Genomic DNA, 71,504 nt, shown 5'->3' on the forward strand with positions numbered 1-71,504 from the left:
TTTCTCACCTCTCTCCCTTCTTGCAGATTGTCATTTGCATTGGACAAGTGTGATTCATTTATTTTATTATTTCACCAGCCGATTATTAGGATAACATGAGGTAACTGAGTTGCTTCTTTGTCTTGCTTTTCATGCCTCAGGAGAGCTCCTAATTGGAGGCTGTGTAGCTTTAGTAGAAGTGATCTATAATGGTCAACAACAGGGCCGCTGTTTTGCTCTCAGCCTATTTTCAATGTGAATGGTAACTTTCTGAAAGCAAAGTAAGTCTCAGTTTAAGAATTAAAAGGCAACAGAGATAAGCTGTGTGTCAGACGTCTAAGTAGGGCTTTTTTGTGTGACCAAATTGCTCAAATTAATTTTTAAGACATAATACACTAATGCCATGTTATAATTGTGTAGTATCATGAAAACATGAATGAACCCCAATGCCCCCCCCCCCCTGTGTGTGTATTGCTTGGACATAAACAAATAATGTATTTTCCATGGGTTTTCTTTGCTGATCTGTGCTCCGTCCATTAGTCTTTGCAGTACTGGCATGTATTCCACCCATTTGTCTCCAGCCGATGGAGCACTCAGTAGTCACTTTAGTGTTGAGTGGACCTCTAAAGTATATTGGGTTATAATTTTTTCATGTACACATGCATTTTTATGATAATAGATTATTATTGCTACATAATGTTTTTTTTGTGCTTGAGAATGAATGGAGCTAGTACAATACAATTATTTATTGTCAATTAGGGTTTAGGTTTGATTATGTTTTTGGTTGGAATTTCATTGTAATTTTTGTTGTTTTAGTATGCTTATTATATTAATGAATAATATCATTGCTATATAAAAAGATACTATAACACAACAAATACAAGCATTTACGATTAATCATCAGAGGTCTATTCTACTTATAATACAAATAAATAACATAAATGATTTAGGCTTTATAGATGTTTGAAGTTTCGATTAATTTTGAGTGATATGATAAAGAAAAGCCCATAATTCAATGGATCTATTTGTATTTCTAAATGGTATCATATTATATCATGCGTTTTTAAAAAAGGGTCTAAATTAATAATAATCATAAAATGGAAAACACGTCAGAGTAATTCTCTTACTTTATTGGTCAGAATATTTAGCTCGAGGATTCTGATTGGCTAGCGTAGTGAGTTGAAAGGTGAGCTTGTTATGTAGCCATCTAGCTAGTCCTTGAGAGGTGTGCTATCGGCTGTGTTTTGTCACAGTGTTTTTTTAATTTCAGCCTATTGTGACGCTGGATAATACACGTCACGTGCCCAAAGGCGCTGTCGCTTCATCACTCGACCTATTAACGTTATTATTTTTGCGCTTGCTTTGAGCGTTGACGACCTGGACGTGCTGACATTAGCTGAGTAGCTACGCTATCTAGCCACACAGCGAGCTAACTTAGCTGCAAGTGTTCTTCCAAAAGACTGAATGCATCAAACGCTGACCTCATAAGCACATCCGGTGAAGGACGACGTGATGGGTTCGGTCAGAGCGATGGCGTCAACCAGGTTACTGTGTTTGTTCAACGCGAAGGCAGCAGACTCGACCAACACATTAGCCAGGGCATACTGGAGTGTGTGCCCCAGGAGGCACATATGCAGTTCACCTTCAAGACTGCACGGCTGTATGTCCGCCTGGGTCATTGATCAGTATGGCACTAATGGTTCATTGAAGTACACAGAAGAACTTCCGGTCCCCACTGTCAGTTCTCCCAGCGAGGTGATGATTAGAGTCCATGCCGCCAGTCTCAACCCTCTTGATATATCTATGAGGGGTAAGTGTGTGAACACACATATGACATCATCTGTGATTTGTAGTTGACATTGTCTTAATATACCTGCGTTCTGTGTCGTTTTCAGGTGGTTATGGTGCTAAAATACTTAAATTCAGAAGGGATCCATTGTCTGTGATGCACGATGACAGTGAGTTCCCTCTGATTCTGGGTCGTGACGTGTCTGGGGTGGTGGAGGACTGTGGATCTGAGGTGACACATGTTGTTCCAGGAGATGAGGTATAAGCTGCTCTCCACGTCTCATAACTTTATTTCTATGTTGATTTTTGCCTTGTGTATTTAGAAAATGTAATTAGTTTATTTATTATTTCCTGACTGACACAAATAACATGAAATACAAGGACATGTCTATTACACAGACAAGACAAACTAATGTTGAGGGTTACAGTGTTAATTTATTATATGCATGTGTTTCTATTTTATACATAATGTGACCATAGGAACACATACATGCATGTTATCTTGCATAAACACAGGCTTTGCTCCAACACATTTAGTTTAACAAAAACAGATTATATGGTTAAGACCAGGAGGGAACATCCAATAGTGACTGTGAGGAGGGCATGATGTTGCATATTTTAACTATGTTGTAATATACTAGATCATTAGGAACATCTATTGAGAAACCATTTATTGACAAGATGACCAGAAACTAATGTATTTTTACATTCAGCAAATTGAGTAATCAAGAAACCAAGTTCTTCATCTCCTTGATGCAAAAGTCATATAAAATCCAACATTGACAAATTATTTTGTTTGTGTTATGATCCTTTTTTTCTCAGAAAGAAACGAGTAACGGCCGACCTGGTCATAACACATTGATATAATGGAACCTGTGACATGGTCACAAGTAGACATTGCTTCATTGGAAGGCGTCACAAGCCCAAACTATTGGGTACCACTGATCTAACATGCCCACAGCAAAATAAATGGCTACTTTTGTAATATTATCTTTTGTTGACTTTAAAAAATATAAATATATCATCATCGTATTGCCGACCCTTAATGCCGGCAATTATATAGTCAATCAATCCACAGGCATTTTCTTGGAAGAAGGATTAACCTTGTTCTGCTGGGTCATCACATGAATAATTTCCTGAGACCTCTTCTGTGCTGCCTCCCACATTTCCACATTACTGTCTTCCTGCAGATACAAATATGATCATGCAAATTCAACTTAAAGTGAATGTAATTAAATAATAGAACAATATACTGTTAGAAAAAAAATCCAGCGGCAGTATGCTAGTAATTTAATTCCTTCAGTTTGAGAAATGTCTTTGGAAAACGCATGATGAGAGGAGATCTGCTCACTAAGCTTAATAGCAGATTAATCAGATTACAAAAATAAGTGTAGGTGGTTAAATTGAGTCGTGTCCAGCATGTTCAATGTCATATTTGTGTTTCAGGTGTGGGCCACGGTTCCCCCATGGAAACAAGGCAGTTTGGCAGAATTTGTGACTCTAACAGAGTATGAGGTGAGCCACAGAGGGAGTAGAGTTAGGAGTTATTGCTTTTCATCATCAGTTGAGTGAATAAATCAACTTTCCTGCCTGTTTGTTTTCAAACAAATTGAAAGAATTGATTAAAAGCTTTTGTATGAGTAGTAAAAGATGTTCAAAAAAAAAGTCTGGACGAAGTGCACCCTGTTATGTAATCCTGCAGTGTACGAGGTCATCAGGATTACATTGAATTGGTTGCAGGAGCCACTTTGGCACCAATTATTGAGAGACACAAATGGTCTCTATTCTTCTTCTTTTATTGTATTCAGCTACTAATGGCTAGCTGCCCTCAAAGTCGATCTGATGACAAGACTGAGCATTGAAATTGTGAATTGAAAAAAACTTTTTGATATGTTGATTTATTTCTAACTCCTGGCTGTTTTTGCAGGTTTCCCATAAACCAAAATTATTGAGTCACACAGAGGCAGCATCGATCCCATATGTAGCCAACACGGCTCTGTCTGCACTTGTCAATGCAGGTGGTCTTTGCAGAGACAGCTCGTCAAATAAAAGGCAAGCACCAGCTTGATCGTGTCCAGATACTGGATACTGTAACCGTGTATTGAACCCCGTCAACATTTATACACACAAGTAAGAACACATTAGACGTGTGATTCACAGTATCAGGGAAAAGAAGAAGTCTCTGAGAACTCTAACACAAGGCCATCAGACTGTGACTTAATTCTTTAAGGTCTTGGAGTTTCTTGATGGGCTATTTTTCTGTTAAATCAGTCCAGTCATGCAGAGCAATACTTTTCACGAGACACGTTTTTTTAGTGGTGGGGCTGTTCTTCTGTTTCATTTTAATTGGCATCAAAAGGGTTTTAGATCCTGCCTTTAACCTGTAGACTGTCAATCTTCCCTTTTACCTCCAGTGTGCCACTGCTTGAAGTAACTTTGTTTAAATGAGTCACACAGTAATTGAAGGACCCTCTGGTTGCTGGTTGTTTTTTCCTCCTAGAGTTTTGATCACTGGAGGATCGGGAGGTGTTGGAACATTTTCTATTCAGGTAAGGCAGTGTATATTCCTCGCCGTATCGACGTGTATGTTTGCCTCAAACTCTGTATGAGTGTAAGGCCACTTACTGTGTTTGTGTGTGTATATTTCTGTTTTCTTCCTCTGTGTCCGCCAGTTATTGAAGGCCTGGGGTGCCCACGTAACCGTTACCTGCTCACAGAACGCCGAAGGCCTCGTTAGAGGGCTGGGGGCCGATGAGGTCGTGGACTACACGGCACGAGATTCGCTTAAACAGCTAGAAATGATGGAGAAGTATGTGTTGATGCCGTGAGACGTTCTCTTCTTTTATGTCATCAGACTATGAAATCCTGTAGCACATTATATGTCGACAATGTATCATTTTTATTATTTTTTTATAAATCGGAGCAGAATGTTCTCGACTAGCTCCAAGTTAAAGCTCAACGTTTACTACTTAAATATCATTGTAACCAGTGCCAGATCAGAACATGTGCTAATGAAAATAAATCCTGCAGGACTGGAGGAATTGTGTGCCCTTGTCCCCTTTAAACACAACCCGAATGTGGTAAACATCTTCCTGTCATCATGGCACAACAGCTCACTGACTGGCTATGTAGTTTCCATGGAAACCAGGGCTCAAGGCCTCAGTGGATGTGGGTTCTTCCTCCCTTTCCCTCCCTAAAACAAAACTGGTCAATCCTGGCTTTTGCTCGACGACAAAAAACCTCTTGAAATTCGGGAAATCCTCCACCAATAAGGAGGAATCTGACGTGAGATGATGAAACGAGCAATGCTCTGAGAACCACTCACCCACTAGGAAGTGCATATGTTTTTGTATTTTAAACCTTTCTCCTCCAGGGTCCCTTTAAGTTTGACAGTCTGTGTTTTTACTGTCAGGTTTGACGTGATCTTGGACAACGTGGGGGGGGAAACGGAGCAGTGGGCGATGGGCCTGCTGAAGCCTTGGTCTGGGGCAAAGTACGTCACGCTGGTAACACCTTTACTCCTCAACACTGATTCCTTGGGCCTCATGGGCGGGATCCTTCAAGCTGGATGCTCACTGCACAGCAAGGTCATACAGGTAAGATGAGCAAAACACGCAATGAAACGGACCTGATGTTGATTACGCTGCTGTTTACGGTCTGACATGCACATCCATTCGGCCCGCTAACAACCTTTACTGTCCTGTTGTTTCTTTTCTCCCCGAAATGCTTCCAGTCTGGTATTTTTCATGAAGCCATGAGCATGGATGTGGCCACAGGTGCTCCCACACTGACATGAAATACTAAATAATCAGTGGCTTGGAAAGACAACATTGCATAATGGGTGTACACCTGTTCCAGCCAGAGGTTTTACATTTGTTTCTATTCAGATGAATTGAAGTTCAGTTCAAATGGGGAAGGAACAATCATGTTTTAACTTGACGTAGCCTCAATGCATATTCTCTCTTTGTGAAGGTTTATGCTTGAGCTGTAGAAATACACCCTGCCGGGGGAAATTTATCTGACTGTGCAGGTGAAAGGGGAGTTTCAGCATTAAGCGTTTCAGCCCCTGCATAGGTGTTTCAGCCCCCCCCCCCCCCCCACCTCCCGCTGCTCTATTCGTGGCATGTATGTGTCATGATGAGGGAAGTGGGTGAATAGCCGAGGACAGAGTGGAGCTGCTCGAGGGGCCGAGTCAAGTTGCGCTGGGCATCGGTGACAGCGCGTGTGACACACGGCTGGCAGTGTGGGCGTTGTGCGTGTGGGCGTTCTAGATGCGATGTGTGTGCACGCATCTTTGCTGCTTAACTAGCACTATTTGGTGTTTGTGCAGATTGTAGCTGGCTGTCTCCACCCAGCAAATACCAGTGTTTGTGTGTTTCTTGCCAAGCCTCGGGGCCCTTTGTCCACGGTCCAGCTGGTCAGTTTGGCCGAGCTCAGACACATCAGTCACACCCTCATTGACCAGCTCTAGACAGCGGGTCCTTTTTATCTGGGCGATCACAGGACAACTGAGCCCTCTAGTGTTCAACTTCTTGTCAGCACCGACTTACCTGGCTGACATTTTTCTTTTTTTAAAGCAAGCAGGAATATATTTACCAGAAGCTAAAAAGATCTGGCAAAATCATGCTCAGTGTTGAATATTAAGATGAGTACATGTTTTTCTTCTTCTTTCCTCTCTACTTCCTGCTGCACCTTAATTGGGAGTGTGTGTTTGTTTCTTTGTAACATGATTAAATTGACACAACAAAATACTGTTTTCAGTGGATGTATGCCGTGTCTAGGAATAACAGCATAGTTACCGCAAAAGATCATTTAAATCATTATATGTGAAATCTCAGTGAGTAACTTTTTAGAAGCTACTGTAAAGGTTGATAACTGGTCTTTCGTCAAGTATGTGTTGATCAGTTTTTCTTCCATGTAATCCATGATTATGGAATGATGGTCCTTCTTACTCTTGGGATGTTACACATGTGGATGTGCAGACAGTATGTCTGTCTTGGCATTATTTTTTGAGTGACTAGAAATATTTTTATTTTCACTCTCTACAAATGTTCCCTTTTCATTATTAGTGCGCTCATTGTATTTTTATCATTGTCATGAAGCTCTTCATGAATATATAGATCAAAGTAGGACGCATGGGGACCTTTTGTTTGTCGACTCATTAGTTTTAAACCCAGATACAACCCCGCTGTGTTCTCTCATACGCTGTGAGATGAAACCTGCCTGACTTCCATTTGTTGTCTCTTAGAACGTCATGTCAAGTGGAGTCTTCTATCGGTGGGGATTTTATGCGCCAGATGGGCCTGCCCTGGACGAGGTCAGCAAGCTGGTGGATGCAGGGATGGTACTGTACTGCCTCATTACTGATATCATACATGCTACTCGTCATTCAGAACAACCCATGCTGACAGAATGGGGCCATGTAAATCCTCTCAGTTCCACACCAATCGCAGCCTGATGGTGAAATCCATGCATTTTGAAACAGTGCTCAGCAGCCATTCGCAAAAAGCGTGTTGGACCTCTGTCCTTTTGTCCCGGGGCTTACAGCGAGCGGCACACTCAGACCAGTGGCGGGAAGCTATGGGCATCCTACCCCTTGGATGGTTTCCAGTGTGACGCAACTGCGCTCCCCATTCATTGTTAACGACTACAGGTGCTGACCATAATAACAAGCCTGGCTGCTCGCGTCGTGGGACGAGCAGAGGATTGTCCAGCCTCATCACATTTCTTATCCCGCCCACACATTTTCACATGTCCAGCTATGAGAGCAGAGATGATGTCGCAGAAGGAGCTTGTGGACATTTGCTTGTCGAAATTGATTTCAAATGATTACTAGAATTTCCCAGTGGTGTAAATTGGGAGAACATATTTAGAGTATGCACTTTAGAAATGGGTCCAGTAGTATTTTATAGAAAAACCTATACATGTTGGTTTTAGAGCACTCACTGCATGGAGTTTATCCCCAAAATGCATATGTTGTCACAGAAAAATGTAATGAAATTGTCTCCACTAATAGTGCTTTCTTAAAAAGCAGTCCACTCATCCATTTCCCTGCCCATTAAAACAAAAGCCGAATACCAGTTGGCCCATGGCTGATATGCTGACGGTTTAAATATGATCTCTTAATTGTTTCCTGACCTTGCTTCCTGATTGATTTTAAGCTCATATTCATGATATTTTTCTGCTGGTTCACTGCAGATCCTGCCAGTAGTGGAGGCCCAGTTTCCATTTACCCAGGTGCCCCAGGCTTTCCAGAAGTTGGAGAATGGCCACGCCAGAGGGAAGACAGTGGTCAGGGTGGTTGAAGAGGATGACCAACAGGCCGAGGAGCAAAACGGTCGCTCAGAGACTGCAGGGTCTGAGCACGAAGTCCAAGAAACGGCCAAGACCAACTAGAGACAGTGGGCAGAGTACGAGTTGAGCTGTGATTCCTCTCACCTTGTTTCAAAGGCCACTCCTGACAGCAGCAGACCGTTTACCAAGGAGAGCAGAGGTGCTGCTCTGATGCAGCAGACGACAAGGGTGACCCGAGCTTGTCATGGGAGCGTGCCGACTGTTGCGTTTGGTAAAGCGTATTCCTTCCTGGACTGTCCTGTCACAAGAGCTATGCAGCATTCCCGCCATGGCAACGTTAGAAAGGTTACCAGCCGTGGACTTTAAATGCCATTCAGGTCACTCAGCACCCAGCTGGTCCAACCAGGCTTTTAGTAGCTTTCTGATTACTGCACTCTATCCAGTCAGGAGTCACTTGAACCAGGAGGGCACACTGAGCGCAGACCTCCGCCAAGGCCACTCTACTCCACACTAATTGGAATCCTTGGTCCTTACCCCCTTCCACAGAAGGTCCATTAAATCATAAATTGGGGGTCTCTTCGTATTTCATACAGAACTACACTGAAAACATGGTGTTTTTTTTTTTGCGTTTGTCCATGTTGAGTTGTTTGACAACCATCTTGTCATAACTCTGGGAATCTTTCCCAACATTGTGTTACATTTCACATTTGGGTGAATGCAGGTTACAATAAGTGAGCGGAACAAAATTAGTCATTTATTATTTTGGCAAAAACAAATAATAAAGCTTGAAATCTGAAACATTAAGTCTGTACCTTGTTGTAAACCGAGTGCTGCTTGATGTGCTGTACAATATATCAAACACTTTTATTGACAAAAATACTTTTATTATCCTGAAAACAAGAGTTGTGTGCTGTGTAATTTTGATGAAACAAATAAAAAGATTGATGGGAACTTGTATTGTTTGTTTCCTCAAAGTGCATGCAGCTTGAAGATGTGTGGATAGATGGTGCACATACACATGACCTTGCATTAAAATATGCAAAAGCTTTAACACTGTTTGACATAATTATCAGGCGAACGGATTTAACTGAGGATATATTACTGGTTAAGTATAAAATATGAAGTATTTAAAATTCCGACAGCTCTGGGTAGTAATACATTCTTACGGATTCATCCATAGCTCTCCATGTTGGCCATCGTCATCGGATATGTGTGTAGTCCTGCAGCAGAGGAAGAGCCTTTCCACCTCTTCCTCGCCCATCAGCAGTTGTCTTGCAGCTACATGATGGAAACTCTGGTCGAGGTTTTCCTCTGATATATTATTACGGATCCAGTCCAGCAGCTCATATGTTCATATAATCTCCACATCCCACTGTTGTTGTAGGTTATTTGGATCAAGTGGTTTTAGAATCACTTGATTCTTGTCGTAGTGAGCGCCCCCTGAAACAGAGAATTTGGGGTAAAATTGTTATTTTCTATAGGGTTATATTTACTGACGCTAGGATAAGCTCATGTTCCAAAATATTTGATGATAATGTGAACACTATTTAGTTTTTTCATTGATGTCATGTATAATGAAGAAACCCACGCTCGACCCGTCTGAAGTCAGCAACTACAGACCGGTCTCTCTTTCTTTTCTCCAAACTCTGGGCTGGCTATCTTATCTTGAGTGTCCTCTCTCCTCTCCCCAACAACCTTCTTCCTTCTCACCAGTCTGGATCTGGATTTCAAGGCCACCACTCAGAGCAGGCCCTCTCTGAGCAGCTTCTCACTGCCTTCTCACTGCCTCTCAGCCTCTCTCTCTGTCTCCTTCTTTCTCCTTTCTCAGCACAGCATTGGAAACCCCCCCCAGATCCTGATCTCTCTCTCTTCTTCTGGATCTGATCTCTACCACTCCACTTTCTCTTCTTCTTCTTTCTACCTAAAGCTCTACCTTCCGGAGTAGTCTGAGAGGACCTGTGTTCCTCTCACTTCCTCTGTTCCTCAAGGCTCCGTTCTGGGTCCCTCCTCCCTCTCCTCTCTCTCTTCTCTGCTCTCTCTCTCTCTCTCATCTCCTACCATGGCTTCTCTGCTATTACCTACCAGCTCTTCTTCCTGCTTCCAACGAATCTCACAGGTTCCGAAAGCGGCACAGCATCTCTGCCTGTCTGACTGACATCTCTCCTCAGTCACTGTCTGACTGAAGATTTCATCAACCCCAAACAAGACTGAGCTACTATTCCTTCTACTCCCCCCCCCCCACCTGACTATCCCCTTCAGCTCTGGTGTTGGCCCCTACCCGGACTGCCAGGAACCTGGGGGACTGCCTCGACACTCGGGACTGACCCGACCGACACGCAACAACTCCCTGCCTCGCGCCACATGCTTAGGGCTGCTGCATGCTGAGAATCATGCTCTGCTCTTTCTTCAGAAGGCGCGCGAGGCTCTCATCCTGATCTTGGCTGGTCTAATCACGCTGGACTACCTGCTGCTGCAGCTCCTGTGGTCTACCGACCCCTCCGCAGCTCCTCCCCTCTCAGCAGCCCACAGCAGCTCAGCGCTCACTCAGTCTCCCACCCTCCCCACCCACCTCCGCTGGTCCTCTCCTCACTCTGACTGGCACTCCTCTCAAAACAACTGGCCGGTCTGGTCACTGGTGGTGCCGTGCGGATCGGCCCCCGGATGGGCCGGGATCGGGAGCGCGGCACCCGCGGCACGTCACATTTCCGCTGGCTGTCCAGCAGCCAATGAGCTTGTGACTGCCTCTACTCTGTCACACTTCTACATCAGACACACTCCTGTCTGTCCTCCTGAGTGGTGGTCCCAGCTCCTCAGTGGTGGAGTGAGCTCAGGAAAGACTTCAGGACAAACACACGAGACTGAAAACACACCTTTTCCGACTATATCTTGTTAAACACACTTTTACTATTCTGCTCATAGAGATAGCTTACTACTTATACTTTATTTTTTAGTAATTTATGTTGTTGACTTGACTGCTCTAGGTTGAAATGCACTTATTGTAAGTCGCTTTGGATAAAAGCGTCTGCTAAATGACATGTAATGTAATGTAATAATGTTATCACGATAAGTAATATCCACAATACGATGCGTCTTCGTGCAGAAGAGGATTTAGGCCACAAGGTGTCAGTAATTGACTTGCAAACAAAACACAGCTTTCAATTTAGGTGGAACTCCAATAAACAGAAATTGAATTGAAGGGGACTATTGTTCCAGTGCTGTTCGTAATACAGGTGTGAACATGAGTGATTAACTAATGTCAGAATGTGCATCCTAAGTAACAGTAGGTGTGTCATGAGGAATGCATCTTACATGTTTTTACAGGATTTCTTTTAATTCAAGAATGTTACAATTTCTTTCACCTGATCATAAAGTGTTTGGAAGTGTGTTGGAAATACTTCAGTGGCATCACTCCTTGTAATACTCAAAACAAGTTCAAGGTCCGTGTCATGCCACATGCGGATGACTCACCTTTGACGTCCAGGACAAGATCCGAGGTGGAGGTGTAGCGGATGAATCCCCCGGGGGTGATGCTCCAGAGTTGATCCTGGTTTTCTGGTTCTGGGGAGAGACCGACCCGGCTTCCTGCCATCGTCACGCTACCACTGGGACTCAGGCAGCACTCCTCCACGAGCTGCAGACCCAGAGAGGAGTTGTGTGAGCGTTTATTCACTGTCTGTTATATGTATTATTTAAACGTGACCCCTCGTGGGCATATTCTTTGGACCGTTGCAATGGACCAGTGTTTCGTATGGTGGTGGGGGGGGGGGGGGGGTTTGGGCTTCAGAAATGTTGTGTTGACGATCCTTTTAAGAGAAGATTGACTGAAGTTGCATCGTAGTATCCAGGTCTGTGGAACTAAAATTCATCTGACCCGGACCTGATCATAATTCAAATTATTCAGATTAGATTTAGGAATTTATGTTGACATGATTAAAATTGCCCGGACTGCCGCACTGCTTGTACTCGTTGATCACCTCTGCTTCATTCAAAGCTCGCTCATGACACTATTCTAGGGTTAGACTTAGGGGTAATTACATTATATTATATTACGGGTACCTTGCAATGCAGATGTCCATTATCGTGGAACCAGATCTGTTCAAATCCATCCGCCTCCTCGGTTTCTTGGACCCGCATCAGTTTGACATCATCCAGATCGCCGGTCACTGACATCATGAGCCCCGTCCGTCTGTTCCTTAAACGGAAGTGCACTCGCTTCTACTCAGAAAACACACAAGACCAATCACATAGATTCAGAGCTCCTGCTCAGTGAACAACAGGGATCATAATTCCTGAAAGAGACATACAACATATTCTAAAGTAAGCTATATTCAGCTTAATACAAACCAATCTGAAAACATCCATTTTTAAAAGTAATAAATCATGTTCTTCACCAAACAGTAACATTTTGATCGTGCCTCATTAATTACAATGTCAGCTGCTGCAAAGCACTGAACTGTAACAATGACACAATAAGCTACAATAAGCTACAATAAGTAGGCTGTAGAGGCTTGCAGTGTGTACTGTGCAGTGCTAATGAATGCCATTTTATTTCAGGAAGTCATTCTGATGCATAAGACCGAAAGCCCTGGGTCTATTGCGGAGAGTGAAGATATACCTGTATGAGAGGGCGAAGGGACCCAATTTTCTGCCAGCTGCTGAACTTGCGCCAGTCGGGCACTTCCCCGGGTCTCAATAAAATCTGAGGACCCCGATAGTTGATTCCCTCGTATAAAACCCACCTAGTGATGAAGAAAAAACAAAAAACACGATCGAGTTATACATGTTCAGCAGCTGCTACGAACCGACACCACCTCTTTTCTCAGTTTAGTCTGCGGATGTCAGTTTATGTAACATTGTGGTTTAAAACAGGTAAAATAAAAACATACATCTAAACATTGGTTACAATTGTTTTATTGTTATAAACCCAGACTGTCTCACTTGTGGTGCTGTGAGGAATAAAGTCTTCTTTTCACAGCCGTCCAGTTTTCCTGTGACACTAAAACATCTTAATGGCCCTGCTCTTTGGCTGAGTGGCCGTCTCTGCCATGCAGTAGGAATGTGCCACTACAGAGACAGCTCTGGCTCACTGTGAGCCCTTTATTTCCTCAGCATTGGTTCACACAGAGAGTGTGAATCTCGCACATCAGCAGCAGATTTCCATCATCACTCCCCCTGTCACAGAGGAGATGTGCTGGTGCTGCACTCTATGAAACAGCATGTCCGAGCATACAGGCCAACACAGCTACCTATAACTCCAGGAGGCCATTTTTACTACCTGGAGATCAGACCTGGCCTACAATAAATACTCATCTTGTAAATACAAAGGTAACTATTGCCAATAAAAAACAAAACATCATTACTGCTTCTTTTATTATCTCAATGTCCTTCATCTTTAAATTCAAGTACCTTGCTTTGTCGGTTGTCGTTTCATCTAACTCTTTGAGTCATTGTTGTATTGGTGACACACTACAGGGGTGTGGTTTGCCACACACAAAGGACTAAGCCTAAAAATATATTCGACACGTCGACTTGGCACTTGATAACTTTTAAAGAGGAGAATCAACAATTGGCTCTGAAGGATGTGCGACTGAATACATGAAGGATACAGCGGAGACAATGCCGGCGACAGCACACTGCATTCCCCAGAAGCAACTGGCTGTTATGCATGAACTCGCCAAACTCACACCAAGAGGAGAACTTGGCGATGGCTGCGTCGCTGCTTTGCTTTCCAACAGAACGAGCTGCCACACAGCAGTGGTCGTGTACTCACATGCCTCCTTCCACGAGCACCGATTGGACTCTGCTGCAGCCTCCAGCCAGCTGAAGGTTGACTGATCCATCTGTGAGCACCACCCTTTTACCCCACAGACCACAGCGCTCAAACAGGGTGATGGATGGCAGTGAAAACTCCTGCAGAGCGAGAGGTAGAGAGAGGGACCCAATGAAGTGTACATGCAGGACCAAAGTGGGCGGACAGCTGCAGGAAATGAAATGAAAGGGATTCTTCAGGTTTCCCTGGAGACAGGCCACTTTTTTGCTCCCTGGCAATTCTGCCTTGTGTTAAATTAAACAGATATGTTGTCTTCTAAAAGGACACTCCTGTTGTTGATCATCAGTCGTGGCTCATTGAGTGTTTACATTTGATCATTTGCCTTGCATAGTGTGAAATATGGAGGCTACCAGGCCAGTGGATTTGTGCGTTGTTTTATTCATATGAACATTTAATACATGATACGTTTGACTGATCAATACTTCAAAGGGAGTAGCTGTTATAATAATTAGAAAGGTAGAAAACTAACTTACAAAGCCAACAGTCTGTAGCGACAGGATGGAGGATCCCGCATTGACACAGCCCATTGCTCTCAGGTCGGGGTAGTTCCCCATTTCTAACACATACATCCTGCCAGTGAAGTCCTGGCCCTCAAATGCCAGCCAGCTGACACACACAGACACAGACACAGAAACACACACACACACGCATACGCACACACACAAAACGCTCATTGATTAAGAAATACAATCCACATTTTAAAAACTATTTGAATGATATACGATATGTTTATTATGCTTGGTTAATCATGCTTATAGGGATGAACAGACATATTAGCACAGGATGGTGCACATACTTTAAAGTATCTACATAACTACTTACACCATAAATCAAAATAACGGTGGAGTGATATACAGGACTGTCTCAGAAAATTAGAATATTGTGATAAAGTTCTTTATTTTCTGTAATGCAATTAAAAAAACAAAAATGTCATGCATTCTGGATTCATTACAAATCAACTGAAATATTGCAAGCCTTTTATTCTTTTAATATTGCTGATTATGGCTTACAGCTTAAGAAAACTCAAATATCCTATCTCTAAATATTAGAATATCATGAAAAAGTATACTAGTAGGGTATTAAACAAATCACTTGAATCGTCTAATTAACTCGAAACACCTGGAAACACATTTTCAAATGTTTGATTTTGTTTTGCTGTTATAAATCTTTTTTTTTACTTGGTCTGAGGAAATATTCAAATTTTATGAGATAGGATTTTAGAGTTTTCTTAAGCTGTAAGCCATAATCAGCAATATTAAAAGAATAAAAGGCTTGCAATATTTCAGTTGATTTGTAATGAATCCAGAATGCATGACATTTTTGTTTTTTTAATTGCATTACAGAAAATAAAGAACTTTATCACAATATTCTAATTTTCTGAGACAGTCCTGTATATATATATATATATGTATATCTGTATATATATGTATGTACTATATTGTAGTGTGCAATATTACTCACCTTCCAGCCAGAACCTTGCACGAGGCCACAGAGTCCATCAGGGAGGCCACACTGTCCTCCAGAGGGACAACAGAGCCTTTAAAACCTGGATCTGAAAAAAGCTGCACCTGGAGCACACACAGCAATACAACAAGTCTGAGTCATCCCCTCTGAGCCTCTCACACACTTCATCAGATGAGACCAACGCGATCTCAACAACATTAAAAGTGTTTTGGCATTCTTTTCAATCACATACCTTAAACTTGGCTGCATTCTCAAAATCATCCTGAAAGGAAACAAAAGCTCAATGAGAGTCTTTACATGCATTGCATCACACACAAAGGTCGATGCTAATGTGCATAGATGGGAAAGACAATAACCCAAAACTGCTTTATAAGTGATGATAAATAATATACTGTATTATATTATTGTTAGTGCATCCAGTAACTTAACTTAAAAGTGTAACACTTTGATCGACTTTGCATGATGTCTGTTTGTCATCATCGGTTTGAAGTAGCTTCACGATGACTCATCTTTGTGTTTATACTGTTTCCCTTTTGAATCTCATGACAAGTATTTTCCCCCTCTGCACAACTCAATTTACTCTGGCATTGCACATGACTCATGCTTGCATACACAATCTTCATAAAGGGTTGTCCCTTATCCAAAACACTCCTGTTATCTCGATCTCAAATCTTTTGATTTGGTCACAAGTTTTGCGACCCGTCACATCCAGATTTCATAACTTGGTCTGAGTCACTTACCAGCACAACAGGCATTGCTGAGGCTACTCTGGGCTGTGACGCCCCCCAGTCCTGTGGGTTCCCATACAGGCCTTTCTCCAGCAGGTAGCATTCGCCACAAAAGCCCGGCTCCTCAAACACAACCCAGCTGAGAGAGGAAAGAGAAGGATAGGGAGTATAATTAACCGTTTCTTTTGCACTGACGATTCAGAATTGTGTTTTCTCCTTTCTCGCATATCTTAGGAGAGAAACAAAGGCTTTCTAACATTAAAAATCACAAGAATTCAAGTGTTTTTTTCATGAATGTCAACAATTCTTGCTCAAAGTCCAAGTAGATAATGGCCTCCCACGTGGTCTCAGCAGCTATGTCCTGTATGTACCCTCTTGGCAAATTGAGCATGCCTCGGGTAGCCGTACGAGAGTGTGTGTTGTTCTGGAAACATCTGTGTTTGTCCGCATTTTTGTGTGTGCCACCACACGAAAAACAAGTCCCTCTCAGCAATGCTAAATGAACACACTGAGCCAATCAGAGACTCAGAAGGTCGGCAGCACGACATGGGCAAGGCTGTGCAAACTAATAACAGTCTAGCAGCACAGCAAGAATAACCCTTCAGCATTGCAAGAGTCCTGCCTCCTAAAGAAGGATGAAATATTACAGTCCACACTGTTCACCCGTTTGTTAGCCTCTCCCTTGGGTAGCAGCGATCCGCATGTTCTGGATTACATTATTCTGATTTGAGAACTGATTCATTCTGATTTGCTTCTGGTTTTGTTTACTTCTGCATTTTTTTTTCACCTTATCATCGCATTAAAAAAACTGAAATGGAAATAACAAGGGAACACAGCCACTAATTGGATCTTCTGCTTTTTGATGTACTCCACTGATACAGATGATGAAACAGAAGGGTGGAAGGCAGCATGCGCCAAAGCTGATTTACATTGAAAGGAAGTGAGGTGTGGCAGACTAAACATGAGCGAGCAAGGTAATCCGTCTCGACCCGTCAACATGGGCGCGGCGGCCGCACCAACCGCGCAACATCTCTGTCGCCCGAAGTGATTATCAAGTTGAAACGTAGGAATTCTTCTGCACTGGATTTTAAATGGTCATGTGTAGAAAAATACCAACAGCTCCGGGCCTCGAATAATAAGAGGCATATTGCATGCAGTTTGCTTTCGCAGGATGCACAGAAGTCTCTGCAAACTGTCAACGCTTTTATTTCTCACCACTGCTCATCTAGTAGTGAAAGTTACACGGAGAAGTATAATGCTGGACACTTACACGCCACTTATGACATCAATCGACTGCGTCTTCACGCCGTAGCCTGTTCCATCCATGTCAATGACGGGCACTGTGAGGTCAATGTTGACTCCCAGTTCACCAAAATCTTTGTCGCTAAACATTTTGAGGTGTGGAGAAATAAAGTCCTGTGGAATAAAAACATCTGATGAGCGTCACACCAAGACGATACATAATAAATGATAGTCAAAGTCAATATACGCTGGTTCTTAGCCTATTTCCTCTTTAGAAGTAGACATTAGAAACAAAACAAGTCATGTTAAACATCAAAAATAATATTATTGAGAGGGTGAACTGTTTCATTCAGCTAATGACACATTCAAGATAAACAGTAGCTAAACTAATTAATAAAAGGAGTAAAATCCACCACACTGAATGTGGGCCGTGGAGATTGACGGACCATGTCGTATTTGCTTGACTTTGGTATATTTAATTTTTAGATATATTTGCTTGATGAGCAGTACTTATAATAATCTTAATCTATTAACTTTACACACGTTTTTTTACAGTCTGAATAAATCTAAATAACTTGTTTATTTTTTTAGCCCACATGAATCACATTCATTTAACTTAATTCATGATTGGGACCTCCAAAAGTCACCAGTGCTGACAATGCAAAGTGTATTCCCTTATCACAGCTTCATAAAAACAAAACTTGATTTACTTTTGTCCACACTGTTTTTAATTTTTTCAATACAAACTGTGCATTTAATTTAATTAGTATGTAAGGCCTGCTTCCTCTCAGTTTATGAGAAAAGTTTGGGATTTTCTATTTTCACAAGACAAAACCTGTATGGAGGACACACAGAATCCTTTCAATGAATGTAGCTCAGTGGGGTAAGAGGGTCGTCCTTCAACCGCAAGGTCGTGGGTTCGATCCCCGCTCTCCCCATTAGCTGCAAGTCGAAGTGTCCTTGAGCAAGGCACTGAACCCCCAGTTGCTTCCCGGGCGCATCACTGCAGCCCACTGCTCCTTAATAACTAAGGATGGGTTAAATGCAGAGAACTAATTTCCCGTTGGGGATTAATAAAAGTGTATATTTATTTATAAATGTAAATAAATGATGACCTTCACAAACCTGTGTTGGTTGAAACATTATTTAATCATGAGACCAGAGCTATTCGTTGTCACATACTGTGATCCATTGCCCTTTAAACCTGGTCACACATAGTGTAGCCAGCCCAGTAAGGTACTCACAGACAGGATTGGTCTCAGTGACCCGAGCTGGTCAGAGCCTCCCCAGTCGCTGCATTCCAGGTACTCTCCTTCCTCCATGATGTACTGCTGGCCCTCAAACCCAGGCTCGCTGTAGCCCACCCAGCTGGAAGGAAAGAAGTGCAACCACGTTGCTGGTTAGAGCTGTATTTGTAAATCGTGACTGCATCACATAACCGTATAATCACTTTCTGGCAGCAAAGTTAGTCCTGAATAAGCTTTGCCACAAGTCAACATTACCACGTAATCTGATCCTGTGTAAGTGCAGAGAATAAACTATGCAGGAGAAGACTCACAGTCCTCCAATGATCCTTAAAGAAGCCACAGACTTCAGTTTTCTCGAATCTAGGTTTTCTCCATCAGTAGCCATGTCTCCTTCACTTTCACCAAAGCTGAAAATGTCACCGTCGATGTCCCAACAGGAGCCTTCAAGTCCCGGCTTCTCATACAGCAAGGCCTGAAATACAGAAAGAAAGCCTTACATTAAACTTGACTTATCAGCTAATTGAATATATACAATGCTACTGTCATGCTAGTATACCCTTTTCTTTTGTCTTTGCTTTCTCTGTATTTTTATTAAAATGCACCTAATTGAGATAACCTTTTGGAAGACTAACTGACATTATACTCTTTTAGTGAACTTTATTAGGTTATCTGTCTGTTTTTTTAATGTGATCAGTTATCTAGAGGTTTTGTTTTCTATGTTTTCCGTGTGTTGTTTTTATTTGTTTTCTGTTTTTCATTTAATGTGTACGTTCACTTTGCATGTGTATTTGATTTTACTTCCTGTCTTTGTCCTTTTTCTGAACCCTACCTGTGCTCATTAGTTCATTAACTCCTAGTGCATTTAGTCTGTTGGTCCTCCCTGTTTCAGTGTCGATTCACTATCTCTCCTTGTGTAATGAAGTCCAGCTGGATTAATATGGAGTGTTTTAGTGTTGTTCTTTTTTACAGTACCTTTGGTGCCTGCCTGTTTTTGGACGGCGTCCCATAAGTTTATCCGTAAGTATATTTTTCATCATTAAATCATGAACACAAACCGCTGCCTCCCATTGTGACAGAGAACAAGTACATAGAACAAGTGAAGTAAAGTGCAGAAAATATGTCGGTCCTACCTTGACTTCATTCGGGTTCTCCACTTTGAAACCACCCTAAAATAGAAACATTATCATCAACAACCTCTTTCTTCTGTCATTAAATGTACACTGTGAAAAACAAGTATGCGAAAGGTTCTATTTTCTTCCAAATTTGGTCATTTATGTTAAATGTTGACAGGGAGCAAAATAAACAAATATAATTGGACAATTGTCTTGGCAAGCAAAACCAGTTTTAGTTGAATGGAAACAAGAATAATATCGTTCATTTTGCAGGTATTTGATAATACACCAAAATATTGGACACATTTCGACCCAATGATGGCACAAGATGAAAAGTCAGGGGACCTTCAAATTATTATAATTAATCTTCAGTGGGACATAAATATGTGCAGAAAATATGTCAATCAACAGTCAAACCATGAATATGAACTTCCCGGTTGTGCCAAAGAAAAAGTCTGGATGTTCAGATTCATCCTCTGGACATTGTGAATGTCTGTACCAGATTGTCTCCCAATAAATCTGGTAAATGTTGAGAGATTTCCTAGGAACATTTAGATTTTGACCTGCTGGCACTATATGGAAAGTCAAAGGATCATCAGAAGTCCTTAGGATTAATTCTCTGAGGATCATGAATGTTGGTACAAACTTAATTGGCAATCCAATCAGTCGGAACCAAAGTGTTGGGCCGACCAGCAATACCATTGGTGTAGCTAGAAATGTCAAGTTAGCATGTCCCATCCCCTTTTCTATGTTGTGTACATGAGCTGTTGCACAGGAAAACAAACCATTTTAAGTGGTCTAAGAGACCCGACAAAGGGTGATGTGAAGCCCCAGGTGTCAGGAACAGGGTACTCTCCTGTCTCCAGAACCGCTGCCATGCCTTGGAACCCCGGGTCACTGAACACCAGCCACCTGAAGGAGTAAGAGACACACACATTGCATGTTTATTGAGTATCAAGTCAAAAGGTCCCCCACAGTATGCCTTTTGGTTGTTAAGGATAACCTTTCATGGCTTGTTGCTTTTACGAAAGGCATAATTGTCTTGAGGAGAACAAACTCATTGTTTTTCCACATCAGCAGCGACAGATATGACTGGCAAGTGTGCCTAGTACATTAGGTATGATTAGACCAGCGCAGTGTTTTAATTAGGTATTTTAAATTGTTCCGACAGGAGTCATCCGACTACAGGAGAGAACAAAAGCAATTTCTTTAAGTATATAATATCTTGGGAGTGGTTTGCTTCAGATCAAAGTCATTTCAGTTACAATTCTCTTTTTTGTGGGAAGCCTTTGTTGGCGAATGCTGTGGCATTTTGATCCATTATGTAGCGAAACGCAGCATTGAGGAAGTGATACCAAGAACTGAGGACAAACTTACGGCGCTGAAAGATTCATAAACAGCAGCCAGTATAGTCAGAACTCAACAGAGCGAGATGCATGTTACAGAAAATGTGTGAAACACAAAACTACTTCTGCTAAACACTTTCTCCACGTGTGTGGGGGAGGGGTGTGGGGGTGGGAGACTGAAGCAACATTTGCGTAAATTTGACAACAATTAGTTTTATTGAGATGAGGGGAAATGTTCCTCTCCAAAATGTCAGGTTTCTACCAATCAACAAAAATAGCTTAGTGAAAAAAACATCCAACTGTCTGTCATTAACTGGGCAGAGCACAACATGTCCTTGATGCCTACACCTCTCACATGGAAACACATTCTCCCCATTGCCAGATTATATCAACACCTGTGTCTGCTTCCTTCTAATTAGTCTCCACCTCTTCGCTTCACAAGTGCCCCCACACCCACTGTCTCCATTTCTGAACATGCAACAGCAGGACGAACATTCCTGAAGATGCAAACGAGTGAGAGTCAAGATCAACTCTGAGGAATGTAAAGATGGTTATTATTGCTCAGCTATTTTTCAAAGCCAGACACTGGGAACATTCCATTAGAAAGACACCTTTACATTTCTGCTGGGTCTGACTGGCAGTCATTAGTGATAGAAACAACATCGCAGAGCACTGGGGTTTTCTCAATAGCTTCACTTTATGCTTTGTAGGCAACGCAATCACACTCGTTCTTTAGTGCCTAAATGTATCGCATTTCAAATAAAATCTTATCTCCAGATAACTACCCATCTACCACTCTGATCAATCACAATAAGTAGAAGTGTCTTGCTAGATATCGGATTATGTCGGCTTGTCTCGCACACTTTACCAGAGGTCAATTGCAAAAATCTGAATGATTGTTTTGCTTTGAGAAGCCACACTTACACCCCAGAGTGGACTTGGATGGAAGCAGTGCTCAGTGGGACGCCAAACGAGCCCGTCTCTATGCTGTCATTATGGTACGGTGTTACTCTGCCGTGGCCCTCCGGTTCAGTAAACAGATCAATGTGGGGGAGGCTGTAATCCTACAGAGGGGGTAAACAAACACAGCAATTAACAGCAGTGGCCCAACGTCCTTAAATAATTCCTCTGCAATGTCTGGACTGAACATCAAAGCAGTGTTAGCTTTGTTTCAGAGGGAAATAATAATCGATGGCCAAAGTGCAAAAACTTCTATCTGCAAAAAGATCCAGAAAAAGTGTAAGGAACCTTCTATCTGCACTTTGTGTATTTTATGTATTGGGTATCAACAAGTTATTTTTTAATATTCTCAAAAAGTGACTTTTTCAAATAGGAGGTTTTTGCTCTTTGGCCATTGATATAAGGGGCAGCGTTGTAGATACTGAAAAGCTGAAGGCCCAATGGGGTGGAAGTATTTAAATATATATTATATATATATATAATCTCACCCAGACAGCAAGTCGAATTGAGCCAATCAGCATTGGTGGGTTGGACTGTGGCTCTGTCTCCGGCACTGCCCACACATTTGCCAATTCAATGCCTCCCTCCTCCAAGGCGATTGAGCGTCCCTGGAAGTCGGGCTTCTCGTAGATCAGCCAGCTGTAGTGAAAACAAAAATCTGATCATCATATTTCGGAAAGAAAGAGGAATGACTAGACTAATGTGTGTGGTAAAAAATAACAAGCAAAATAAGCATATTTGCTTTCTTGCTATAAGTTAGATGAAAAGATCAACACCACTCACTTATCTGTTTCATAATTATGAAGCTACAGCTACAATCACCACCACTATGTTAGCTTAGCATGGAGACTGGAAACAGGGGGAAACAGCTAGCCCCGCCCAATAAACAGCATCTCTAAAGCTCACCAATTACCATGTTGCATCCCGTTTGTGTGATGCAAGAAAAACAGAAAAGTCTTCACCAGGCACAGTCATTTCCTGAGGTTGCTTGGCGACCACAGCACATGATTACCTTAAACTGATCTATATCGATTTTACACTTTGACTTTTAATATAGATTCAACTAACAAGATATGTTTGGTTAATTATTCCCATAGATGTGCTGGTAGGAGGACTTTGTAACCTTGAGACAGAGTCAATCTTGTTGGCCAGTCGGTCATTATCTAATGACCCCATAATTATAACGACATGGCTGCAAATTATTACATTGTATAAATATGCAAGACATTATGTAACTATCCCTTTTTCTATTTTTGGGAGAGCAACATGGAGATCTACCTTGGATGTTACAGGAACGCTGTGAAGGTTTTTTTTATCCTGTTATGGAGTACATTTGGTTTAAATTGTTGTGCGAGAACACAACATGCTCAACAAGAGCATGCACGCATCCAAATTCCTGCCAATGGTTGCACACTTCCACTGATCTGAATGTGGTGATAGCACGTCACGAAACACAGCAATGCTTTATTTAATCCCCAAGACGGAGAACAAGAAGATGCATGTAAACAACGCCGGTTTCAAAAATGGAAAGCAAGAAAAGGCATTCAACACATTGCCAGGACTAAAGGATATGCATAGTATTTTGGGAGAATAACACAGAATATAAGTGAACCCCAAGGATAAAAAAAGTGAATATATCATTTTATGTTTGAACTCCCAATGCTGATGTTTAATGACACATTCAGGGGGCCATTCAGGGGCCTTAACAAGCCACCCTGGCATCCTCAAAACCACTTATTAGTCCTACATTTGAGTGTATCATGTACAGATTACAGTCGAATGTAGCTACTTACCATCCTCGGACAACCTGCACAGATATGAGAGGCGAGAGCTGCAGAGAAGTAGCATCTGCTACATCCCTGAAAATCTCATGCGCCTGGCCACTGAACTGATGTTTTTCAAACAACACCATCTGAGGAGACATGAAGGGTAGTGTAAATAAAAAGCTAATGGCATTGCATAAATGATTCGTGATTCATACAGCGCTGACAAACACCTACTAGTGTGGCGCTTCCTTTCTATCCTCTTTTATGCTTCAGTAAAAGCGTATCTATGTTATCTGAACCGAAAAGCACGAAAGACACACAATGACTTAAACCACGAAGCCATACTGTTAATGTAATGCTACACTTATTTACATTTTAGTTCATATGTGCCAGCTGCTCTGGAGAGAGGAGTCGTCAATGACACGGCGTTTTAAAAGCCCTCATCAAATCTACTCTTAGATCTTTGTAATGCAGGTTTATTGTTTAGTTTCGTCATCACAGAGGATCCCTATCTCAGCGAAGCTAGTCTGATTTAAAGCAGTGCTACTAATGACGTTCTACAATATTTGCACTGAGTTGACAGCATTGATCTCTATGGTTGTAATCATGTCCAGCTGAGCATTTGCACAAGACTGTTTTTTGTAATACTTTGTTTATCCCCAGGAACAGCATATGAAAATCAGATGTTTTCACAGAACAGAGCAGGTCTGTTCCGATTCCTCTCTCCATCTAGTTTTTATCGAAGCAAACCGGTGCCTACTGTACCTTTCCAGGGCGCTTGTGAAATCCCTTGGCAGTTATCTGAAATGCATAAACACATCATTTTTTATATGGAAAAAAAGACAACATACAATTGCAAGCATCTATATAATGCTATAAAAGCTACTCTGTTTTTGTTTTGGTTTGAGCTGCAGCTCTGAGCCTGTCGAATGTGCTGACCTTTCAGTTTAGAGACTGCACTGTTTTTTAATTTATATTCACTGGCAAGTATACCCAGCAGGAAAAGGTGTTGCTTCATACAGCAGAAGAAAACTGAAAGGAAACAGCAGTGCCTAGAAACTTGAAAAATCATGTCAGTAACGATTATTCAATGATCATTGATGAATTATTGAAGTAATTTACAATTGTGAATATTTGCTTGGGGACGTTGTATAAAAAAATAATGTGTTCTGTTCCAATACTTTGTAATGACTACCAATTTGTGACTTATTGTTTATATCTTTAGAGTTATGTCTACACACTATACATACACATATATTGTATGCCCCAGACTTCAGTACAGATAATGATATATTGTTTTGGACTGTGTAATATCGGCTAAGTCAAAACCAGAAATTAACTGGTTCAATTTAGAAAAAGATTCTTGTATATTTTATGAACCTGTATTGTTTCTTATAATTTTGATCCTGATGAAACTTGAAGAATGGAACTTGAAGGATGTCTTTAAGAATTAAATGATTGCTAGTGTACGTACGTTTTGTTTTATTATTCTTGATTCTGGTATGCATGAGAATATATTGATTTACGTTTGTTTATTGTACAGAACATATCACCCATCCCCCTCTCTCAATACAGGGTTAGATGGCTCTTGGATCCTCGTGTTTAATGTGCCAGCTAGAAGCTCTACGGTCCAGTCAACCTTACGCTCCCTATTCAGACAATAATAATCTAATTTACATGCTGAGTTCAGATTAGAAAGTCTTTTTTCATATGTCACTCACTGACATTTTACTGACCAAACCGTTATTGATTGATTGGCTGACTAATCAACATAATTTAGAAATGGCAAACTATATTACATATTTGTAATTTGTGTATGCATTTGAAAATACAAAAAAGTCAAATGCTCCCACTGGTAAACATGTAATTCAACATATATGGAGAACATGATGATGATGCTATGATCAATCAAGGAAATACACACTTCCCCTATAGTTAGTACCAAATTACAAAGTTCTCTTCAGAACACTTAAGAAGTTATTTGGAAATTATGTCAAAAGAATAATAAAGCATATCACATCACTAGTTGCTCGTTAAATTTGTAAGTATTAGCTTCTGTACTAATGATGATAACAGAATGCAAATAAAGTAAAACAATTCATGAAAACCATTAAAAACCAAAGTGCAGCTCTCAGGGAAAAGAAGGCTATACAGCAAGCACTCTAAGGATATGCAGCTTTAATTAGTAATTTCATATTACTAAACTATTAGTAACATTTCACCTGTATGTATGCCGCACACTTATGTTATTACTTACGATTGCCGGAGGCTTCTTATGCTCAAGAAGTGTAGGATGTGTAATTGGAGGAATCTCAGGAACACATGGAGGCACCGCATCAGGAAGCACTCCACCTGGTTTCATCGCCAGGTCGGTTTCGCAGGCTGGAGCTTTCATTTTTCCAATAACCTGATGCACAAACCAAAAACCATCAGGTATGCATGAAGGTTATTCTTGTGCTTCTCTACTTAAATGTAGGAGAAAGACATTTTTGGTAAAAAACCAAGCACACGCTTCAATGAGTATGCCATCATTACTTTTCTTAATTCAACCTGTGTTTGCTCGATGTATGCTGCCTGTGATCTATCTGAGAACAACGTTAACATTCGTATCATTTCTAGTTGGTGGAAATATCAGAAAAACTGACCTCAGTTCTGACTTGCTCTGGTCCTTGTTCGCTGCGCTCTGGTTTCGCTGGCCCTCGGGGGAGGTACTTCTCCAAATAGTCCGGCAGCTTGATGTCGTTAAAGACGGGAAGTGGAAGGCCTGAGTCACTGGGCACAGCCTCTGCAGACTGGGCTTTCTCTCTGTTGCTAAGGGCCTGTGTGTCTTGGAGTGGAGCTGTAGCGGTTGGGCTCCGCGGGGGTGTCTGGGTTAGAGCTGGAGGGCTGAGCTGGGGGGCTTCACTCGGTGACACATCCCCTGAGTGGGTGCCCTCTACCTGCGTTTGAACTCCTTTCCTCCTCCCTCGGAAGATGGAGGAGTTGAGGCTGCTGAGGACACAGCTCCCCTCCAAGCGAGACTTCACCTTGATCTGGTCATCTTTCTCTTCCTTGACATCCTCCTCGACAGGGCTGTTGTCCCTGAGGCGAGAGTGAGGGTCCAGTATACTGAGCAGCAAGCTCGCCCTGGCAGGCATCATGCCCGTTTTAGTTTCCTTGCTCTGATACTTCGAGGCTAAGAGGCTCGAGCTTGTGTCTACACTGAACTGATTCTTCTTACTCAAGCCAAACTTAAACTCATCGGGGTCAAAGGTCTTCTCAAAGCGTGCCTCTCTGATGGCAGGCATGGCAAATGGCGGCTGAGGGGGCCGGAGTTGGTTGTGTTTACGTGGCGGAAGGGGGAACGGTGCACACAGCTTCTGGATTTTCTCAATGAAATCATTATCATCTAGCTCCCCAGAAGTGTCCAGAAGATTGCTTTCACTTCCAGAGGAGCTCAGTTTGGGCATCGAGACTTTGAGCTTCCGTTTGGGGAAGTCCACATCCAGCCAGCTCGAGGGAGCGTCTTGCGGTGTTGCAGAATCGTCTTTGCTTCTTCCGTGTGGAAAACGTAGTCTCTTCATGGTTGAAAGCAGGGTTGTGTCTGGGGAAGTGGGTGCTTGTGTAGTTTGACTTGGCTTGTTGTTGACCGGTTCCTTTTTGACTGTATGGAGTTGTGGGGAGATATCACCATTAGCAACAGGGGAGAGTTTGTTCATGAGTGAATGAAATGTTTCCTCAGCCGTCTTCTTTGCAACATCAACTGTGGAGTTGGAAGTAGCGCCATCAGAGGGGCTCTGTGCTATTTCCTTATCACTTCTACTTCCTGTAATTTCGGATTCCTCACACTGTCGGGCTCTAGGAGCTGGTTTCGTTATATCTCCGGAGACTTCTGAGGGCACTGATCCGACAGTTGAACTTTTTTCCCCATCACACCGCTTTGCTACGCTGCTGCTCAAAGGTTTTGAGGCCAAAATAGGCGAAGACTTTTTATCGTACGATTCCTTTTCCGACATATTATCAGTCTTTGAAGTTATCAGCGCTGAAGTGCCATCAGCGGCTTTTACACTCACTTCCTCAGCTGCTGTAGTTGCGTTGGTTACTGACTTTGAGCTGGAGAAATGAGCATCACTGGCTCCATTTGCACATGAGTCATCTGGTGAATTCTCCGTTTTTTCCACGGATTCAGAATGAGGCTGCGGTTTTGCTGCAACCACCACTGCCTCTGGCTCTGTTCCAGGGCTTTCTGTAGACTTTGTTTGCAACTCAGAGGGCACCGTTGCTGCCTTTTCTCTTTTCGACGTCCCTTTTACAGTCTTGGTCACACTCGCAGCCTCATTAGTTTGAGTGACGGCACCAACGGCAGCTTCTTCTGGATGTGCAGTCTTTGTGTGTCTGGCACCTTGTTTTTGAGCAGGCAGTTCCGATGATGTGCTTTTCTTTTCTGAGGACGGCGAGGCTGGTTTTGGTTTTATTATTTCAGGTTTTGTTATGACTTTAGCCGACTGTGTCTCATCTTTTCTTTCATTATCCCTCGCAATACTCCACTCGGTCTCTGACATACCTTGTCTGCTTTCTGAAATCTCGGCCTTTGTGATACTTTCAGCTGATTGCAGGAGCTGCTGTGCTTTATCTTTGTTTTTCTTCTCAGTCTGATTGTTTTTTTCGTCCTCCACCTTTTCCAATTTCCCCACATCTTTACTCCCAGCCTGATTCATCAGTTCTATGTCCTTGTTCGGGCATTTCCCTGTGTTTTTTTCTTTTGGCTCGGTGGATTCAGATTGCACTGACAATTCTTTAGCTATTTTCATCTGTTCAACAGGTGGCTCTTGCTCCAGCAAACTAGGCTTCTCAATAGGTCGTTCAAGCACCGTTGAGGGGGAGGAGGCTGAAGTTTCTCTGCTGTCTTTGGAGGAATTTGCCTTTTTGTCCTTCTGGGGTAAAATAACGGGATCCTTGTCAACAGGCGTCTTCGTTCCACTGCTACAAGCAGCCGTATCAGGTTCATCTTTGCTGACAGATTGCTCAGGCATTCCCTCCTGTCTCTTTACCGGTTTGTCAATTTTTCCGTCTTTAAATGAAGAATCCAAGAATTTCTTTTGTTTTACTAACACCTCTGGCTCCTTCTTAAATGTTTTCTGTCCGGTGTCTGTATTTCCTTCGGCTTTATCAGATGGTAATGACACTTTCTCTGTGAGTAGTTTAGAGGCAGACTCATCTACCAGTTGTGGTTTTATAGCAGTGAGCTCTGGCTTACTTGTGGAGCAATCCAGTTTGAATTCACAATTTGGGCTGATGGGACTGGTTTGTTCCCTACCTTTTCTTCTTTTAGAGCGGGAGCCTGTTCTACTAAGGTCTTTGGGCTGTGGGTTAATGCTATTGGTCAGTTCTGCAGAATCACCCGGACCTTCAGCTGGAAGATTTGTTTCAACTCTGTTAGGTTCCATAACCTGATCTGCGGTTTTCGAGGCCACCGTGTTGTTTGTTTTAGATTCTGTTGGTTGTTCTTTAGAAATGGAAATCTTTGACCCTACACCGGTAGTATCTTGTCCATCTGGTTTTAATGTTATCTCGGATTTTGATTGTTTGTCAGTATCCAGTTTACCCTGATTGTCTAGTTCTGATGACTTTGATGCAGACACTACGCATGAGGTAGCTTTTTGAGACATTCCTGTCAAGTCTGACTTTTGAGGCCTCGTTGGCTCGTCCCCAGTTTCAGATTCTTTTGTGAAGTTCCTCATTCGCTCCTTGATCGTCATCGGCTTCTTCCCGCCGGGTGACTCAGGTCTGGACCTGGCCGTGTCGGAACGTTCAGCTGATCTTGACCTCTTTTCTAACGACTTTAAATCTGCTTTCAACATCGTCGTGGCATTCCTGACTGGAGAGACATCAGCACTCCTCGGACTTTGGAAGGTCCGCTTGTTGACACCTGCTGCCGGCTGCTCAAAGAGGCTGATTCTATCCGCAATGCGGCCAACGACTGGCTTAGGCTCCTCGTCAATTTTCTTCAGCTTGAGTAGTCTGTGTGTGATAAGAGGTTATGGATTCAAGCACACAATTTGTATTTAGCAACATTTTACACATGATTTTGACAAATGTATCAAACTTGCACAACTACCTAATTGTGCATCCAATTGTCTGCCACAGACTAATGCTGTCAATTATTCAATTAAATCTTAATTTCCCTTCTAGTCTGTACTTTACAGCAACAACCTTGAAGCACAAGATTGTACTTTGTGACATGACTCACACTATTGTTCCACACACAGCACATTCTTTTGACAGCAATGTTATGTGAGACAAACATGTAGTTTAACGTGTCTGTAATGTCTGAGTTACACTCCTTAAGAACAAATGGCGCATTTGAAGTGAATGTTATTTGAAAACCTTTCGATATACTTTACAGCTCATTGAAATTTGACGATTCATTTTGTCATTCATTCACAAACCACTGTGTCTGTATTGAACGTGTCACATTAAGGTAAAAAGACGTACCTGGCATCGATCTCTGTTTTGGGCTTATCCTTTGCTTCATCTTGGTCATTTTTCAACACTGCTTTCAATTCCTCGGTGTCTCCGGCTGGATTTAGCTTTGAATTCAAATGCACGTTCTTTGTAAAAAGCTTCACCTCACTCCGAGAAACCTTCAGACTCCTGCGTTTGGACTCTGGTGTCTCTGTCTTCCGTTCCACTTTGTAAACACTGCTGTCGTCCTCCATGTCTGCGCCCACACCAACCACACATTCCAGAGGGGCTGCAATGTCTGAGTTTGAGTCCTGGAAATTGTCCAACAGCTCGGCTCTATCATGACAGGAAGTCTTATTCTCTGCTCTTTCAGGTGAAGTCTGAGAGGCGGAAGCGTGCTTGGAGGAGGAGTTTACAGATGCCTCTCCCATGTGAGTCTTTGGACTTTTGCCCTGGCGATTGGTCACTGAGTTATCTGATGGCGAGATTTCTTGTGGGACAGGTTCGGCGCTGGGAGGCATTTTTTCCTGGGGGATGTTCCCTTCATCTCCCTGAGCGTTCTTCTTGAACTGGCTGTTCTTCCTTCTGGCTGCGTTTTTACGCCCCATTCTGTCAGCCTCTGTTTGTCCTTTAGGTTCAGGCTCCGGTTCAGGCTCAGTCTCTGACTGTGACTCTTTGTGTGATTTCACTGATACCCCCACGAGGGCACTGTGGTAATGATCTGCCCCAACAGCAGGCCTCACATTCGTCCTTTGGTCCTCTGCACTTGTTGAACTCAACAAATCTGATGATGACTTTACTTTGGCGTGGACTTTGAGGTTCTTTTTTGTGACTTGGACCACTGCCTGTTCAGCACAGGTGTTCTGGTTGGAGTGAATCACGCTGGTCTCCTCCAGGTACACATGGAGCCTCCTGCCTGCATGTACTTGAGACTGGGTGTGGGCGTGGTCAGATTCGCATACCACACCCTGCTCAGAAGAGTAAGAGGGATGTGTCAGCTGACTGCCATTTGTCTCAGGATTCCCGCTTGCTAAATTACCGTTGCTGCTCTCCTCCCTCTCCTTGCCCTGCTCAAATCTCTCCTCTCTGCAATCCACAAACTCCTCCTTCTCTGGATCTCCTTCTGCTGTTTCAGTGCTGCTCACAACAGAGACGCCTCTGTGGGCAGACTGTGTGGCGTCCTCCTCTTCACATGGAAAAATGTCTCTGGATTGACCGAATGGATTGGGATTGGAGCTCTGGTCCTCCTCCCCCTCTTGTGTCCTTGCCTGGAGTCTCACAGATTCTTCACTCTCCTGTTCTCCTTCTGACTTAAAAACATTATCGCTCGTCGGGGAGGCATTTTCAGTGGGACTCTTTGGACTCTTTGCCCTCCATGGAGAGAGCCAACTCCCGATACGACCCAAGACCCCAGTGCTCGGTTGCTCCTCGGGGCTCTCAGACTAAATCAAAGCAGAGAATAATAACCCACATTATTGTCTCCACGATCAGTGGCAGTTTATAGCATGCATACTTCCAATTAACACACACTTTAGTTGAGCTTGTAGCAGTTACACGTGGTAGTGCAAATATTATAACTTGCCAATGAACAAAGGAAATGGAGTGCAGCTTAAAGAAGTCAAGGTTTGATCATAGAAAATGTGTTCAGTGTGGCCATGCATCTCTCAGTATCGCAAATACATGCAGGAGTTCTTATAACCCGTAAGCTTACCGTAGATACCATATCATTCAGATTCTTTATGTAGGTTGTGAACATGATTTGGGTTTAGAACAAAAACTCCTAAAGAGCATAAAACAAAAACAAAATCATTCCCCCTGCAAGATAAACAACAGCAGTGTGTAAAAGCAGAAACTGATCACACAGAAAAAAAATGTCTCCCTTAGCAAAATGGTAGATCCATCTTTAACTCTCTGAGCAAGTCCTGGTGGCAGTAGTTTTAAGTTCAACTCACCCAAATTAGACACAGAAGAAACTTCCCGGCGCAATAAAAAACATAAACGTGTCAGTTTTCACCAAATGGATCTGCACGCGGGTTGTTGTCTAACTGATGACCATGCTGTGTTTAGTCCTCCTTGCGTCCACAACTCCGGCGCAGACTGTTACATCGCTGTGGAAGTTCTGCTCCTCCAGCGGCGCATGACGCAGCCGGGTGATAAAACGTTGCCTTCACGTGCTTCTCGTCATCGTCTGACAACAGTGCAACTATCGCAGTTACATCTTGATTATGTCCGTTAGCCTGGCTAGACTGGTTTTCATGGTATAATTGGCTGCAATATTCATATATTGCTTATAACTCTCAGCAAGTCACATTAGAAGCGCTGCGATACATGTAGTAGTGGTAGAGTAACTTTAATCATGTATTTAAGTTATTCAATAGCCTGCAGCATAAGGACCCATTCTAGGGACTTGACTTGAGATTTTCCGTTTTTGGAAGCTTAATACGTTATACTCCAGCCTACACCTCACAGGATGTATGACTCTACAAACAGCTGTATTTATATGTATTTATTAAGTGTTTCTATTACTTTCAATATTTAATATGTTTTTTTAGTAACAAGGTCGAGTGTAATTTGTACACTGTTCTCCTGTGTTAAGATGTTTAAAAAAAAAGAGGAGTCATTGTGTGGCTCTTCATTTTTTTATTATAAAAATGGACAGCAAATGAGATGCTCGGAATCAGTAGCCTACACACATTTACGGATGATTCTATAATATTAATAATAACCTTCAATTTTATATAGCGCTTCTCTAAATACCCGAAGTCGCTTACAGAGTCCAGAGTCCAGTAGTCAAACACACACACAGTCATACCAGTGGTGGTACATCAGTAGCCACAGCTGCCCTGGGGCAGACTGACTAATGATCCAATGGCCGTGTAACCCAGCTGATCTCATCTCTCAACTTCTAAAAAAGATGTCTGTTAATTGAAAGACAAGAAAAGGTACTTACTTAATGTTATATACTAGATACATATAAATAATATTACGAATTCTAATTATTACCACAGAATATTAAAGACTGATGAGTAGAGAAACACACATGTTGACGCTTTGCACCTCAAGTATCAAAGTATTACTTTGCTTTCAAATATGTGAGCCACTTGCTAACCTCGTGCTAAGTGAGTCCATTTCATCTAGTAGCAAAGACAAAGTTGGCTAATATTGTAGAAACATATGGAACTTGAGTTTTAGTAAACAAAAGCACACCTAGTGCCAAATAATGGTTTAATAAACATGCATGAACATTGGAGTTTTGAAATAGATGCAACAACTCATGTTTATTAGAATAAAGTAACACTGCTTTTCTAAAGCTTTGCTGAAGCAGCGAGGGCATTGTTGGGTATCGAGCTCAAAATTCCTACATTTATCGAAGTAATTGAAGGCAGCGAGAGGCAGTGTTCAAAGAAACTTTTCCAGGGGAAGTGACGCACTGACTGTGTGGCATTCAGGGCCTGTTGAATTTGGTTTTTGGCTCTCCAAACCTGTGCGCTCTTGTTTCGTTTGGCGGGCAGCTCAACTCAGTGTTTCCATTTTGCTTTGAATTTAACCCTTAACATACTTTTTGTGAAGGTTTGTCTTTATTATCTCGACTTTTACATTTTTTATAGGACATAGCTATTGTTATATGACACACGGTTTAAGTCGTTCTTACTTTTTTTCATTTTTCAACACGATACATATCCCAGATTGCCTTAGGTGTAGGAGTGGCTACGGTAATTAGAAAAAGTCATAATTTTAGCCATAAATGTAATGGCCCTGTCTTTAATGTTTTCATAACATCTATGATACGAGGTATATATCTAAAAAAGTTTTGGGATAAGAAATTGCCATTACAGAGATAACATTTCGCTCATTAATATAATTAACCCACGCACGCCTGCAGGTCTAACAGGTTCCAAGATCCCTGACACCAAAACAAACAATGGCCCCAAAGTCTATCGACCGAAAGGAGCCGTCAGTTAATTTCTTTCCAAACACGTGCAGAGACGCTTACCATGATTAGTGTCTCTCTGGCCTTCTCGGTTGTCTCAGGAATAAACCAGTCAGATATGGCCCGCTGCGAAAGCCCTTTAAAACAGAGTGAAGCCTTTCCGCCGCCCCTGTGAGGTGACCTGTCCCGGCCCACGCAGAGCAGTCCGCTGCTAATGAATATTTAGTAAGGTTTAAACTGAAAACGTATGAAGTCTCACTCTTGGAGTATCCTATGCCAGAGAGACGACATTGTGAATGCAGCTTTCGGAGTGTTATTTAGTTTCCCACTCAGTGTCAATGAGGGCTGAGACTCAGGTGGAATCTGCCCAGGCCAGGTAACACACCCCTAGGCTCTGAGCACCGTGACACAGCGGTGGCGGTTTATTGTGCAACTTTGTTCAGGTATCAAACAACAAGCTAACGTGTGTTTCTCAGGGTGTGGGTTGTTTCCATATAGACACTGGGTAGTCCACCTGTTTAAACAAAAAAAGAAACGTATTAAAGGACAATATTTTTACTGGTTGTTTTGAATCGAATTCAACTGTGAATATAATCACGGGTATTATGGATTCTCTCACAGGTATTATTTTATTGTTATATTTAGCCTTTTTAGAATCATCTCCATGACCATCTGGCTCAAAATCCCACTTTTGAATCCAATGGCTGTTCCTATAACTCAAAACCTTTTATTCACAAGCACAGACATTATGCATGTGAACACACCTCTACACATTCACATGCAAATATATTCTATCTCTGTCTCCCTTTCTTTATCTTTCCCATGATTTATTAATGTGCTGAAGCTGAAACCTGTCTCACTACACCCAATGAAATATTTACACATCACCTTGTTCCTTTCTCATATAGCACAATGCTTTTGGGTCGGTTGAGAATGTGCAGGCTTGTATCCCCAGTGATATCTGTTCAGAGAGGAAACAAAATTATGTTGGGAAAGAAAATTGCGAGGCAAACCAGACAACAAATGTTTTAGTGTTGTTGTACCAAACTGAGCTGAGGCAACATATGCAAATGATGACACGTATCACTCAGAGAAGTGGAAGGCTAGTTGTTCTGGTCTAGAGCTAATTAAACAAACAGTTGATGAGAAAAATACAGACGTGTGAAATTTAATTAACAAGTCTGTATTTTTTTTCATTTATTTCTCTTCACCTCTGCTGACTCAAGTCATTGACCCATATTTAGCCTATGCTGCTCACGGGGTCTGAGTCACACCTTAATCTTGTATTGACTCCATTTATAATGTGCAGTGTAATAAGAGGTTATATTGGGTTTCTTTTCGGGACATTGGTTCAATCTGGAATACGTTTTCCAGCATGGCGCTATGTCACAGACGGTTACAGACATGCTTACCTGGCAGCTGCTCTCTGCGAGCGTTCTCCTTGTGTTACAGAGAGCAGCACGGTGTGTAAACAGCTGGCTGCTTTGTTGTTGTTGAGAGAGAGAGAGAGAATTACTCATTCTCTGCATCCACCCAGCTTTTTCCTGCTTGGTCAGAGACTGGAACCATCAGGGTGCTGGGGTCAATAGGCTCAATAGAATGAGGAGACATTAAAGGCTTTATTGTGCCGCAGGAACGCTCCTGGATGTTTTATTCTCAAGATTAGTTCAATGGATCTGATTATTTTTCTTTTGACTTTTCAAATAGGATTGTTACTGTGATCTAAGTGGTTGTACTTTATAGCTGCACATTTTAGAATCAGTGATGTTTAGGATGGCCATTCTTTTGTAGTATGGGGAACAACTCTAAAGTGTGACCATTGATTACACCATCTTTTGATCCAATATTGATACATCCTAAAGACCTACTGTATAAAATAGTGACATGCCAAGTTTAACGATGTATTTTGGATTGGTTTGATACAGAACATGCTTTTCTGTTTAACACATTAAAGGCATATAGATGGTTGGAAAGAGAGGCAATTGGTTGCCTTGTGTACTCAACCACAGATCAAAATTGTTTTCGGTGCTCTTATGAAATGGGTAGAAAACATGGATAAACAGGAAGGAAATCCAGGCACTCAAAAATAATAAATAACAATGAGTTAAAAAAACAACTTTATTGTAGTGGTCAAATCAATAAAGAACATTTATGGTTAGCTCAAGGTCTGGGATGACATACCCGAAAAGCCACAGTTGGATGACAAAAAACAACAATTCATAAAATACTTAAAGTTCTGTTCAGAAAAGGGGAAAAGTAAACAGATATAACCTCTGGCTATGAAAGCAAACCGACCACAAAGAAGAACATATATAAAGTAAACCATCTAAACTCTACAAATAAAACATTATGGGACAATTTGTCAATCCAGATAAACAAACACTTCAACAAACTATCGAAATAGAAATTAACCATCTCTACAAAACATAAATCCCAAAGATGCACCAGATACATTTTGACTGAACACTTCCTGTATTTCACAGCTCTGCTTTAGGGGCACATCTTGTCTGCATAATGCAGTAACCAGCAGCAGCAACCCCAGCACTGGTAACTCAGAGAAATGTACACTAGAATAACTTAAAATCAAAGCATTAATGTCACAGCATACCCAGTTTTGCTTTGTAAAGAAATAGTGGAGTAACCTCAACCTAAGGAAGTCACACGCCCTCTGTTGGTGCATACTGTCAGCCTTGCTGTTGGTTTCACTGTTAGCTTCTAGCAGCCGGCTTATGTAAAGACAATTCTTCAATCATAGATATTGTCAGAATATAGCACCTTAAAGTAAAATGTAATAAAAAACAAAGCAACGTTTGACTGTAAAGAAGTAAACAAAATGTTTGCGTTAATAGAAACTAATGTACCACCAACAATACACGTGCATGAGTACGAAGAAACAAAAGTCATGTGTGTGCTCATGAGCATACAGTAAAAGGAGGAGGACATGTTATGTGTAAACTATAGATTATGGTAAGTAGAGGAGGGCTATTGGCATTCAAATCAGATTGCAGCAGGTTTGGTCATCACAATGATCCATTAGGTTTTTCTCAGGGAACAATAAAAGGCTCATCCTAGACTAAAGAGTGTGTTAAAGACTGAAGTAGTTTTATTGGAATGAATGGCCCACTTCTACTACACGCTACTTAACACTCCGCTGCAGAGAGAGAGAGAGCCGGAGAGGATCCTCTTATGTACGGTTCAGTGAGTCATCAGCAGGAACCATTATGGTGTATTTATGTTGAGCATCTGTTTCATGGACTTTCAGTCCCACTGATGAGAAGAACCGTGGTTGTTTAGGGTAACTCTTTTAAACAGGAATACCAACGTATATTTGAATGTATTCATACTACTGCATATAAAGGTTGAGTCATACGTCGGTGACTTAAAGCGCAGAGGCTTTTGAGAAGCTTCTTCCATACATGTCTTCTTCAGTGCTTATCTTTGAAGCTGTGGTTCACGTTATCTTGTAGAGATTTGTTATACAACATTGCCCTCGCTCAAAGCGTGTGTGACACAAAACTATGTTTGTCGTTTTATCGCAACTGAAAATTAAATCACCATTTGAAGGACACGCATCAGATCCAAGATCATTTTCTTTGTCGACAGAATGCCAATGTCTTCCCTTCTCCCTCGCTCTCAGTCGCTCCCCCGTTGCTGCTCAGATGTCGAATCAACTGTCACCCACGAATCCTGCCACCGTGGGGAGTTTGGGAGGAAGAGCAAATGGCAGACTTGCTGCATGAAATTGATACAACTCCATTGCCCCCTCCATTGGTTGCTGATGCTCAATACACCCTTGGAGCCCTTTAAATCTGGGATCGCTTGTTCTGCACCATTTTAGCTTCATACCTCTTTGTCCCCTTGCCAGCTGCCATGACATTTCACTGGTGAGACAATAATGAACTGCTTTTGTAAAAATGTTATATTTCACTATAAATGATAGAATAACAATTACCTGCAAACGGTTCTCGGAAAGTAACGACTCGAAAAATCTATTTTTCCTGAAAATCAATTAATGCGCTCGTTTGTCACATGACTGATTTGCTGTAGTCAGTGTTGTGTTTATGTTGATAGGCTCTCTGGCATTCCCATCACATCACTCCCTCCGCTAAGTATGTACACAATTTCTGGTATTTGCTGAATGACGAGCAATGTTCCTTTGCAAAATCATCAATGGACATGGCTTAAAGTAATTATATTATTTTGACTCAAAAGGTGATTTCTACACAAATTAAAACGCAAACAGGAGCGCAGCATCGCTCAGCTCAAGTGTTTGTATTTTTCATTATATCTACTATCCTCAAACAAAAAGTTATTACCAACACGTTTTAAATCTGCTACATTTGAAACTCAGACAATTCATATCGCAGCAACGTATGATCAATGATCAATCTGATCGTCGTCTCATTTCATGATGTGTAATGTTCAGAAAAGGCTCTACCACAACAGTGATGAGTTGAATGAATAAAACCGTTTAGGCTTTATTCGGGCAATCAAAATTAAGTAAACGTAAATCAAAAGATCTGTCTACAAAAGTATTATATGAAGTTGTCACCCCAAGGTCTCCGGTTACTTATACTAATAGCTATGTTGGATTTTATATCACACGGTTCAAGTCCACATCATCTTACAATTATTACATTATATGCCTTTAATCTTGTTGGTAGACCATCTGGTATGATGATGTCCATTATCGTTGCACGAGAAAGCATGATGGCATAAATAGCAGAGCAAATTGTGCAAAGCAGACATCCAGTGAAGATAGAATAGTCACATCCAATTCAGAGGAACCTAGTACTCAAAGTAAAATTTCATTTATGAGATAATTTTATCCTTGGGAAGAAATGTTATCGCATAACTGTGAGGTGCACTTAATATGTAACTTTAGCGATCTTTATTTTCCCTCTTTCTTTTTGATCTAAACATTCTCCAAGCTTAGACGCTTTATAGCAAAAATCCAGCTGTTTGGCAGTTTGTTTCCCTCTCTCAAATGGCCGTTGATTATATGCGGAAGGAAAGAACATTTTAGAAATATGAAGTACATGTACATGCCTGTGGATGTTTATGGAGGAACAGACTTAGTGGCCGTCACAGTGAGCATCCTTGGAGCCCAGTATGACCGAGGGCTCGTACAGAAGGTCTTCCTCTCCAAGTGTTGAACTGTGCTCCAAGTTCACAAAGTTAGGGAGGTTGAAATGAGAAAAGAAGGCCCGCTCTCTATCGCTCTTACTCTCCTCTATCAGTGCCTTGAGGGGTTGGTGTTCCTCAGCTTCCTCAACATCGTTTTCCATCTCATCCATCCCAGAAGAGCCGATCCCTCGGATCCCCTGCTGGGCTCGGGCCCCGCTGGGCTTTCCTCCTCTCTTGTGCTCTGGTTTTTTCTTCCCATTACTCGGATCCTCTTCGTTGATGTAGAAGTGAAAATATGAGCGTGACTCAGTTAGCAAAGGGCGAGAAAAGGCTTTGTCGTCTTCGTCCTGGGGACTGCCGATGTCTACCAAACAGCTGCCAGGTCGATGGCGCTTTTCAGCCGGATCTTGGTTTCTGTTAAGAAGAAACATCGCAGCAGCGAAGTGGCATTAAAACAGGAACATGCTTTGAAAATATCCGATGCTTTTAAGGATTTTCTAGTCCTGAATGAACATGCTGCTGTACACTTCAGTGTTTTGTTCACTTCTTGTTTTCTTGTCCAATCTGTGTGCAATACTAAAATACATATTTCTTTCCAGCACTCATCCCAGAATCTTTTATCAGAATAGTAAATGCATCCCTGTCACTCACTACAATCCTCTCCCTAAGTTGCTTCGCACACATCATCGGCTCAGCATCAGACATGAAAGCGGCCCCACGGCTCTGAGACGAGAACGGTGAGAGCTGAATTGCTGGACCTCTCAATGGAGCTGAAACTATCTCCGTGGAGCCAGATGTGCAAGTGAAACATGGGCTGAGGTCCTCCTAATATACTCACTCTTGGTGTGGCGCTCCTGTCTTTGTGAGCAGCGTGAGGACAAAGAACATGAAAATGACAAACACAGCAAGTCCAACCCAGAAGCCGATGACAATGGAGTCTAAAATATCAGAGAAGAGAGAGAATATTATTTTAGTACATCATTTGATTTGTTTATCCTTAAAGCCATCCCTCTGCTCCTTTTTAATGTATCTCTCCCCAAGAGCAACATCCTAAATTATTGATTTAAAATGAGCATTCAGCATGTTCTCAAATTGCCTGTATGTTTGCTGCTGAACCTTTTTTATCTCTTTAAATAGCTTAGTCATTACCATTAGAGTTTATAATGCCAGTAGAGGTGCATCACGCCTGAAATATTGCTGCTACATCATGTGTTTAATGAGAAGCAGGTAGTGCATCACTCTCCATCTAAAGTAGCACATATAGCAAGGAGTGAAAGCAGGGGGTAATGAACCACTACTAATGAACAGCTGTAAAGGTGAGTAACCATGTCTGCTGGCACGCAGACATGCATACACACACACACACACACACACACACACACACACACACACACACACACACACACACACACACACACTCACAGTAATGCACTCTACAGTTGTATTGAGCTTACATCTGTGCGCTTTGAGTCCCTCAAAAGACACGGGCTCCTCGTCGTCATAGTATTCGTACTGCCACACGTAGTCACTGCGACGTGTGCTGGTTGTGCTCCGGTTGTGGAAGAAGTCGGACATTTCAACCCGCTTTGTGGACCTTTTTACAGCAAGAAACACGACTGAAATCAGCCCAGCAGTCAGAGACGCCAGGTTATATAAGCGCATTCTGTTCCTACAAAGCCATAAAGTGTACTAACCACAATCTCCAAAGATGTGAAGCCCCTCAGTGTTGTTCCAAACAAGTGAATTGGGCAAACAATTCCTTATATGTTATGTCCGTCTTCCGGAATTTCACAACGCGCCAAAAATACGCGTCAAAAAGCGGGGAAATCCATCGCTGCACCGTGACGCGAAGCCTCCATCCATCCTCACGAGAGCGAGGCAGCAGCCTTCTGGCACACCCGCGTCATCCAGCATCCTGCTGGCTCACTCACTCATCACTCCCCGAGAGACTGAGCATATTGTTGTGCAGTGACGGTTCTGCTTATCTCCGCGAGGAGGTGTTTTCAATGCAGTTATGTCGTTGTTGTTCAAAATAAACAATTATTCTCCAAGAATTTGTATTGAAACCGTTGATGATTCTTAGAGAATACTGCATTTGTTGCAGACTGTGCTTAGGTGTGTCACATTCGATATTGTGTATATTGCATGGACATATTTGACATATTTAGTGTGTGTGTGTAACATGTCAATTAACTTTTAATTCTTTGTTTTTGGACGAATAAGATGAAATAATCACACCTTTCCAAACATATGGTTGACTTCTTGAAACACAACAGGCTTTGGGGATTCATGTATCATTAATTATGTTTTCATTACGAATAGAAAATGAATTCATAAAATAAATATAATAGATACATAATAAATGCCTATAGGATATAGGTGCCTAAATCCAACCTGCCAATCAAAGGGAATGACAACTTATGTGAGCCCTCCCACCTTTACCTATACTCTCAAATCCAAACAGAATAATGATGATATACATTATGCATAAAGCATTTTATAGTTTTATGACAAAATGTCAAAGTGCCTGATCATTGCCCGTTAATTAGTTTTCACTCATTTGGTCTCCCATTCATGTCCTAACTTGAGTGAAGTGGGTCCTGCTGGTTATAAGTAACTTTAAGTGCAGAGACAGATTTCAGGATCAGTAGTAGCCGATTCGGCAGGTGCACCCCGAGTGATGAGGCTGTCTTCCTGTTTTGGTTGATATGAGCAGCAGTACTTATTATTTTTCCTCAGGCATATTTTTCCTTGCTGTTGTTCTGTCCCTGTTAGGTTTAAGAATGGATTCCACTTGAAGTTTGTTGATTTTTAAAACAAATATAAGGTGGTAATGAAAGTAGTTGGAGCAGTTGCCTTGGGGGTCCAAGGCTGCAGGTGGTAGTTGGTTGCTTTAAAGGGCCGACGGGTTTTAGTGCACCTTTGTCAGGGGATTCTTTTAGATGCTACTTCGGATTTGCGCTTTTTGTAGTTTGTGTCTGTGCTTTGTAGCTTGTAATGATATTAATTCCAGTTCTGTGTGAACCTTGAGTGAACTGGCCTTCTGAAGAAGCCTTGCTTCTAAATCTTGTGCTGTAAAATATCACTGTGTAATCTCTCTGGCCTTCTTTCATTCTTAGCACTCTTCTCAAATGTATCACCACATGTTGTAGTTGCTAGGTTTCGTGGAGATTGGTTGGCAGGCTGAGGGGATGCACTTCAACCGGTTGGTATCCTTTGTATTGAAATATGTATGTAGTCTGCTTTGATTATTGGCATTGATGTATGAAGTATCTCAGTATTTTTGGTGGGAACACCATTTTTATGGAGGGGGAATTGACAATGCCTCCCTTACCACTATGCGTCTGTGTTCTGTTTGCTCTTCTTTTTCTATCTTTCAGGATGTTGATTGTCAGCAAATGAGCCACAACTGAGCCTGGTGGGGTTTCAGCTTGAACCTCTATTGTTGTAATCCTGTATACATAATAAAGTTCTTAGAGAACAATTCATATGTTTCAAGGAACATATGAATCACGGTTAATATCAAGCAGTGTGATGTAACATAACTTACCATACATTATATAGTCTTTGTCTACGAGTTATTTGGGAACACCATGTTCATTCAGTCAGTTTTCCTTTTTCATTTCTTGATAACTTTCCATGGAGTACACGGTGTACAAAGTATGGATTGTGCGTCATCTTAAAAGTTATCACATGCTAATTTAATATAATTTACTGTTTTTTCTCAACACAAAACGACAGAAGAATTACAGCAATGGATGGAACTGCAATGTTGCCAATTTCTAATATTAAAAAAGTCATTTGAAGCTAACACAAACGACAACAACACCACACTTAAAAAGAATGCCATTTTATTGTTAACCCTCCTGTTACCTTTATATTTACTAACATATTTTACCCTTGAGGTCAATATGACCCCAGCTATTAAAATCTCCAGAAAATTATTGGAATTAATATTGTTTTCCAAGTTTAAGTGTGAGGTACTTTATGTTTGTTTGTTGACTCCCGAAAGAACACCGACATTAAACATTGAATCGGGTCAAATTGACCCGAAGGCGACAGGAGGGTTACATATTGAATCGGGTCAAAATGACCCGAAGGCAACACAAGGGTTAAATTAACCCAGATCAGTTAAGTTTCATAATTCCATCAGTGCTGGTAAGAAATTGCTATATTTTAGGACATTACTGAGCATTGTAACACAATCAGCTGGTGAATCTTTCATTATATATTCAAATGACATGCTGTTGAACTGTAGCCAAAAAACGTTTAGAGCAAGCAGCAATTATGCCTTTGGGTTAGGTGGAGTGCAGTTTTATCATGTACCACATAGGAGGTCCCTCAAGGAAGTGCATCTCTAAATGTCCTGACCTTTTGCCACTTCAGTAAAGCAAGGGGTTTGTCGAAACGGTGTAAACAAGCAACCATAACTTCTGATTTTAAACTTCTAATGAAGAGAACTTAAAAATGGGTCTGCATGTGGCATGAAATGCTTATTAATACTCTCATACACCACATGGTTCAATTTCCCTTTTTCATCCTTGGATACATCTTAAGTGAAGCGACGGGCTTCATTCGTAGTTTTGTATTATTTATGATAACTATAATCTTTGAAATGCTTAAGTGGACCTAGAGACACGTCAGGCTTCCATTCGTTTGCAGACTGTTAGGATTTGAGTGTTTCCTGTTTTATGTTGAAGTCCCTGTCTCGTTTCCTGTTTCCCTGCTCTTCCCTCCCTGTGCTTGTCTGTTTCTTTCCTGATTGTTTCCACCTGTGTCTCCACCTGTGTCTCGTTCCCCTGTGTATTTAATCTGTGTCCTTCTGTTTGTCTGGTGTCGGATCGTCTTTTTTGTTGTTCCTGTGTGGTGTTGTCCGTGTTCCTGTACTGAGAATAAACTCCGTTTTTCGTGAAACTCCTGCTGCGTTTGGGTCCTCCACACCACGCATCCTAACACAGACGAATCACCGAAATGAATTTTCAACATCATAAACATCACATTCAACAGAATGGATGCATAAAATACATTAACTTTAGTGCCCTTATACAATGTTCTGTTTTTGAATGATTTGTTCTTTTGTAAATAGGCTGGTGCTGCGTTCGTATCCCTTTGGCAACACCACACAAACATGTCTGGACACTTTAGCTGCAAGATGCCTTGTTGTTGGCAGAACTGGAACTAGCTTGATGCTGACCAAGCCACGTTTGGCAGCATTCACAAACTGTAGTTCAAACATCATCTTGTTGCAGATTAATTGGAAAAGCATTGTTTTTGGGCCATTGGGTGGTATCAAGAACAACGGTGTGTTGTTGGGCAGCTGGGCTACTGATGGATCATCGAGGTCTGGATCGTGAATATGTCTACTACCAACTACGCCATTGGTCCTGTTGAGACTCCGCCCACTCCTCCTCTCTCCCTCCATCTGCCTGATGGATCATTGAGGTCTAGATCGTGGAATATGCCGACTATCAACTATTCATACACTCTGTCATATTCTTTGATTGTGTTGTTACTGTGTTTTAATTTGTGTATAATGATTCCTTCTGTACACATTACATCTATTACACCATCCTGGAGAGGGATCCTCCTCTGTTGCTCTCCTGAAGGTTTCTTCCCTTTTTTCCCCGTGAACATTACATTTTTTTATATAGCGCTTCTCTAAATACCCGAAATCGCTTTACAGAGTGCAGAGTCCAGTAGTCATACACACACACAGTCATACCGGTGGTGGTAAGCTACTATAGCCACAGCTGCCCTGGGGCAGACTGACGGAAGCGTGGCAGCCAATCAGCGCCTAAGGCCCCTCCGACCACCACCAACATTCATTCACATCCATACGAACCGGGGTGAGGCTGCGGTGCATGTCCTTATGATGGTGGGGGAAACCGGAGTACCCGGAGAAAACCCACACAGACACGAGGAGAACATGCAAACTCCACACAGAAAGGACCTTGAACGACCGGGATTCGAAGCCAGGGCCTTCTTGCTGTGAGGCGACAGTGCTAACCACTGAGCCACCGTGCTGCCCACCGTGAAGGGATGTTTGGGAGTTTTTCCTGATCCGATGTGAGGTTTTGGGACAGGGATGTCTCTATGTACAGATTGTAAATAACTTTAAGACAAATTTGGAATTTGTGAAAATTGGCTCTACAAATAAACTGAATTAAATTGAATTGAATATTGCCAGACAAGTCTGCTCAACCTGGAAGTACGTTCATTGACTGTTTCAGAATGATTATAAAAAATCTATACATGGCAACTAGAGTTAAGATATGGTGATGGTTAGTAAACTAAAACACTTGGTTCCAATTATAGTTATATTGCAGTTGTGCTTAAAACAAGCACATATAAAGTGCTTGATTGTGAATCAACACACATGAACAAGCACCATGCCCGTGCATCACCTCTGACAGATCCGAAATACAATAAATGGAATGACAACAACATACACTGCACTGATTGTGACTGGACTATAGCTTCTGCAATTAAATGCTGCATCAGCACAATTTAAAAGGCGGTCATCAGGTATGAAGTGTGCACACTACTTACACCTTCAATGCAAGAGGCTACAGCACATGAAGCACTGATAATTTTAGTTATTATGTCATCTAGTTCAATTTTACTGAGAATATTTGTTGATTTAATAACATCAAATTATTAGTTTTTAATGAATTGCTCACTGCTGAAGCTGACATTGTGCCCATACCGCTGTACAATCATGAAGTGCTTGTGTTGAAGCCTTTATTTTGTCTTCAGATGACATCATTGCTGCTTTCTGGTCTCTGTGCTGCTCAGCTAAACGAGAGACTCGCTCAAATTAAACTGCACTGTCGAAATAACAACGGCCTTTGAAGGGAGCTCAACTCCACATAGAGGCCCACAAAAGAAGAAGAAAATCGATGTTTTCAGATGATGGATCATAAATGTCACACACTATAATGATATAAAAAGTACGAAACATTATGATTAAATGAATTTGATTAAAGCAGGAAGGTGTGTAAAGGCATCAGAGCTTTCTGAACAGTATTGGGTCGCATATTAATCTGCAGATCAATAATGCACATTTCAATGAAAGCAGCCAATTTCTCAAAACTGTCCCACTGGGTTTGCTTTGGTCGGTTGTTCCCTGGACTGTTTCTTTGTTATTCTTAAACCATTGTGGTGAGATGGTACGTTGTTGGGTTGTCACAGTGATTGCTGTAATGGCTTTGATGTAAATAAATGTGTGCACTAGCTAAATGGTCAAAGTTCTTGTCAGGAGTCAAAGCTCTGTGTGTCAGCAGCACAAGTGATATTTGCCCGAATAGAATTAAAATAAGAAATTTAAAGAAGACCCCTCAACATAGTCGTTTATTTTCTTTATGCCTCTAGCCTTCTTTACTTAATAGGCTCCAGCTCCTCGTCTACAATGAGTCTCCAGTCAGAGAGATAGCATTGACAGCAATAAATCAGTTGTATCACAATAGTACATTATAGTTTAGTCACCGGTTACAGTCATACATCGGTACTTTTATAAACCACCATAGCTCACCATAGAATTAACATGCTACATTAGTGGGTTAGTATTAGCAGTATCTTAGCAGCACTAGTCCATAAAAACAACAGTTACGCTTAGACCTGCAATAACACATTAGTGGCCACTTGAGGGCAATGGAAACTTTGAAATATTATAACTGTTTAGATTCATATGGCAAACTTGTTAGCAGACAGAAAAGGATCAGAATTGTCATTCAGTTGGAGTCGTTTTTTGGCATTTGGCAAATATTAACCATATCGAATATTCTCTTTTTTTGGGTACCAACTCATGAGAGAAATGTCAGGCTTTTTAGCTTCTGAATGCCCCAATATGTGTCACAGCTGATCTTTAAATAGTTGTATAGGGCTCGCTGCTGAGCAGATATAGTGGTCAGTGGGCTTTTAGTGCTTTGTGAATCAAAACGGTAAAGTTGTAGATCAGGAAGCTAAACAATGAACTGAAGCTCGTTATAAAAGAGAGGAGCTTCAGATGCAGGTGATAATTTGCATCACTATAAGCGACCCCTTTATACTGCTATTTGTAATCGTATTTAAGAACTATGGACTATCGCTAACTATCCTCCATTATGTTACCATTATAACTGGTCTCTCAGTTATATTTTTCTTAGTTTGCTTTAAAAATATCATCTTTGTTTTACTGAGAAACTGATTCAATATTCTGCTCCAATATTATGCTGTATTTGTATTTGTGTGTGCTTGTATACTTTGTTTCTGCATATTTTCAACACTCTGTTTGACACACATTCATCAGTTAACTGTGTGTGTGCTATGAGCCAGTATATTATGTGTTGCTTCATAATGTCTTTCATCTCCTTCATTTGTGGGATAAGATTCTGGTCACCAACAGGCCAAGTCGGAGACTGCTCAACATCCATCAACATCAAACCTCGATAATAAATATGTGTAGGACCTGCAGCAGCAGAGTTGTTATGTGCATCATTCTGATGTTGCTAAGATAAATGTGCAATTCCCTCACCAGAAATGAAGTCTCATCCTGTTCCAGAGCAGATTAATTAGCTCTCTTTATTTTTCCCCTGTTTCTTTTTCCCAAAGAGATATTACACTTTCACTTTCTAATTAACTGCATCAAAATGATCTTATGTGTTTGTTTAAATCTCAACCTTTGCAGAACATCTCTCCCTCTGCAACTCCCTTTAAGGCTCTATTTTTCTTCTTTCTCTTTTAAATTGGGCATCAGCTCAGATAGATGAGCTTTCCAAATCAGTTTTTCCCAAAATCCAACATATTGAGCAGTCGCTGAAGTTGTTCTCAGTGCAGAGCAGGAAGCAAAAGACATCGGCCCCGTTATCTTGACCCTTGCTTGGGGTTTCAAGTGTGTTTGTTCTCTGTGGTCAGAGGCTGAAATGAAGACAATGGAGTAAGGGGGAAAAAAAGTGTTGTAATATTGTACCTCCACATATCTTCAACTTGAAGCCACATAAGTTTAGTATAAAGTACCACTTTCCTTACTCTGTTACGGTTCAGCCTTTTATTTTCAGTTCTTTATTTATTGTATTATGCTTTGTCATTTGCAATAGAAGATAAACAGTATTTATTTCATATATTTTCATATTTTCTCTGCTTCTACTTTCAGTGCACTTTCATCCTGTCATATGGTTTCCAAGGAAACAATCAGGACTTCAACGAACCCAGAATCTGGAGCCTGTCGGACCTTCCACATATATCCTATTCTCAGAACACAACTCAAAGCTCATAACAACCCATGTAAATAGACATACACGCACAGTGATATCTGAGGTAATTCAGCACATGACCCGGCTCCGCTGGGAGTCCATGAGATGAGAGCGTGATGTTGTTTACCTAATCTTCTCATAAATGGATTTTGAGATGAGAAGTATATCCTTAAGTTTAACATAACTCTTAATTGATGAGATGCTGACAGTATTTAAAATGTGCTGTTTGCACTGACAACCTGTTCCCCTTGAACACATCCAAAGAAAACAGGGGCAGGAAGTTGGTTTAAAAGTGTCTCCTCTTTAGTAAATTAATCCGGATTTGCTTCTCTTCCCCTGGGGTCACACAGGGGGATGTTCTCCTTTTTTTGTGATCAAATCTTTTATTGGTTTTGAGATATGCAAATGAAAAGATGTACACACTGTACGTATACAAAGATACTCAGACAAAAACCATACAAAACAAAACATAAAGAATATATGTATATACATATGAGTAGACATGCAAAAACCTGCACACATATTTACATATATATGAACATACCTGCATCTCCTCATACATACACACACATATAAATACCGTTAATTTAACCCACTCCCACTGTTGGCGACTGTTATGAATGTTGATGCATAGATAGATTAGCTACTAGTCAGTCAACTACCGAGAGAGAGAACACTTGTTCAATCCAATTACTGTATTTCCACACTCTGAACAGCCTCAGTATCTACCCGTCACCGTAGGATTTATGTTGACAGCATAGTCAGACTGATTGCAACATCATCATGATAATTGCTGGTATCCACCACCCTGGATATCTTTTTGATAGGTGAACCCACTTTATTTATATATGCAATTGTGTTTGTTGATGACATTTTAATGAGGAAAGCTAAATAATAAAGGGCTCTTATAGAAAATGTCAGGTCAAGGCTTTTGGGGGTCTGAACATTACTGATATCTCCCTGATGTTGAGCTGCAGCTTCTTCCTTCTGGTCCAAATGATTTTAAAACGTCAGCCGCTCATCTGCATCTCTTAATCTCCCGCTTATCCTTTCCTAATGGATATTAGCTTTTTCCTCCTGCTCTATAAGTGTCCTTAGTATTTTGTCTGTGTGTGTGTGTGTGTGTGTGTGTGTCAGTGGGCTGTATTTTATGGGGTATTGGCTGCACATTTCAATTGTTCTTGATTCAGAGGTGATTGAGACCATTTACTTATCGTGCTGCTTCCTTCCTTAATTTATTCTGTTGACTACTGTGCCATGTTCTGTCAATTGCATGAACATACTCTATATCTTTACTATATTATATAGCAAACGAGTGAATAACACAAACGCAGCCATCAGCAGAGCATGATGTGTCCAATTAGCTCCAGAGCAGAGAAAGATTAATAGAAGAGAGGGAGAAAATGTTCTATATATATCAACCTCAGTGGCAGCAGCAAGTTTGGAGAGCTTGTTTCTGAGGGCACACACATGTTAGAAACGTTTCAAATGCGCTTTCCATTAGCTCTGAATGAAGCAAGAAATGAATACGCATAGTGCTCATATGGAGCCATTGTGTTCTGAGGTAAATTACTTTGCCATTTCTGGCATAAAATAGGATATAAAGCAGGTAAATTAGCACAGCCATAAAATGTGGAATACACATTAAAACAGCAGTAATATTAATCCAAAATATAATATAATAGTAAAACACAGAATTTGAAAGTTGTTCAAAGGACTAATATGTTGATACTTTCAGTAGATTTGGCTGATAATACTCTGGCTACGCTTTAACTGAAGTGAGGTTTTGAATGCAGGGCTTGGAGTGGACTGTTTTCACAGCCCAGCAGTCATTTGACAAAAGGAACTTCCCACCGCTGGATATTTCTCTAACAACAAATGCGACCAACTGTTCTCATTAGCATTTCATCCCAGCATGTAGTCTCACACTGCCCCCCACTGGTGCACTGCCAGGAAACATTTCACTTCTCGGAAATAACTAACGAAAGAAGTTGAGCATCACAGAAGGTCTTCCTCATTAGGGGAGAACACTGGAGCTCATATGGCATGTCTATCATATATTATTGATGGAATTTCCATATGGGAGTGTGTGATGCGTCCAAGCCCTGCGTCTGCTGAGGTGCAGCTATTAGCCCCCCTCTTGCTGTTGTATCTACAAAAGGCTGGCGCGTGTCAACCCCCCCACACTGCGCACGAGCCTTCTTCCATCATCCACTCAGCAGGCATTGGCAGTAGGGCACGTATTCTTCACACCTCACGCACAAATGGCTAAACAGACGCAGATAATGAGAGGTGTAGATGTTGAAGAGTTTGAAGAACGACTTTTTATCAACAATAATTTCACTAACACAACTGAACTGTTCACAAAGTGTTGCGTTTGATTACAACTTGCAACATAACATCACATCACTGAAGGACGGTTAGAGTAAAATGCTATACTTTACAATAGGCCTATGCTCAAACACTGCATGTGAAATATGGATGAAGAAAGTAACATAGAGGCATAATCAAATAGGTTTCGTCTTGAACATATCTTTCAAATTGGAACACTATCTAGACATGTTTTGTATTCTACATTTGATATTACGAAATAAAGCAACCATATGGTTGGAGTTTGCCGAAGTGTGACTTCGCACCTGAACACCGTGGCGCATGGAGACACTTGGAGACGCGTCAAATCGCAATTTGGCACCGGCTGCCAGGACCCTGATAAATAGGAGCTTCCTGCCTTCAGTCACATATTCTCCGAGAGCTTTACGCAGGACTGATCGCCACAAAGAACCATGGAGACATATAATACCAACAGTGGATTACCTTCCGCTTTTCCTGGAGACACTCGTTGGTGGAGACCATGGATTGGATCAAAGCACACAACCGGGGCAAACAGGGTGGGTTTAGACGACTTGATTTCGACTTCTGCTGGTTTTAAATTCAAATGTGCGTTGATTGAGTGATAACAATAAGCTTAACAAGGTCGCTTTGTTTGAACTTTTAGGGTCACTCCGATGACGGAGACCTTTCCGCTGCCCAACAACACAAAACTCCTCAGGTCATTCACCCAGTGAAGTAAGTAGAGTTTTGTTAATTGAGTGACATTTAATTATAATGCAGGTTATTTCTTTGTGAGTATGCCTGATTCATTTTTTATTCTCTTTCAAAGGTTGTTCTGGCCCAAATCGAGATGTTTTGATTATCTGTACCAGGATGCAGTAATGCTCCTGCACAACTATCCGGTGCAAGCGACCATCTCCCTTTACGAAGACTCCAGCAGCGATGAAGACAGCGACGATGAAGAGGAGGAGATGGAGAAAGAGCTGAACTGAATGGCTCGCTTAAGCCTTTAAAGACGCATTGCTGCAAAATGTGATAATATATTTCTTTTAACTTATTACTGTAAATATATGTAAATATACATTTTTCACTTCAATGCCAAACAAGAATGTGAATGCTTAAATTATTCATTTGACACTTCTACCTCTTTTGTACTTTGTTAAGATCTGCAATAAAATGTTTTCAATGAATGTCGTTTTCTGGGGCTTTATTATTGAGTGGATTTCGGCTTTTTTTTAGTGAATCCGTGTTTACAGAAATAGATCGTGAATTGAGTTTTTAAGGAAAGGGACGTCCTCTTTTATAAAGACTATTTGAAAACCAGGGATTGAGACACCAAGTTGACTTTGTCTTTAGCGGTAGGCCTACGGGTTAGCGCATGCGCCCCGCTGGCGGCTCAGCACGAATACCTGCACGCGCATACAGGAGTGCGAGGCTGTAAACGCTCTGTTTCCTGCGCCTGAAGGGCGGAAACACCAGTGACACGAGGAATGTGTCAACCGTGTCAAGACTCAAGAGAGCATAAAGATCGACATGTGAGATATTCAAAGGGAAACGTTTGAAGATGTCAGATGAAATATCAAGTATAAGTAATTATACCAACATATTATTAGTATATAGGCGGCTCTATGGGTTGGGTAAAAGATTAATACCACACTATACAACCTGTTTTCTTTCCTGCACTCAGAGGACAGACAATTAAGTGATTCATAGATTTAATGAATTATCGACTTTAACTTTATGCCCAATGTGACAATAAGGGCTGAATGAGCACATTGTTGGGCCCTGAGCTGTTGCACTCAAAGAAATGACTCATTGGATGAACTCAATTAAATTGTTGGCAGGTTTTCCATCCAATAATTATATGCAACTCCAACTCAAATTTAGCACATCAGTGCAATAAAATGTAATTAAGTTAGTCCAACTCATTTGTATCAAATACATCTAAAATAAAATAACGATATTCATTAAATTAAATTAATTTGTGTTTGTCCAACTCAAAATATAAACTAACTAACTAACAATATATGCAAACTCCACACAGAAGGAACGCCCAGATTGGGAATTGAATCCACGGACCTCTGGCTTTGAGGCGACAGTGCTAGCCACTACACCACCGTACAGCCCTGAAAGTGTCTTCACCTCATGTAAACAACAGATTTTCAGCTGGCGCATGCGCAAAGGGTAGTCCTCAATGAAACACATTTATTTTGAGTTGATATGCACACCATCTAACCTAAATAAATCTAATAAATGAAAGTATTCATACATTTTGTGTTACACCCATTAAATATAAATATCTATTTTTGTAATTGATTTATTTAAATGTATCAAACAATATTTAAATGTGTCACCTCTAAGAAGGGCTTGAATCGAGTGTAACCTAAATAAATCTAAGAAATGAAAGTATTCATACATTTTGTGTTACACCCATTCAATATAAATATCTTCGTTTTGTAATTGATTTATTTAAATGTATCAAACAATATTTAAATGTGTCACCTCTAAAAAGGGCTTGAATCGGTTTTTTGAGTGTGGGGATATAATCTGTGTTCCTTTTGCTTGCAATGCATTGTTTATGTAATGTACACAACCTACATACACATAATGTACTTCTGAGGACTATGTATGACAGCATTACATCTCGTCTAGTCAACCAACAGCACTGCTTGTGTGTCTGAGTTGTTGGTGTTAAAACACACCATGTGAGGTGAGTGAGGACACCGTCACTGAAGATGAACTTCTTTTAACTGATTTAGAGATGAGGTTCTGATCCTTGGCTTCATCCGACATGTGTTGATTAAATAACAGCAAACCAAAGGACACACAGTGAACCTGGGGCCAAGACCTCTGGGTGTCTGGGGCCCAGCATTTGCCTGGCTGGTTAGTAAATCAGCTTCTGTAATATAAATACTTCAATGCAATACGATGAACAGAGTATACATATGGAGTTGTTAGAACACAGATGTAAATGGTCTTGGTCTTATGTTATGAAGCACCTTTCTTCTTCCACTGAACATCACATGTCACATTCATACACTGATGCCAAACAAGGTGCACATTGGGATCAAATGGAACCGCTCGTTCACACGCTCACACGATACTGGCATAGCATTCCTGCCCGAGGACACTTCAACTAGATTTGTGGTCAACTTGCTCGACCGCCTGACACACCTTGTGATGAAATATCAATAGAGATGGACATTTTTAGAAGTAATTTCGAATGTGTTGTACTTAAGGTAATACAGTTGGATTTTAAATGGAAAGAATATGGTGTATGACCTGTTTAAAATAGGTGTCTTGAGTCATTGCATTATGCAAGTCATCATGATGCTCCTAAATCAAAGTGTCAGGACACATTTAGCTAGAATATAATATAGTTAAATGCACAGTTTCTAGAATTTAAAACATAAAGGCAGACTTGTCATCTAATGCGTTGTCTATGTTGGCGACGGAAATTATTGAATGTATTTCTGACTTAATGACTTGAACTCTTCAACTAACCCTGGTGCCAACCTTTCAAGCCTTTCCGTGGGAACCCATGGGAACGTCTTTAGGTGCTTTCCAGGGTGCAAAGTGTACACACCTCATTACTGCTACTGCTAAACATGGTGGCCTGTGGCTGCACCAGGGCTGCTGCTGTGCCACTGAACTACTGACCTCCACAGAACCGACAGTATTCTAATGATAAGAAATAACTATACAAGAAATAACAATCTGATTTCTGTTCACGTATTAGTTTTGACATCCAGATTGATACAACAACCCAGGTACCAAGACAGTGAAGGTGTAACGCAACACATTACGTGGTACTGGATGTTTTCCAGAGCAAGTTATGGGTAAGGATGGCTACTGTGCATCTAAATAAAATTGAATATTCATCCGCAGACCTGAGTTAGGACTTTGTGATGATGCTCTGATAACCTCTTCAACCCTGGCCTGCATGCTCAAGACTTTCCCAGGCCCGGGTGTCAAAGCTGGTGGTTGTAGGAGTGTCACTTACTTGAGTGTGACATTTGCTCACCTCCAGAGTTAAACATAAAACCAGCCAAGGATTGATGCCCTGTCTGATGAACTTATAACCTTTAATGCACAGACTTTAGGTCAACTGAAGAAGATTTGTATTATTATCGACATATACGTTCTTTCCCTTGTTTAGTTGTAGTAGTGCACAAGCAGTAGGAGATGGCTGAAAAGGAGAGTGTAGCTGGAGAAAAATAGATACAAGCACAACAGTAGTTCTTCGGGGCAGTTTCAGGCACAGGTCGTGTTTGTGTGATGCAAAGAGTTTACCAGGAAATACACAATCTACATGTGTTGATAACCTTCTTTAATTCAAATTGTGGGGGGGTTTGGACCTTTACACGTTGTTCTATCCTGACATCATTTTGTAAAACTCTCGTGAACTTTGCACACTTAGATTTTTTCAGACACATGCTTTCCCAGGAGCTGGTGTTAAGTTGGGCGTGAGGAATACACACCTGAGGGGGTGAACGCTCAGTTCAGTGCCATGGTTGACCTTTGCGCTCTCATGGGTCACAACTGCCATGCACCCTCTTTTTGCTATTATAGTAATAATAGGTTATCGACAAGTTTTAACAAAGAGTATGGATATCAACATGACCTCGGCCCAGTCTGTCTGTTTAAGACATAACTTTGATGATCATAATAAACCTTTAAAAGTTTTAATTTACTCATTGGTGTTTCTCAAAATTGAATATTCAAAATTATGCATTATTGTCACTCAAGATGTCACTTTCGTGATCTTGTAATGAAAGCTCATTTGGAGAGTGTGACTGCTGGACTGCCCCATGCACAGTGACTGGGCTGGTGGTGTGATCACAGACACTGAAAAGAGGTGACAAAGTGTGAGGGAGTGTGAGGGAGTGTGACTTGGCTCAAGCTGAGACTGAACCGACTGCGCCAGCTTCTCACAGTCACACCTCTGCTTGTCTGTGGGGACAGAGGGCTTGTTGTCAGAACAGTTTTGGAAAGCCAAAGAGGGCAGTGTGCTTCTGCTCATGTTCAGGTTCTTGGCATGCAGACAGGAAGTTCTGCTATGTCTGGAATGGAGTTTCTTTGTTGATACAGAATGTTTTTGCTCTGCAGGAAATATAATAAAAAGGGAATTTCCATCTGCCGATGGATAATGAACAGTAAATACTGCTTCTCTCATCATATCACATATCAGGGCGTGTTATCAAATGTTAAGTGATGCAACATATGACATACTCTGTTATAGTGTGCCTGGGATGCAAACATCTGCTGTTAAACAACCTGTTTGGGGATTGTGTGTGTGTGTGTGTCACCAAACGGTTACCACCTCAACACGTATGTGGACGTATCAATTGACGTTTGTCCAAAGTCGGACCGACACAATTATAATTCCCATCTGTAACAGGCATCATGCTGTCACCCGTAGGTTTCCCCCCTAAGCACGAAGGATCAACAACACGAGGGATATTTGGTAACATCTTTTATTACTCTTAGACCGCAGATGGTGTCTCTGCTCTGCCCTCTCCTCCCTCCATCTCCCCTCCAGCTTATATAGCTCAGGGAACAATTATCCAGATCCTCCACATCTGGGGCCAATTAGGCCTATTTGTGGCACCTGTCCCCGAGCCACTCCCCCACACACCTCCAGAGCTGACCCCATGCCCTACACCCTGCTGCCACACCATCTTCTTCCTTTTTTTCTTCACCTCAAGATATCTGCTTCTTGCGTTTCCCTTTGATCAGCTGAACGATTTAGAGCTGCACAGTACGGTGAGTGCTTCTCACCAACAGGTGGGGCAAGATAGCCAAAAGGGAGAATTCATCTGGTTTCGGACCGGTGAAGTAACTCCGCAGAACTTCCACCAGGGAGCGATACTGCACTTGTTCAGTTACCATTCATTTTAAATTATAGGATGTTGACAATTAAAACTCCACAAATATAAACGATGTGAGTCATTTGGAATTTTTAAGGAAATTAAATACAGAAACATAAGTATTGGGTTAAATAAAGTAATTTTATTTTTGGTTTCAAAACAGATAATAAAAGTCTGTAAATTGCTTTGACAGTCGAAAATGCAGTAAAGAATGTCATCAGTAATTTATTTAAAATACATTTAATTATGTTTAAACTTAAGTAGATCCTTTATCAGGGTTTAATGTTAATACTGGACTGGTTTAGCTGCTTCTGAATCCAACATTAATTGTAAAGAAGAAATTACAATTAAACTAAGTACACAAATAGGAGTACAAAATGGTGAAAATAGCCCATATGGATTTATTTTATTTTCTCTTAAAAAGACCAAACACATCTTTTTTTTCATGATCCAATTCTGTTTATATTACTGTATCCTATTTTGTATTGTATCATATTTGTATCTTGTACTTGTTCCTTGTGTGAGTGGAATGCATTGTTGTTGTAAAAGCATGCAGGTTACACATTTTGTCATAGCACTGCACATAATGTAGCACCTGTCATTCAGGCCTGCTAACAATGTGATGCACATAAACAGAAGTGTGATCAAGCAGCAACCAGACTGAGTAGCAGTCCTGTGGCAATGAGATAGAAGACCAGAAGCCCATCTCTGTTAATGAAGGGAAAATCTTCCTTCGTATTTCTCTGTTGAGGGAGAGAAACCACAGAGTTGCTCTTGTTCCTCTCAGCACATACACATTAGAAGCGATATAGATGTTGTGCTTTTCTACACCTTGTAATCTCGCCCTCCACTTAAATAGTTAGTTTGGTCTCCTCTCTCTGAGATGTGTGCCGTGGAGATAATTACAATTTCAGCAACGTTTGCCAGGTGATTACCTCATAATCCCCTATTTCATTTGATAAGTCACGCATTGATTTAACTCAGAGTTGGACCTAATGGAGTATCTTTTCCACCGCCACAGTGATTTGTATGCTGGGGCGAAAGGACAACGTTGAATTGGAGGCAGAAAAACAGCCGCTCGCCATTCCCGTTCACTGAGATGAAAAACGAGCAGCGAGAAGGCAGGTTCAATCACGGCAACCAGAATGTGAACGGTAAATCATTGCACTGGCTGATACAGTAACGTGTGGTGATGGTTAGAATAGTTCCTCTCACATTAAAGCTCCTTGTTTCTTTTTTATATTCTCTCTTCTTGCATGCGGGGAGGGGGATGGATTGAGGAGAGATAAGAAGAGTGAAGGCAGGAGAGACCTGCTTGGTATTCACCTGTCTCTCCGGATCAATAAAGGTAATTTGGGCTGATTCCTCCCTGTAGGCCTCTTAGCAGACAGACATGGAGAGGGGTCAGCCACTGCTGAGCTGCGGGAGCTGGAATAACTTAGAAACACACTCTGCAAATTACTGTCCCTGTTTGAGAATCTCTCATTCAGCTATTCCTCTACCCTGAAGAGAGCTACAATGGGATGTAGAGTCCTCACACAAATGTGATTGGAGGCATAAAATGGTATCCTGCCCTGCAGTGTTTAGACCTCTACACAGCCCCCACACCAAGAAGTGGCTAATTAATAGCTAGTGGCATGCATTTATATTTTCTAGCAATTCTGCAAATGTTTCAGACTTTTCCTATAAAAAAAGGACCTAACTTTCACCTTTATCCGAACCTTAACGTAAACCTGGGAAAAGAGAGGGAAATCCAAAGCTTCGTCATGAGTATCGGTTTTCACATTTAAGATTGGTGGCTACCAAATGGTTCAGAAAAGGGTGATGATAGCCATGAAGAAGAAGGTTTTGGAAGTGGGAGCTGGGAGCTGGGAGCTGGGCGTTCAGATTCACAGGTCAGGCCTCATAACTTACCGTGGAAACAGGGGTGTCACGTCGAATGAGCAATGGACAGAAACACAGTCAACAACGCTGATGCAAGATCCTGGCGTGACATCTTGGATTGTAAGGGTTCAATCAAACCGTGTGTCTTCCCATTCTGCTCCAGTTAGAATTAAAAGAAAACCTGTTAAAGGATGTCACAATTCCTGCATCTTTTTTTTACCATTCAGTTTTTCTCTTTTTTTTCCTCTTGTAACATTCCTGCTCACAACCTCTGCCTTTCTGTCTCTCGGGGCTGCAGCGGGTCTCATCATTCGGTTATAGGCATGGAAGATGCCGTCCGTCATGTGGGGTCACCAGTCTGAGAGGAATGCTTCGTGTCAGGGATGTCAGGGGTGGAAAGAATGTCCCGTGGGAGACTAAAGCCACAAAGACTGAACCCCACCTCACTGCTGCATGTCCTGCTCATGTGGTGTCTTTCATCAAAGTACACAGGTGTGCACCGCCCCCCGGACCTATTTTCTCTCTCACTTATATTCACGTGCAGGCTTGGTGTTGCGACCTCGTGTTTGAGTGCTCACATGTTACCAAGCGCACTCGTATGCTCATACATGCTCTCTTTTTCTCTCTCGTATTAAAAGGTTTAATGTCGACTGCAGACGATGCAAAAAGGTTTTTACTGTTGATTTCTGAAGAACAGAGAGGTGAGTGAGGGTGTTTGTGCAAGCTATGGCAAATGGCCGTCCACATACCTTTCCCACAGTTTGGTCTCGCAGCCTAAACAATCTTTATATGCAGATCGTCCGATTCTGGGATCCGGTTGTTCAGAAAGAAAAAAAGTGAGTGATCTTGATGACGTTCAGAGAACTTTACTAAATGTAGTATCGTTTTTAATTTCCTCTTTCAATTTATCTTCAAGCGGCAACAAAGTTCAAATTCACAATTTCAGTGCCGTTGTGAATTAAACATTACATTACAAATCATGCAGTTATTTATGAATTTAATGTGTGATTATGTCAAACTTATTTTAGGATTTGTAAAACAGTCTTAAAAGGTCACCTCGACATGCCGTATGGTAGAAGAACCTACATGCCTTGGACTAAATCATAAGAATCCAGCTAATACATCGAGTGTCTTGCAGAAATGTGATTAACAGTCTACTTTTGCTTCCCACATTCAACTATCAAACTTCGATTATCTTTCAACATCATTAATTGTTTCTTGAGGAAGCACATATTGATAGTCCAACATGTGCAGAACAGTTTGATGCCGACTAAGCTGACAAAGTCATTTCCATTCTAGTACCCTGACCTAATCACCATATCTTATTATCATTCACACGAAAACACTAATTACAAAGGCAGGGTGAACCTGATTTATGCTAATGGAAACGTGAATATGCGACGGATGCATTAATCTAGAGTATAGGACCCTGCGCTGGTGTTAACTGTGATTAGCATGTGATTACCATAGCACGGGTTATATCTACGGGAAGCCCTGCTTCTGATGGCCTCGTGGAAATCTCTCTACTCGCTGGCGGAGAATGGGACTGTGACTCTTCACGGCATGAGGAAATAATGTTAATAATACAAAATGAACAATTTTGATTGTTTTCTTCGAAACAACAATATCTAATTAGCAAGTCAATTTGAGTATGAGTTTAGCAGCTCAAACATGAGGGCATTAGAGCTTTTGGTCGTTGGTGGTTCAGAGGATAAGAATAGAAAAAAACAAAAGCTAAATAAACAAAAACATTTTTAAAGGGTTAGTTCACCCAACAAACAAAAAAAATGTGTGAAGGATATCAATTTCTGTATATTTTTGTGGATAATCTATTGAGGACTGTATCTATAATTCTCCTGGAGACTGTGTATTTGGTGGAAAGTAGTTCCATTGATTACAACATATATCTCAAAAGTGTATCAAATAAAAACATGAGAGGGGAGTGAGAATCTGTTTTTGTGGTTTTGAGGAACTGGCTGGCAATTTTCTATATTTTTGTTATTGGCAAAATTCAATGAAAAGACAAAAAACAACAAAGTCTTCTTCTGACTTCCCACTCTGTCTGTGACATTCAGCTCATTTCTTCCTGAAGACATAAAACGTGCCACAAATATATAATGTCATTTTAGTTTTTTCCAGAAACAGCATGGGCGCTGTAATATGTCTCAACGTTGCTCAACACAGACGGGACCCCCGTTGACTCTGACTCTTACATCCCCAAAATAATTACCTACATTTAAATATCTGCACAAGTCTTCACTTTAATTATACACATGACGGTTTCATACAAAGACTTATTTTATAGTACACTTAATTTTTTTTGCTGTAAATTTATATATTTAGTTTGTTAACTTCTGTCATATAGTATTACACTTTGTTTGTTGTTATGCACCCATCACTAAGCCACATTCCTTGTATGTGCAAACATACGAGGCGTAAGCCGATTCTGATCTGATCTGAAAATGTAAATAGTGCATTTGTTGGAGACAATTTTCAGCTGTGGATTAACTCACATTTGGCGCTCTAATGAATATTTATGGAAGCAGGACAGTATATATTGTGTATGATGTTAGTGGGATTGACTCAGAAACTCCATAGCGTTGAGTTCTTGATAAATACGTTTCGATTTTTCTACACAAGCAATACTTGAGTATATTTCAGTAACTTAATACCATAAGAAAAATACGGGATTTCACCACTTAACCTTTTAATGCTTCCAAATGATTTTATTTTGATGTATGATTGAGATGAATTGTTCCACTTAAAAAACTAAATAAAGCCACACAATAAAACAGAAAGCACATCACTTCACAGTATATCATATACCGTATAATACTGTATTAGACAGTATGTGTGGATGTGTTGAAGGCGACACTTCCTCTTGCAGAGTGCAGGTGTTTCCCAGTGCCAGGCCCATGTGCCATCTGTTCCCCCGGGTGGACCAAGCAGCTTTCAGTGGACAGGAGGATGCGTTTGTTTTGGGAGACACGGGAGCACAAAAAGAGGGGGCCTATCCTTCTATCCCTGCTTTGATCCCTCCATTGAGAGGACCCAGGCGTGGCCCTCTCTCAGTGTCCCCCCGGCCTGGATGGCTGGTCTGATGGCTGAGACTGGGGGCTATAGCGAGCCCGCCACTCCAGCAGAATGAGCCTATTGACGAGGCAACAGATTGGCTTTGAGGGTACCTGATGGTGATCCCCCTCTTCTCCCCGCTGGTCCCCCCTTTTCTCCCTCTCTCTTTCAACCAACCAAAGGCAATCCCTGCATCTCTATGTTTCTAATCAAATTGGTGGTGTGTAGTGGATTTAAGAGAGTGGCAGAAACCATTGTTGGGTAATCTGTACCGAAAAGGAGAGGTGATGTTAAGTGCGGTCCTTTTCTTAGTCAGGATTAGGCTTGGGTTTTCTCTGTTAGCCCTCTTTGGGTAATGCCTTTGGCTTTAGAAGCAGCTTGGCAGAGAGGGAACATCTCCCTGACGGGTACTAACCCAGCCAAGCAGGTTGAATACAAGTGTGTGAGAAGTTTGTATGAGGGTGGATTCATCATTAGCAGAGCACAGGGTCATCTGGCTTTCATAGGTGTACTCAGGTGTTGGTTCTGATGTCTGCAGCAATGGTGTTGTTTGCTGTTGGGAATCAGATCCTGACTCTCCCCTTCCCCCTCTGCCCTCCCTCTGCCCCGTTCCGGTCCCTCTGCACCCCGGCTAATACCAGGCTCATTACAGCGCCATCGATCGGCCCTCGCTTCACACCAAAGGGCAAAGAAGTCCTCTCATCCCTTTCTCTCTTTTGTCATTCTTTTCCATTTTTATAATCTGCTCTCTTTTCCCCGTGCCCTTTCTTTTTCCACTGACACATTCTGCTGTTTTCTTTCTGGCAATTATGTTTCTGTCCAAAGAAATGAACATTTTCAAGAAACTGCCAGAGTGCTTGTTTGAAACCCAGCACTGGATTTCTACGAGGAAATATTGGCATTAAAATGACTTTAAATAAGTAATTGTTTTCGTGCTGTTGTTTACAGCCGAGGTTGTCTTGTGTGCAGCAGGATGATTTTAGACAGAGACTGATCCAAGAGCAATACTCCATGATTCTCACGGTAACCCCCCAAACACCCATCCTGCTCTCCTGCTGTCCAACCCCCTTCTTTCCCAAAGCTGTTGTGCTTCCGACTCTCCTTTCGGCAAGAGATCTGGTGTCTTCTAAAATAACACCCAATTTACTATCCAAATCTCTGCAGACGTATGCAGCCTTGTGTGTGGAGGCTGATGTGTAAACACTCTGAAGTGGCTGTGAATGAAAGGCAGGACTTCAGTTACAACATGTTCTCGTGTAGTCTGCAGGGATCACATCAGACAAGAGATGTCCTTGCTTGTACAAATGTATGTGAGAATTGAATTTGCTCAAATAAAACACAACAGATGCAATTAGGGGAAATACAGTCATTTGCAGTGATTTATGGGTCATTGTTCACATTCGTACTACTGTAGCAGGTTTGAGATATTTTAAAACCTTGAGATTTCGGATTTTCAGACATGAGGAGATTCATTTAAAAAAGAAAAGAAAAAACACTTCAACAACATAGTTCTCCTCAATGTGTTACTTTTCAGGCAGTTACATTTGATTTCTACACTGAATACCTTGATATTGGTAATGTGAAGGTATTTAGAGAATGTCTGGATGGTATCTTCACAGATATATGAGTCTTTTTTGTAATAAAAAAATTGTGACTAAGTTGGGAAAAAAATGTCATCTGTTATAAATAAAATGGACTTGAATGAATTATATTTCCAAGTTTACGGAACAGATCTGTATTTTATTTTATTCAATTTCTACATTAGATAAACAATCTCAGTCTACAATCTATAATATAAACATAAACATCATATTTTTGCATTACGTACTAATTTCTGCTTCAACCTGAATAAAAGAGCTCATTCCAGTTTTTCAGAATTACAAAAATGTGTCTGCAACATGTAACAAAAACCTTCTCTTTGTGTTGACAGCATTTATTTGCATCTCTTCAGCTACAGTAACTCAGCAAGGGGTTGTCTGTCCTCTGACCTCACAGCTCACAAGCTGCATCGCCTGTTTAACCATAATTGCTTGCATACCATATGACACCATACTTCCTGAATTTGCATTTGCATCCTCCGGCACCCTCTCTCAGTGACTTCAGCCAGCATTAAAGTGCGGTTTTAAAACAGAGAACTGCACAGTGCAGCATTAGAGAGGTGGTGCTGGGTCTCCTGCATGGAGTTACCCAGGTTGGCTACCTTTGACCCCCCCGCTACCTCTACATCTTTGTTTCACGGCTGACAGAAGGAGTGCCAGAACTCTTCTAGCGCGGGTGATTTATGACCAACAGCTGCTCTTGCAGCCCATGACCCACACAGCTGGGTGTCAGATGTGGTCTCCCTGTAAGCACAAACGTATCTGGCAACCCAACATCAGTCGATGGCTGGACAGAGAGGGGGTAGGGGTGAGGAGGAGAGAGGACCAAGTGTGAGATGGAGCAGCAAGACTGATTGTAGGAATGAAAAAGAAGGAGTGACAAGAAGCAGATGAGAGTTAACACATCAGAGAAATAGAGCCAAAGAAAACAAAAAAAACAGCACGGAATTACATGAAGCTTTTAACATGAGGAGGAAGTCTGGACAGAGAAAAAAGTGCGACATGTGGTTCAAGACGATTGATTTGAATTCACCAGCTAAGCTCTGCATTGATTTCTGCTGGTGTAGACAAAGCAAAATGTTTGTATTATTTCATAAGCCAATTAGCTGCAAGGAGACTCCTCTCCCTGTGTGCCTATTGACCCACAGTCTGTGGCTACAGCTTTATTGTCTGGGGGGCGCTCTATAAAAGATCAATAACAGGCGAGTGATTGGATTATGGGGTAATCAATGCATTGTACTAATATATCACCAGAGTGATTACAGAGCACTGGCTAATAGGAGGCCTTAGAGAACTGTAATGACATCACACTCCTGCTAGGCTAGCGGTCAAGAAATAACCATGTGTCTCAAATGAAGTGAGGTGTGGATGAAATTATTCATGTCTTTGTATGTGTGCAGGTGCTTTTCACATGTGTGCATATCACTGGCTGTTTATATGTGTGTGCACATGAGTGCAGGGGGTAGTGTGGGGGTAGATGATGGGTTGATGTTCTTGATTCTTCAAACAGCTGAAGAGCAGTACTACCAGATGGTGCGTGAAAGCTTCCTTAGAAGAGACCATCATCAGCTTCCTGCTGCAGTGCAGTGACAGGGCTCCATTCTGATGCCGGGTTCAATGCAGCAACATATGTGGAAGCTCTGAGAATGGTGGCTGTAAAATTACAACAACAACAACAACAATGACAAAAGCCTTCCTCACAACCTCCACAGTCTTATTTCTTAATTGCATTTGTGTGTATTTTATCACATTGTCAAAATAAATCCAATTAGCAATGAGCGATACATGCTGCTAGGATTATTTTTGTGTGTAAATGAATTAGAAATTATCGTATCTCAATATTTGTGGAGGAAAATTGCCACCAGATGTTTCATTACAACAATTCAGATTGTGCTCAAGATGTTCATAATCATCTAGTTTTTAAGAGATCATTCATGCTAAATTCTTTTTTTTCCTTATGTGCCGTGAATCAACATTGTCATAATTTCACATTGTGGATGTTTTCTTTTTATATTCAATTGTGTGGCGGTCCTGTAAAAAACAAGTGCTTTTCAAAAGCTACAAAAGGACCCATGTTTTCTGTTTTGAAACCGTGTTTTTTAGCCAATCCAATGTTTTTCATATTGTTTTTTTTGTGTAAAAAAAACCATAACGAAAAACGTAATCCTAAAAGATTTCACAATTTTGGATACAGACATTTAGTTTGTGTGCCATAAATCCATGGCCAAAATTGGAGCACTCACACAGGACCAGCAACAAAAAGCATTGTGCTTGTAAAGTTATCCATTGTCTGCTCTTCTGAGGGGAGAAACGCGACTGGCAGGCTAATCTTGTTAAACACTTAGCACCAGAAAGCCAGAACGTAATGATGTAATGATACTGATGAACCTTTTCACAAGTAATTATCTGTGTTTATAAACACGTGTCAGGCCATTTCCTATAATTGAGTGAGTGATAACCAGAAATCTCTTCACTGCCTTTCATTTTTACTTTGATTTGCCAAGTGTTTAAAAGCTCAAGTCTCCATGATATCAATAGAGTGCTCGCTGTACGCACTGATGGTGTGTAAGGAAAAGTGCTTTTCCACCAGTTCTGTATCTAACGTCCCCCTAAAGGCATGAGAAAGCCAAATGAATGAGATGTGGTTTAACACCTTAAATCCTGTTAAGGTCTATGTTTGGTTTCTTCTTAGCTGCTTTGTCCAGAGTCTCTTACTCAAATAAAGACAGAGACCTGTGGGGAGCTTGTGTAAAGTTCCTGTTTGCTCAAGAGTTTAGGAGGCTTTTATGGGACTGATTGTAAAAGAGCAGGACATAATAAGAAGAGACATTTGTTAAACAGTGGGACAAAAACTGCTCACGTTACACCATTTAAAAAAGAATGACAATTGTTTCTATTCCGATATGTATTTATTTAGTTAGTTATATGTTCCCCCTCCAAATGTATTTATGCAAATACCTTTTACGAAATAATTTAATTACCACTTATTTCTGCTCTTAACAAAATTTCAGTTTGATTATTTAACTTTTCATTATTAATTGACTTAGTAATTAATAATTAACAGTTAGAATTTGTAATAATAATAATAATAACAATAATAATAATAATAATAATACTTATTATAATAAGTTAGAATCAGTTTTTAATGTTAAAATATCAACATATTCATACATGATGAATTATAAATATTTGTAACCACCATATTGAGGTCATTTTATTTGCAGCACTATACTGACACAGGAAATAATCCGACATGTATAAGTTATGAGTATCTATGTGTCAAACCCTTGTCTTCCCTCACATGACATGCACAGTCGAGAGCTTTGGTGCTTGTTTCTCACTGCAGACGGTTTCCTGGCTGTTTAAGTGTCCGTTTAAAAGCTGCTCCGGTCCCAGAGGGCTTGTCTTTTACCCGTCAGCCATGCCGAAAGCACTAATCACCACACAAAGCTGAAGGAACGCGCCATGCGCTTGTTAGCCCTCGTCCCAATCTTCTGCCACGTCCCCTTTTGGCACCCACATGGGCACTTAATTCCCCCCTATTATGTTCTTATGTTTCTATAGCCTCTTAATGAGACAAGAAAGGGGAGTATCAGGTTGTGTTCATTGATGCGACGAGCCCGGCGTGTGTTGAATGTGTGTGAATGCATGTGCCGATGCTTTGAGCCATCTGCCCATCACAGGGACATGCCGTGTAATAACAGAATCATGGCCGTGGAGATCAGGGCCCCGGCAGGGAGCCTTGTATTCATGGAGCTTTAAAGGCAGCCATCCAACACAGATCCGACACGCCCAACTCATACCCCCCTCTCTGCTTCTTTATGTGCACCCCAGACCCTCACGTACCCCCTGATACCATCCTCGCAACAGCGTGGGCCTCAGACTCTATGTTGCCGGGGGTGACGTGGCCACCAGGGTCAGAGGTGCTTGTTGGAGGTGAGGTTCAGACAGTGGGCCCATCTGATGGGACCATCTGGAAGAGTGACCTGACATAATTAGTTATTAATTCATCTCGAGGGAGGGGGAAGAGAGGAGGTGGTTACACACAGCTAATGTCACTGGGAAGTGATACAGCGTGTACAAAACAATATAAACACTTTTTTAAAAATCTGTCTGTTTCCCCGAACTTTAGATTTTGTTTGCAGAAGTATTGCTCACATGCTTTGACATAAGCAGCCAGTTTAGTGCATAGAATAGCTCAATCCAGTGCCTTACATAGGAGGCACCAGGACATTTTATTTGACAACTGCCTCGTGAGAGATTTGGGGATGCAACATCTTTCTGTCGGAACTCTAATCTAACTACATGGGAAGCCAAAACTGATGTCAAGAGGCATTTTGGTAAAAGACTAAAAGTAAAGCAGCAACAGGTGAAGGTAGCGGACACACATCAAATTACAACAGGACACAAAATAATGAAATAGACTGATCAGTCATCGATTAATGATGTGTAGCATAACACTATTATAGATGTTTCCCTTTGACGTTGAAAGGGAAGAAATCTGAGCACTGGGATTATTGGGTTTACAAAGAGATAATTATCACCAGCATGTTTACAGTAACTTGGATTATGTATTTCATTTCTCAATGCTTTGCTTCAGAAATCCATCTGGTATTCAGCTCCTCTTTGTAAGGACTGTGTAATGTGACTATCAAGGACTATCGTGGTACAGTGTCAGCTCGGCCCCTCCTGCTGCTGCTGCAGGGGAATCTCCTCATTGGCATGCAGGCGGTGACTTGGAGCTGTGGAGCACCGGCACCCTCTCTCCAGGGACTCGCTCTCGCTCTTTCCTTTCTCCTTCTTTCTCCTTGTCTTTCTCCTGCACTCTCCCTCTTGCCCCCTTCACGCAGCTGTCACAATATCTGCTCGGTACGAGTGCTACAGGGATTGTAGGAGTGGAAGAGCCCGGCTGATACGGCACTTTAGAAGCAGAAGATTTCAAAACAGAACGGCTGAAAGGCCTCTTGTGAGAGGTGTTGAATCAATCTTAAGATTTGTGAACGATTTGTAGCAGGCATATAATAAGGTTGTCTATGCCCGGGGGGATTATTCTTGAGACTCTACAGGAAATCAGTGAATAATGATATATTTCCAGTGGTGACCATATTTCCGTAATGCAGTTGTTTAAAACGACAACAAATTGTGTTGAATGCAAAAACGACAGTATCAGAATTCATTCTGATCGGATCCTGGCAGATTGCTAAATGTTGACAGTGAGATGCACTGAGATGCAAACAAACAAACACAACTTATTGGCAGGAGCTGTAGAGCATTTTGCAGAGATGTTGAAGCAAACAATGGCAGACGAGAGAGAGAGAGAGAGGCAGAGAGATACAGAGCGTGGAGTAGAGAGAGAGAGGGGGACATGGCTCCTGTGTGGCTCTGTGGATTTGGCAGCAGTGAAAGCAGTGAGAAGAGCGTTGATAGCAGCCAGACTCAAGCTGTGGGCAAATCAAGCGTGAAATCAGGAACAAAGGGATTCACAGGATTGGAGGGCATTAGATTCACACTGTCTGAGCCTTGGTGGTGGTGTGTGTGTGTGTGTGTGTGTGTGTGTGTGACAGGGGGGCTCAGGATATTGTACTTGTAGTCTTTTTTTAACAGCCTTATTGCTCAGGGATTAGTGAGTTTTAAATGAAAGTGGTTTTTGATACAGTTTTGGGAAAATTATCATTTTTAATTATCATTTTGATCTAAAATTCGGGGGATTTACTCTTTGGTCAAAGTGTTTTTGTGTTTTTTTCTGTGTACATCATAGGAAGCCTGAATGCGTTGTATTTATTTGGTCAAATGTTTATGCATAACTTGCGATTAAAGTTACCAACCTTTTTGCTTAATTAAATTATTATTAAAGTCATCATACTTAACTCAAGGACAACTGACTGCTGACCACAATAAACTTTAAGAAACAAACATCAGAGCAGAATTATAGAATAAAGCACTTTAAGATGTGACAAAAAGTATAGCTGTATGTATGTCTGTATATATATATATATATATAGATATATATATATCTATATATATATATATATACAGATGCATATTCTGTGGGGACCCAGTGGGTAAGGATAGAAAACCATCGACCAGTTGTTTTGTTATTTTTGGAAAACATAAATTACAGTAGTTAAAATAATGTTAACTTCAAACGATCAATTAATAAGATGACATAATTATAGGTCATTAATTATCTGATTGCTTGAAGTGACAAAATGCAATTTGACTGTGAGATTAAACTCCCTGATATTGTATAATACTTGAAATAGTGTTTGCATTTATATTTTTAAAGTTGAAAATAGTCCCCATTAAATATAGGCCTAATAGTTATCTTTGCTTGAGTAACATTAGCTAAAACCTACAATGCCCAGCTGTTATAGAAAGTTATTAACCCTTTTTAAAGATGTATTTGTGACCTGTTTATAAAGCTGTATATCCTGTCACTGGGAAGGAATGAGCTTGAAGCCGAAGCGCCAGACGGCTGGAGAGTTTAGAAAGCATTGAGAGACTTTTCGTGGTCTTATCATGTCAATACAATAAATAAATAAAAAAACATAACATCTAGTGTCCTTTATTTTAAAACATTTTTTTTATTTAATAAAACTGGTGAAATGAAAGAAATTAAGTCATCGAATACCAAGACTAACTGTGTGTAATTAGCAGCATATTTCCGAAGCAGCGCTCCATACCCCGGTGCTGAAACCTTATTTCCTCTCCACTTTGCAGAACGACCTCAGTCTCCCGGCTCAGCCAATCAGATCGACCGGATGACCTCAATATCCTGGTCCACCCGATCAGAACATCTAAATGTGTTCTGGTGCAACAAGGTCTGCCATAGAGGTGTCACTAAACGCCCTGGTTGAATGATTTTCCCAGGTCCTGTGCTGTCTTGCCCTCGGTCGACTCGTTTGCTGGTGACTCACCGGCACAAGTGGCCGATTTTATTGCTGCAGGGGAAATGTTTTGAGTACACAGTAGGATGTTTGCATGGCCTCACACTGTGCAGCTGTGTTTTTTAAAGGAGCACATATAGAAGCTGCAATTTCCAAGCTGAAAGAAGAAGGATTCAAGAGAAGAATAAAAAAATTAGAAGGCTCCCCCGTAACTCTCAAAGAGGCCATAAAGAATGCATAAAATGAAAACATGTTGAAGCATTTTCATCTGCGATGGTCTGAAGCTGCTTTATAAGGATCACTCTTCACTAAGCGCCAGGTTGAATTACGGAGGCACTAGCAGGGGAACACTTTAATTGATGTATGAATATGCAATTGTTCCTCACTGCTGGACCTGAAATCAATCAAATAGACATTTAGGGCCTATGCTGAGCCTCACAACCTGCACCCTCGAATTCTGTGGTCGTACGTTAGGTTAGGATCTATTTTTCCCTCACTGCAGTGGTGAAACCCTGGGATCTCAGTCCTGCGGGTGGTTCGCTCCCACATGGAGCCGATGGCATGGCAGCCTGCATCTTTATCTCCTCTAACTGAAAATGAATTGTGGTGTAAACAAAAGGGACTCAAGCAGGCTTTTTATTTGCAATAGTATTGTGTAGTTACATTCATTACAAATACTTACATTGTGTATTACTGTGGTTCATTATGAAGGGTTTCTGAGAATAAGAAAAATAATGAAAATAACACATCGATTCTTGCAATGACATCATAATATCCTATTTTATTGATAATTTATTTATCTATCTGCTATTATTCAGCAACTTTTGAATTACTCACACTAATTGAAAGATACCTTGATTGTAGTTATATAAAGAGCAGTCTTTCCTGTATATATATTAACTCATGCATACTTTATGTTTTTAGTATTTGATGGATAGCAACTCAAGTAAAGTACTTGAATATAATTATGAAATACTTCTATTTTACTTTACCATTTATACATTCGGATACTTTTACTTTCATTTCAAAGGGAAGCATTGTATTTATATAGTCATATTTCTACTACGCCACATTTGACCAGCTCCAGCATTAAAATGCTGATTGTACATTTTTGTATCAATAGTTATTAAATAGCACATAGCATGTAATATTAGTTTATCCAACTAACATTGATAATACTTTCACTTAGGTAAAATGTCCAGTGCAGGGGTTAAACTGGAATGCAGTCTTGTTTTAATGTTTTGTGGTGTTGGATCGAAGTGCTTCTTTAGCCCCTCTTGCTCTTTATTATCTGTTTTTTCTCAAAATCTGTGAACAAACTGTTCTTTTTCCTCTCTGACACTATAATTGCCTGTTTCTTTCTATATGACTGAG

At 41.2% G+C, this 71,504-nt stretch overlaps 4 protein-coding genes across 6 annotated transcripts; 2 read left to right on the top strand and 2 right to left on the bottom strand.

Moving 5' to 3' along the window:
• The first annotated feature begins 1,212 nt into the window (after positions 1-1,212).
• LOC130202268 (reticulon-4-interacting protein 1 homolog, mitochondrial-like) lies at positions 1,213-9,012 on the top strand. Its single transcript, XM_056427651.1, has 9 exons — positions 1,213-1,789; positions 1,875-2,026; positions 3,214-3,282; positions 3,695-3,819; positions 4,268-4,316; positions 4,440-4,576; positions 5,180-5,363; positions 7,016-7,111; positions 7,966-9,012. The coding sequence occupies exons 1-9, from the start codon at positions 1,492-1,494 to the stop codon at positions 8,161-8,163; spliced, it is 1,308 nt and encodes a 435-aa protein (XP_056283626.1). The 5' UTR covers positions 1,213-1,491; the 3' UTR covers positions 8,164-9,012.
• Positions 8,803-34,407, bottom strand: LOC130202266 (beta/gamma crystallin domain-containing protein 1-like). Of its 3 annotated transcripts, none has more exons than XM_056427649.1 (23): positions 32,153-32,277; positions 31,912-31,980; positions 30,231-31,642; positions 26,402-29,756; positions 26,014-26,163; positions 24,522-24,557; positions 23,784-23,902; positions 22,479-22,629; positions 21,955-22,094; positions 20,470-20,596; positions 19,703-19,738; positions 18,884-19,044; positions 18,570-18,693; positions 17,354-17,499; positions 16,096-16,222; positions 15,588-15,617; positions 15,353-15,459; positions 14,365-14,497; positions 13,832-13,971; positions 12,677-12,800; positions 12,118-12,276; positions 11,530-11,692; positions 8,803-9,501 (listed from the first exon to the last, which is right to left on the bottom strand). In XM_056427649.1, exons 2-23 carry the CDS (start codon positions 31,954-31,956, stop codon positions 9,413-9,415), a joined length of 7,074 nt encoding a protein of 2,357 aa, XP_056283624.1. In that variant the 5' UTR covers positions 31,957-31,980; positions 32,153-32,277; the 3' UTR covers positions 8,803-9,412. The 3 variants fall into 3 exon arrangements, with proteins under 3 accessions (XP_056283624.1, XP_056283623.1, XP_056283625.1); XM_056427648.1 differs by having other exon boundaries at positions 31,912-32,015; XM_056427650.1 differs by lacking the exons at positions 31,912-31,980; positions 32,153-32,277 and adding an exon at positions 34,195-34,407.
• A 4,148-nt stretch (positions 34,408-38,555) lies between these two features.
• Positions 38,556-40,833, bottom strand: LOC130202798 (melanocortin-2 receptor accessory protein 2A-like). Its single transcript, XM_056428564.1, has 3 exons — positions 40,713-40,833; positions 40,097-40,196; positions 38,556-39,672 (listed from the first exon to the last, which is right to left on the bottom strand). The coding sequence occupies exons 1-3, from the start codon at positions 40,831-40,833 to the stop codon at positions 39,207-39,209; spliced, it is 687 nt and encodes a 228-aa protein (XP_056284539.1). The 3' UTR covers positions 38,556-39,206.
• A 10,438-nt stretch (positions 40,834-51,271) lies between these two features.
• ripply2 (ripply transcriptional repressor 2) lies at positions 51,272-51,811 on the top strand. The gene is made up of 3 exons (XM_056428986.1): positions 51,272-51,376; positions 51,484-51,554; positions 51,649-51,811. The coding sequence occupies exons 1-3, from the start codon at positions 51,272-51,274 to the stop codon at positions 51,809-51,811; spliced, it is 339 nt and encodes a 112-aa protein (XP_056284961.1).
• Positions 51,812-71,504: the final 19,693 nt, after the last annotated feature.

This window comes from Pseudoliparis swirei, chromosome 12 (genome assembly GCF_029220125.1).
Source record: "Pseudoliparis swirei isolate HS2019 ecotype Mariana Trench chromosome 12, NWPU_hadal_v1, whole genome shotgun sequence".
Lineage (NCBI taxonomy): Eukaryota > Metazoa > Chordata > Actinopteri > Perciformes > Liparidae > Pseudoliparis > Pseudoliparis swirei.

Excerpts from the sequence above, each read along its gene's own strand:
- LOC130202268 (XM_056427651.1), top strand. The coding sequence starts at position 1,492 with ATGGGTTCGGTCAGAGCGATGGCGTCAACCAGGTTACTGTGTTTGTTC. Across the intron at positions 2,027-3,213 it reads ATGTTGTTCCAGGAGATGAG|GTGTGGGCCACGGTTCCCCC; the intron begins GTATAAGCTGCT and ends TTTGTGTTTCAG. Across the intron at positions 5,364-7,015 it reads TGCACAGCAAGGTCATACAG|AACGTCATGTCAAGTGGAGT; the intron begins GTAAGATGAGCA and ends GTTGTCTCTTAG.
- LOC130202266 (XM_056427649.1), bottom strand. The coding sequence starts at position 31,956 with ATGTTCACAACCTACATAAAGAATCTGAATGATATGGTATCTACG. Across the intron at positions 29,757-30,230 it reads AAAACAGAGATCGATGCCAG|ACTACTCAAGCTGAAGAAAA; the intron begins GTACGTCTTTTT and ends TATCACACACAG. Across the intron at positions 12,801-13,831 it reads GTGCTCGTGGAAGGAGGCAT|GTGGGTTTTATACGAGGGAA; the intron begins GTGAGTACACGA and ends CTTCATCACTAG.
- LOC130202798 (XM_056428564.1), bottom strand. The coding sequence starts at position 40,833 with ATGTCCGACTTCTTCCACAACCGGAGCACAACCAGCACACGTCGCAGT. Across the intron at positions 40,197-40,712 it reads GGGACTCAAAGCGCACAGAT|ACTCCATTGTCATCGGCTTC; the intron begins GTAAGCTCAATA and ends CTGATATTTTAG. Across the intron at positions 39,673-40,096 it reads ACAGGAGCGCCACACCAAGA|AAACCAAGATCCGGCTGAAA; the intron begins GTGAGTATATTA and ends TCTTCTTAACAG.
- ripply2 (XM_056428986.1), top strand. The coding sequence starts at position 51,272 with ATGGAGACATATAATACCAACAGTGGATTACCTTCCGCTTTTCCTGGA. Across the intron at positions 51,377-51,483 it reads ACACAACCGGGGCAAACAGG|GGTCACTCCGATGACGGAGA; the intron begins GTGGGTTTAGAC and ends TTGAACTTTTAG. Across the intron at positions 51,555-51,648 it reads CAGGTCATTCACCCAGTGAA|GTTGTTCTGGCCCAAATCGA; the intron begins GTAAGTAGAGTT and ends TCTCTTTCAAAG.